The sequence below is a fragment of the Leptinotarsa decemlineata genome, unplaced genomic scaffold, assembly GCF_025532065.1.
Source record: "Leptinotarsa decemlineata unplaced genomic scaffold, Ldec_3_MD MMD2_tig00078363_RagTag_RagTag, whole genome shotgun sequence".
NCBI classification, from domain to species: domain Eukaryota; kingdom Metazoa; phylum Arthropoda; class Insecta; order Coleoptera; family Chrysomelidae; genus Leptinotarsa; species Leptinotarsa decemlineata.
This window is the reverse complement of record NW_027412728.1, coordinates 577469-645402: the sequence shown is the minus strand read 5'-3', so window position 1 is coordinate 645402 and position 67934 is coordinate 577469. Positions and strand designations below refer to the sequence as shown.

The following is a 67934-nucleotide window of genomic DNA, read 5'->3' as shown; positions in this document are numbered from 1 at the left end:
TTCTGAAATGAAACGAAGAAAATCGAAGAGTCTTCGTTTAGTCGTTTTGAGGCGTATATTCAGATGTTTATTCAGCGTTGGCATCGATTCATGTCACCTTGGGTATGAAAAGACAAACGCAACAAAAAGCATGAATTTTGCGTTGCTTTCCCTTCAGTTTGAAGTGCTACATGTAACGATGCGACTATTATTAGTAAATATACAACTCAGTGCCCTTTTGGCATCGTCTTCGTTTTTTCCTCTGTCGATTAAGTCTGCATTCGTTTCTCTTTCATTTGATGTACTGCACGTTGGGAACAAATTATTATTAACGAAAATACGGATCAGTGCCCTTCTGACATGTTTTGTCGTCTTTGGTTTTTCCTCTGTTCATGAATTCGGCATTCGTTTTCCTTTCATTCAATGTGCTGCACGTTGAGATCTGGCTATCATTAACGAAGATGTGGCTTAGTGTCCTTCTGACATACTGCGCCAGATTTGTTTTTTCTCTGTCGATGAATTTTGAATTTCTTCTTCTTTCATTTGACGTGCTGTACGTGACGATTCGACAATTATTAACGAATATGTGGCTCAGTTCCCTTTTGACACGTTGCGTCATATTTGTTTTTTCTCTGTCAATGAATTCTACATTCAATTCCCTTTCAATTGATGTGCTGCTGGTTGAGACCCAACAATCATTAACGAAGATGTGGCTCAGTGCCCTTCTGAGATGTTGCACGGTATTTGTTTTTTTTTGTCGATGAATTATACAATTCTCATTCTTCCCTTTGACATGCTGTACGTGACGATCTGAAGTGTTTTCAATGATTTTCTGTGCAATTCTTTCTATGCTGTTTCACATTAAGCACTTGATATTATATTATTTACAGTCTACGAATAAAATCATTCGAAATAAGTACCCACATCGACCTGTTGCGACTAGTATATTGAAAGTAGGTTATGAGATCAGGTCCTTTTGGCTTCGTAAAATGAATAACTATGTTTTTCGTCATCTAAACGAATCCATCGATGTCAAAATCATCGGAATCGAACGACCGGAAGTGAAAACCGGAAGTGACCTGTTTTTGACGGATTCGAAACCTTCTCACCGTAAGGAATCCAAAATTATCATATGTTTCAGTATACGATGATTTTTTGATTTTATTGTCAAGATATTCTGCGTTTGTAATCAAACTTCTGCAATTGAATTACACTTGTAGTTGTTCATAACCCAACAACTTTTAATTTCAAGTTTGTTCAATTATTTTCTTTGAATATGTAATTCTTCCCATGCTATTTCACATTAGATTTTGTATATTATACTTTTCATAACCTACAAATGAAATCATTTGAAATGAGCAGCCACATCGGTCTGTTGCGGCTAGTATTATGAAAATAGGTTAAAAGGCTTTTTTGGCTTCGACAAATGATCAATTATGTTTCATTACATGTAAACGAATCCATTGATGTTAAAATCATCGAAATCGGACGACCGGAAGTGAAAACCAGAAGTGGTCGTTTTTTGATGGATTTGAAACCTTCTCACCCTAAGGAATCCAAATATATTATATTTTTCAGTATGCAATATTTTTTTCATTTTCTTCATAAATAAATTCTGCGTTTTGAATCAAGCTTCTGCAATTGGAATAAACTTATAGTTATCGTAACCGAACATTCTTTAATTCCAAGTTTGTTCAATGATTTTTGTTGAATTTGCAATTCTTCCTATGCTATTTCACATTGGGCGCTGGATATTATAGTTGTTACACCATATTTGTTTTTTCTCTGTCGGTACACTCTGTATTCATTTCCCTTCCATGTGATGTGCTGCAGTTGAGGTTCAACTATCATTAACGAAAATTTGGCTTAGTGCTTACTTGACATGTTGCGCCATCTTTGCTTTTTCTTTGTCGATGAATTCTGCATCTCTTATCCTTCCATTTGACGTGCTGTACGCGACATCCGATCTTTATTAGTGAATATATAACTTAGTACCCTTCTAACACTTTCGCTATTATTTTTTGTAATAACTCATTGATTTCCACAAATCATCACACGCCACCACTTCCCACGCTGACTATGTCACTTTCAAAGTTTTAATGTTTTATCACTATTATTATTATTATTCGACCCTCATTCTCCAGTTCAATTTCATTTAACACAATCAATCGAGTGATATTTGATTCCTCCATTTTGATTGGCTGACCGACACGACTCTGTAACAGAAGTTAGGTTGAATGTTCCACAAGATTCCGTTCAGGAGTGTGAAAATTCGCAAAATGAATCTTCATATGACAAATCATGTACTTTAGTCATTTCCTGATGATGGTTACTTGGTTAGAGGAACGCGTTAAATGATAAATGACTGTCATATTGAAACACGAAAAACGGTTCCTACAATAACGATGAAACGATAACGAATAAACGCACGCGAAACGATCAAAAATGCTCGCAAAACGGTCGAATACGCACGCAAAACCGTCGCACAGAAAAAGATAGAAAACGCACGAAAAACGGACGAAAAGCAGGCGAAACGGTAGCACGCAAAACGGTCGCTCGCAAAACCTCCTTCTTCTCCTGATGATGCTTACTTGGTTAACAAAGATACGAGACTCAGTGTTTTTCTGACATGTTGGAACGCTGGACCTTTGTTAAACCAACATGTTTGTTTCTTAAATGATGTATACACATTGCTATCATATTTTAAAACGACACATTTTTTCTCTCAAATGATATATTCTGACGTACCCTGTACACTTCAACGACATGTTTGTTGTCATGATGTATTTTGAGACACTTCGAACACATTGAGGGATCGCACTTTGAAAATTCACAGCCTCGTGGAATCGTTATGTTTTTTTTTCTTGTATGATGTATGTATTTTGACACACCCTGTACTCATCGACCACATGTTTTTTTCTTCAATGATGTATTTTGAGACACCCCGTACACATTGAGGAATCGCAGGTTGAAGTGTTGGGTTGTCATATTTTTTCTTAAATCTGATTAATTATTATCAATATATCACTTTCGCGCTTCCAATTTTCATCAAGTCGTATCCCTAACCCATCATGCCCAATTTTGAAACCAGCAACACTACATTGCCCAATGAACAACGATTTATTTTACAACCGGCATCACCTGCTTGCGCTAGGAACACAAAACCTCGATACCATCTCCATCAATTTTTGCCTCGATTACGTCACACGTGTCTCTCACTCACACACACATACACATCTTCATATGAAATATTAATTATTTTCCAAATCTAAGTATATTTTTCCATCTTCTACAAGGAAATGACGATTACAACTACCCCAACATTTTAGGGAATTTAAAAAATGCTGTCGCTATAAATACCCATCATTCGTACTTACTTTCAATATCTTACTATGGTGTAGAGGCTGAGGACAATATCTACCACCCGGACGATCCGGGTTCGATTCTCATACCTATAAACTTTTTTGAATAGGATCACGTGACTGGAACGTGATGAGGGGGCCGAGGGATGAGGCGGAGTCCCGAGGGGGGACGATCTGTCATGCGGAGTACTAAGGGGACCAAGACGTGAGGCGGAGTTCTAAGGGAGCCAAGGGGCGGACTTCCACGCTTGAATCACTCCGATACTCATTCCATCCTGCGTCGATGACGTCACACGTTTCCTCCACTCCTGTTTGAACCAAAAATTGCAAAAAGATTAGCTACATAAGAAAATATATGGGATTTTGCGCTCAGACCGGCCTTGTTCATCTACTGCATATCTTCAATGTTCCATAGTATTTCAGTGATTATAGATGACAAAAATTGAATTCCGTGTAGGAAGATCTCCATTCAGGAAATATTTTTCCAAGAATACCGGAGAAGAAATATGAATACCGGAATTAACCAATTTCTCATAGAATTGAGGCGTGTGTTACCATAACTAATGGTGACAATACCTTCTTTGACAGCTTTGACACATGCCTATATAATTGTAGTGGACCAAATCTGATTACTTTCAGTAATACTATGATATTAAAAAATAGTACGTTTCCAAAATTAGCTACATTCTTCATAAACACTGTTACAAAAGTGTGTGAATCCACTGCCGTAAGTGCTGTTTCAAATGTGCGTAGATCCAATAGTATTATGATATTCATTGCATGCTACGGTTTCGAAACTTGTTAGATCCTGTTCGTATGTGTATGGTTTCTTTACTGTTTACGTACACATACGATTTTTGTCAGTAGTTGTTTGAATCTGTTCTTACTTAAATGAGAGACTGTATTTTTGTTTTGAAAGTTGACTTGGATAAACACTATTTTTGCATCTCATAAGTCTTTTTTAATTTCTTAACCATTCAGATAAATTGTCAGAGCTGTATAAATCCACAATATGTTTCCAAAACTCGTTTAATCCTACTTTTGTTTTCAAATAACTCAGCAAAACATTCTCTAATATTCGTTTGCTGACCGTATATAAGTTTTAAAGGACAACCTATAAATAACAAATCAATTAAAGGTATCAGAAAAGTTGGATTTTCTCGAAATCACTTATGATGGAATAAACAAGTTTTGGAAACGGGCGCCTCAATTCGTTGGAAATAAATCCATAACATGAAACTGAATTATTCACAACCTCAGTGTCCTGTCCCTCAGTGTCATCATTTCTGTTCACTGTAAATTTTCTAAGCAAAGCAATCTGAAACTATCTCACTTGAATTGGAAGGTGAAATAATGTGAAGCTTTCTCTCGAAAGTATTTGCAGTTTTGAATATTCAGAATCCCACTAACTCATGAGATAATCTCTACTGAATATGAAACTTCATGCCGAAAAAAAATCGTGACACATTCTTCACAAATTATCAATGCATATAACTAAAGTGTTTCTGATCGCTGTCTGTGTACCTGTTCGTTTGTCTGTGCGTTTTTGCGCGATAATCACAAAAACGACTAAACGATTTTGGTGTTGTTTTCAAATCTGTTATGACAAACTTCACTTCGCTCGTTTTATCCAAATCGTTTCATAGATGAAAATGTTATGTTAATTGAAGAAATTACCTCAAATATTTGTTGAAAAAATACTATAACTATATCGTTCAGTTGATACGGCTGAATTGATAAACTATATACATAGCTTATGATCGATATTCTTATGACTCAGGGATGAGCACATATATGAAAATATTTTGCTAGGAAGACCCAAAACCTGACATCCATTCCAATGAAGTCGCAAGCAACAGCTAGTATACAATTCATTTATCAGAAAACAAACCTAGAATAAAAAAAAGATCAAAAATTGAACAATATAGAAAAGTGAATCAACGAGTTATGGTTTCTGAAGATTCTTTACAGATTTTAAAAACCATTTCTGGGGAAATAAAACAGAACTCTGTTAAATGAAAATATATCATTCATGATAATATTATCATCATTTTATTATCATGGAAAATACATTTTTTCTCTTCTCATATTCTGCAAATATACCTTTATTCAGATCTCCCAAATTGGACATTGTTGCAATTTTCAGACGTACGAAAAAATCAGAATCACAGGAATTATAATAATCATATCAATAATTTACTATCCATTATCATACTTTTGATTCAAGAAGGTTACTTTCTAGGCGGACTCACGAAACAGGACTGTAGACGGGGGTATCTGATTACGTGATGTCCTTATCAATGTATTCCATTTATATTCAGGTGCATGCAATATATCTGTTATTCAATGACTATACCTGAAAATGATAAATACCAGTGATTATCTCGCTACATTTTCCGTATCTCCGTGTGATATTTTATGATTTCTTATCAAACTCCCCTCACGCGGTACCTATGCGAAAGTAGAGATTCACGTTGGATTTGAATCGCTGGAGATTGAATTCATTTGGAAAAACGTTCACAAGAAGTTTATTCTGCATACTCGCAGTTTTCCAAATGAAAGAGTTATTGAAGTTCGAGATCTACTGAGTTGAACCTCAAAAGGATGAGCACCCGCAGCCTGCCGCGTATTTCTGATATGTACCGCTTTTGGTGGAATCAAATGTGCCAAGTCACTTGAACACATCTCATGGCATTATTTATTAAAGAGGGACAAATCTCCAAACCTTCTTCGACTATAAATTTACAAGTGATGTTCGAATCTCCAATCAAGCAAATGACACTTTTTTGGATAAAATCCAGCAGCTTTAGGGTATGCTCAGGGGCGGAGTTACATGAGAACAATACTCCGAAGAAGGTCTGATCTGAGCTTTATAAAGCATCAAAAGTTGCCGAGGACGATAGACGCTTTCTGATTGTTGGGATTTTGGTTCTTGTTGGAAGATTGCTCGCGTTCAGCCTATTTCAGGAAAGGGCGAAAAAAATCTACCACTATCTTCCACTATAGACCAGTCGCTTTGCTATCAGTGATTTCAAAAATCGTGGAGAAAACCGTAAACCACCATATCCATATTAAGCACTTATCAATATAGCTTTCGGACATTAGGGTTTGCTGGTCAAACTTCGATGTGTATGGCTAGCTCTCATGTTCACTGAGACAACATTCCCTGCAAGGTGCCGGCGATGATTATATTTGGAAGACTTTCACCATCAACGCTGGCGTTCCCCAGAGATCCATGTTGTCTTCAACCCTCTTTTTATTGTATATCAACGACTCATTGGAAAAAAGCAATAATCTAATATATTGCTTTGCTGACGAGAGCACACTTTTCTCGTTATTCCAGATGCAGATGCATGTCTTCACCGGCAGCAGGAGGTTGCATATCTTAATGAGGACCTAGAGGTCATTTCGAGTTGGTGTGGAAGTAATCAGGTTCTATTCAATGCCACGATAACCCAGGCATCGGTATTCCCCAAAAAGATAAATGTCTCTGAACTGGATATAACAAAGTCGTGAAAGTCAATTCCGCTTTCTGATTCGATAAGTTCATTGGGAGTTGATATTGACACCAATATGCCTTGACACAATCATGTCGCTGGAATTGTCACGTTGAATTTGAATTGCCAGCGATTCAAATTCAACGTGATCGCTACATTCACACAGGCACTGCTATTAGGACGTCATGTTTCGGAACAAAGCACTAAAACACTGAAAAAACCGGAAAACATTCTTCATACAGAGTTAACCAGTTCGAAATATAACTTTATCCCCAGAATCATCAAGAAATGAGACAGATACTACTGACGAAACATGACCTCACTTCATAGTTAAATGTATTATCAAGATAAAATCAACGTTTGTTTGAAGGTGGTTAACAATGTTTCGTAGTGCATTCCATTAGTTAGGACTTACATTGTCTAATATTATATAAATTGATTTCAAATCCCTGAAAAAAATCTATAAAAAATAAACAGATTAGCTGAAAAATAACTATCATTATGAGCAAATAAACTGAAATTATATCAAAATAAAATACGAGCAATAACAAAGCAACAATAAAAATTAAAAATTGAAAGATTCCAAACCAAAATACTTCACGACGTTTCGATTGTTACTATTCACAATCGTCTTCAAGTGATGACTGATAAAATCAGTTCACTTACCTTGAAGTGTTACCCACAAAATTTGAAAACATGAACTCAAAAATTTACAATCCATCCACAACAGCAATCATATTGAAAGAGCGCAAGGTGAATCAAAATAGAATAAGATGCCAGCAAACAATAATTTCCTCAAACATAGTTCAAACTATTCGAGACTATAAAACTCAATATTTTCTCTATGGTATGAAACAAATAGTTGATCTACTCCACACTAGATGTCAAAAGAGTATTCATCCTGGGTCAATTGATGAAAGAAATGAATATTTTCACAACATAAAATCGGTATACAGATTCGTAAAATTCAGGTTTTCAGACTGAGTAATGAAAACTCATAATATCCCCTTATAAAACGAAATTTCTCCACAATTATATCAATTTCACATGACCTATTTTCTATTTATTGACTGGTTGTTGCCCGGAATGTTTCAACTGAACCACAGTATTTTGTTCATCAAACTGTCGCCCTCCTACGAGCTTTCAACCCTCAAATGTCCAAACTTGTGCGAACTTAGGATGCATGAGATCTTACCATTAAACGTGCCATTTCTAGCACGAGGATACTTTACTCATTTGAGCATATATACCAAATATACTGAAAACCTTGTGTTTTTGAATCTCTATTGCCCCTTCATGTACTCTTGGATAGTAATTTTGTGAACCGGAGTAAAATACCAGCATTGTATTTTCTGTCTTGGAAACAACGAGAACAGCAACTCGAGCAACAACTCCTGCACTTCAACCGTTACGGCATCTCCTTTTATAATGTCTAGTTACGCATAAAAAACTCCAAACCATGACCCAAAAACACGTAAATTGCCTTGTCTCATAAGTTTGTTTCTATTTCACCGTTGGTTATCATTAGTTTACTATTCCTTCCATTTTTCCAAGGCAAACTTCAAAATTAGAGTTCAGGATCACCTCATTTCAGTTATATTTGAATCTGAAAGGCAACAGATTTCGAAACTCATAAATACCCTCAAATATGTCCATAATGTTTCTGTACATGAAAATAATATTAACTGAACAGTAACTATTAGCCTCTTTCCAAAAACACCCCTGCTGTCAGTCTGAATTCAATTACATATATTCGGATACACATCAGCGTCGTAAAATCTCTTTTGAAACTCCGAGTCTCACAAATTAAATTTTCCGCCCTTTATGATGCATGTTTACACACACATACATTCAAACTCTCTCGTTCGGAGTTTAACGCTGTAATGCATTGTCCTATTAGGAACTGGGCGGAAGTGATAACAGCTACTTTATTATCCAGGTAGCACCGCGGTAATTCACAGGACGCTAACTCAACATCAACATAGAAATGAAAGCGTTTGGGTCAGGTCGCTGGGGACAGCGATAGCCCCACTCACACGTCCTTCTTCTCCTGTGCCACATTGTTCTTGCTATCAGTTACAGAGCCGGACAGAGCCGGACAGAGTTACACTTTTGCACGTTTTCTCTGGGGAACATGGAGGCAACTGATTCCCTTCTCCATATCTTTGGATATACTACGATAAATCGTTATTTATATTTTCACTAGCGAGCCGCCCCAGCTCCACACAGGTGCAATACTGATACTAAATATACATATGAACGCGTGCGTTCGCTGCTACTCATAAATTGCTATACCACAGTAAAACCTGACCAGTAGTCTTAGTCTCGTCGGAACCTTTGAGGTTTGTGTCTCAACGCGTAATTTTTTTGGACCACTGCGCATCCATAATTACCCGTCCGGAGTGGATTTTTCAGCGTATGACACTGAAATGTTAAACGCTGCTCAACAAGAGAATAATGAATATGAACTGCTCGACAGTGAAACAAATCTCGTGGAAAATTAAATAAGTGTTTTGTAGTAATGTAGAATATTGTAGTGGGTGTTTTGTAGCAATGTAGGATATTATGAAAAGCTTTAAATTTTTTATTCAAACTGTTCTTCGTGTTTACTCGCTCCTTGTATGTTTGGTTCAAATTTTGCAATCAATTTAAGCTAAAGCAATTTGTAGTTTCAAACAAAGCTCAGAACTGAATAAAATGCAATATTTCTTTATAGTGTATGAATAATATTAAACGTATAAAACAAAGTCCGGAAAACGTGTCGAAGAGTTTTTAACAAATGAAAAATTCGTTTTCCTAACAGGGCATTGGCTAAGCTCTGAAGAACCCTTTGAATGCCCGAATTATGTGACAGTATTGTAGGACTCAATCTCTGCATGGAGAAATAATGATTTCAGTCAATAAAAATGGTCTCAAAGATCTGACGCTAAACAATATTGATGAATTTGATTATCTCATAGTTGAAAAGAAATTTGAATTCTCGTTATTACATGATACTGAAAATCATATCTTTTTTATTTGTATTCACAGACCACCAATATGTGATGTCACAGCTGTTTTATATAGATTGGAGATTCTTTTGTCAAACCTTCCAGTCAATTCTCAGTTTATTGTAGTTGGAGATCTCAACATAAATTATGACAGAAATTCGAATATCTTTCTAGTAATGAATGTTCCATCGGTGTGAGCCCACCAAGTCAGTGGTGGGCTGACGTCACAGCAGCAACCGTTCACCGGAAAGAGAGCGAGATGTTCACTCCACGACGTGTGGCTGAGTAATGCGTAATCATCGGTGTGCCCTCGCCTCTCTCGATGCGATTAAGGTAGTAATGTAACGCATCGCTCTAGCCTCGCTATCAATGGTGACATGGAGGCGGCCGAGCACTGTGTTAACGTCTGCCTTCTACGAGTGCGCAACGATCACTGCCTGTTCGTATCGAGATCTGTTATCGCATCCAGCTGGGAGGTGGGCTTGGCTATGACATCAGGCATCTCTAGTGGGAAGCAACTAGCAATGTGAACCTTTCACGGTTTCATGATGGGGGTGACTCGCACTGTTTAATATGGAAAAAATCCTAGTATGCCTGGCACAGGCAGTAGACGAATATATCTGCGGCAGTTAGCAATTGGTAGAGTGTTATTCAGTTCGTAATAGAAGGAGGACGGTAAGTGTATTTGTCTGTTGGAAATTGTTTATATTGTCATACATATTTTCATCATGTCCGTTTCAAAAGTAGACTTAAATAAAAATAAAATCAATAATTTGATTGAACAGGAGGTTGAAATACTAGAACAAACGGCCTTATCAACATTGCCTATTGATGAAGTCTACATAATTGAAAATATGTCAACCTATTCTGCACGGTTTGGTAAATCAATTTTATTAATTTTGGAAGATGTAAGCAATGATAAAGTATTTAAAACATGGCTACCCAAACGTATTTCGTTGCAATTCAGTGATGACGATATCATCGGGTGGTAAATATACAATGACGTATTTAGGACAGAGCCCACAAAGTTTTGCTGGCATGAAAACGCGATGTCTAGTCAAATTCAATATGATTGAATAACAATAGTAATTATTCATAGTGAATTTCTTTAGTGAATTTCTTTAGGTCATAGCCAACAAAGTTTTGCTGGCATGAAAACGCGATCTCTAGTCAAATTCAATATGATTGAATGATAATAGTAATTATACTGAATTTCTTTTTGTTTTAATAATATTCATATATTAGATGATAATTATATGGGAATACAAACATTACTAACTTAGTTGAATACACTCACTTAATAACTGGAAGTGGAATTGGAATGTGAGTATTTTATATCATGGAAACAAGATGGAGGTTGCTCATTGTTTTTTTAATCGATTTCAGTTCCACCATTCAAAGATGTGGATGCAGTATGCAAGTCAAGATTGGATCGATGTTGTAGATCTCAAATCATCGGTTCTACATTTGTCGTCTGAATTGAAGGTGTTGGGTGATGGAGCCGAACATGCAAACATTAATGATATGAGTGTATGCTATGATGAATAACAAATCGAATTATGTCTTCGTGATACGGAGAACTATCGGAGAGGTGCAGAAGTTTGTAACAAATTTTTGGATAATGAATCGGAATTGTGGCAACTTTGTGATTACACTGAACCTGAGAAGATTCCTGTATAGCCTCCAACCATACTTGCCAGAATGGATTATTCATCACTTTGAATTGAATGATGAAGATCGAGAGACAATTGAAGAAGGTCGCGAAAATGATGAATATGAGGAAGAAGTTATTTTAGATAGTCTGTATTGTATGTTCCTGTAAATCATAAATAATGTCAAATAAAAAACTTTGTATTATATTCATGTTTTATTTATTCAAATCCCATTATATACAATAGAAAATGATTACAAAACAATAAATATGATATATATCAATTAGGAAAAAATTACAATACATGATATAGTCAGTTACAAATGAAAAAAAAATCATAAAATAGTACATGATAGAATGGAAAAATGAAACAGTATCAATAATTTAAAGAGTGTCAAGATCAGCTGTGAACTGAACCATCCAATGCATTGTATGTTAAAACTGTATTATGCAAAATTAATGCATATACTCTAGTGTTGTCTGGAAACTTGGTCTTCATCGTCTCAAACTCAATCTTTATATCAATAGTTGATGATTTTGTTGCATTCGGTTGATGGAAACAATCGATGATGAAAAGGGGATTCTCTCTAAATTGTCCAATGTCCATCAGAGGTTCACTCATATCTTTATCATAATAACTTCGCTGAAACTCTCAAAAGCATAATGAGCAGGAGCATCAAGTTTTTTATCGAAATTCAAATTCCAACGCTCATATGGATAAACTTCAGAATTCAAGTATACTCGAATACTATTGATATCAGCAGTTGTGAATTTTGTAATATTCTGTGTTCTATCCTCTGATGTGGTAGTACTTTGGAATGCGATGATGACAAAACGAGGAGTTTCCAGAGCGTTAGTTGTTTTGATGGCCCATATGTCTGAAGAAGTCCCACGTAATGATGGTAGTTCATAGAGGTCCCACATACGATAAGCCAACTTGATTTTGGCAATCAGACCGCTTTTGTTTATTCTACTCAAAAGTTTGAGCTTGTGTTCATCATCTGGTACAATATGTTTTATTTTCCATTCGATTTCATTCATTTCCAAATCAGCATCAACCTCACCTATATATGAGTTTTTGAATGATCGAGCGATAATCAAAATCAATTCCTGTTTAGCATTCAAGATACTTCTGTTCTAATCTTCAGCAAAATCCATCAAATATTTCAGTGGTAGTTTTCCACTAAAAACTTGACTGTTTGTATCCAAGATATCTTGTTTCAATTGTGAAAGTTCCCAGCCGAATGTCAATAATGTGTTAGCATGTAATTGTTAAAATGATATCGGTTAGTCGGTAGCCAAGCGGTTCGGCGTGGGTGCTTTGTTCACTCACTCGAATTGACCGCCGTGTTGGTCGGTGGTTCAAGCCCTAGTCTGAACGATCGATCTTCACTTGCTACCGTCCAACCCGTGTTAGGAATCACACTTCAAAAGGTAAGACCTCGTTAATCCTTAGCTCGCACAAGTTTCGACTTCTGAGGGTTGTCGTTCGTAGGTGTGCGACAGCTGGTTAACGGAAAAACATATTTTAAACAGATTTTTAAACAGATATCATAGTTTTCATTGTAGATGCTACCCCGGGTGTTCTAACAGCACCCACTTGTTCACTACCCATTTTGTAACGAATTTCATCAAAGAGAAATGCAATTGCATTATTCGAGAGATAGCATGTTTTCGTTACGTCTTTGGGGGTGAATTTACCTTCTATGTAAATGAAGCTCTCGGCAATATCTAGTATAACATCTTGATTATTGATTGCAATTCTAATTTCATCCGAATTCCTGAATAGCGGTGATCCATAGGGCTTATATGTGTGCTCATGTGAACTCATGAGAGAATAATCGAGCACTGGTTCATCGATTATATTCAACTTTTCACTGTTTGTTTCGAGCACAATTGTTATTTTTTCACTTTTAATCCCATCGATTTCAAAAATTTAAGATAACTCACAGACAGAGCGTTGTGGAATGAGCTTCTTTTTATGCACACTTTTCTTTTTGATGGTGCAGCTCGTTTTGGTTTGTGATTGTTCAATACGATTTTGTCTAACATAAATGAAACCGATAACAATAGTTATTCGATTTTCTTCAATTCCAAAATAATGAAAATCTCTTCTTCACTTCCAAAATTGATAAGGTTATTTTTTCCATCCAAAATACGCACTGTAATGTTGTGAATCAATTGACGACCGTCTGGACTGACAGGCATATATACAGGGTGTCCCTGGACTTCCTCTTTTCCTCTCGGGAATGTATAGATGGGGTCAAAATATCACCAGTACTTCATATAACTTTTTTTCCTAAAATCCTTCGTTACCAAGTAACGGGCCCTCGAAGTTACAAAATGAAAAATGTTTTTCTTTGATAACTTTTCAAGTGAATATTCAAAATCATCCAAATTTTGGTAATTGACTAAACAAATGAATTCCTTCGATGAGCTTTCATGCAGGTGTCAGTTGTTTTGCTACAAAGTCAGGAACGGACTACCCCCGATGGTCCACACCCCAAAACTTTGAAATGACAGATATTTTTCAATATTTTTCAACAAATTAAGGTTACTTGGACAATTTTATGAATAAAAGTACTCGTGTGGAAAGTCGATCGGAGCAACGAGTCTTGATAAAAATGTAGTTTCACTCGACGACATCAAACCCGCTCGTCCACCATTATTTGAAATTAATAATTATTAAAGCAGAAATAATAATGATAACGTTAATTCATCAACATTTATCCTGAGATGTCTACCATTATTCGAAAATATTAGTTTTTAAGGAAAATGGAAATGATAGGTAAAATGTTCATAACGAATTTTTATAATGCAAACACGTTTAACTAACGAAACTCAAGAGCCTCAAGAGCAAACAGAAATGAAAAATCCGCTACAGAAACTGCTCGATATGACCATCTTCTCTCTCTATACATTTTCTTAGTCTGCGAAGACACCCTCTCTGTACTTGAAATAGCATTCCAGGGTGGTTTCGTATGGCTTCACAATGTAATGTTATTCTATTCAACAATGCATCTCTTGTGTGAATAGGTGTAGCGTAAACAAGGCTTTTTAGATGCCCCCACAGAAAGAAATCCAATGGATTTAAATCCGGAAACCGCGATGGCCATGAATATGGCCCACCTCTACCAATCCATCTATTGTGGAAAATATGGTTCAGATGGTCACGCACAATCAAACTAAAATGAGGAGGAGCGCCATCATGCATAAACCTCATATCTCTTCGGGTTTGCAATGGAACATGTTCCAAAAGTCCATTCAAATCGTTCTGAATGAACTCCAAATAACGTTCTCCATTCAATCGGTCCTGTGGAACGAATGGTCCTATAAGATGGTTTCCTATGATACCAGCCCAAACATTCACGTTGAATTTCCGTTGGTGTTTGGTTTGCAATATCCCATGGGGACTTTCTTCGGCCCATATATGGAGATTATGAGAGTTGATAACTCCATCTCTACTGAAACCTGCTTCATCAGTGAATAAAACTCGATTAATAAAAGTCATATCCTCTCTTTGCCTATCCATGAACCAATTGGCATATTCCAGTCGTGCTGGAAAATCTTGAGGTGTCATGGCATGTACCTTCTGGATGTGAAATGGGTGGAGCAGTTGTTCCCTAATTATTCTATGAATAGTGGACTTGGATGTATGGAACTGTTCTGATAGATTTCTGATGCTCATTAAAGGATCATCAGCGACGGCTTCCAAAATATTTTCCTCCAATACAACGGTACGTACAGTCCTAGGAGCGCCCTCACCACCTCGTTTTGGCAAAACTGTACCTACAATAATATCGAAATAAAACAACATGCTCAAATTAATTATCAATTATTACATACCTGTCTCCCTCAAGCTGCATTCGACACGCTCGAATGTTTCTCTTGACGGTACCGTTCGATTGGGAAAATGCTCGGAATACAGACGACGAGCTTCTGCAGCATTACAAAATGCTCGTCCATAAAATACATGCATATCTGCATATTCATTGAATGTAAACTGTTCGACCATATCAAAAAAATTCAAAATATCCTATAGAATATTGACAATACAATGATAGTCATATGACAACGCACCACTCAACAAAACAAAATCGCATTCCAGTTTCTCATTTTTTATCAAAACTTTCTAAAAGGTTTTTTTGTCAACATCTGTGAAAGAAATGGAACATAATTATTCCCTGGATATTTTTCACCTGATCATGTGCAGCCGTTTTTGTAGTTCATTCGTTTGCTCTTTATTAGTATAGTAAATATTTTTTCCGATGTGCGTTTTTTCAGCTAAATTTAGATTCGTGTTAAAGAATTTCTCCCATAAAATTATAATTATCAGTGAAACTCCTCAACAGTTTAGCTGTTTAGAAGAATTTGAAACATTCGAATGTTGAGTTTCATGAGATTCAGATAACTGATCAACACGAAACGTGATTATTCCACAGGTATTATGTACATACAAAATATGGAATGAATTCGATATTTCATAGTAGAGTAGCTTGTTAGTTTAAAAACACCACGAATCTACAGAACTTGATATTTCTTTTGAAAAAATATCTGCTATCACAATTGTGACTTAAACTTCCATATAGGTACTGTACTTTTTGTTTACGACTTCATTTTAGCATACTTTGTATTATTCCTGTCATAAATGTTGTTGAATTAACGTTATCATTATTATTTCTGCTTTGATAATTATTCATTTCAAATAATGGTGGACGAGCGGGTTTGATGTCGTCGAGTGAAACTACATTTTTATCAAGACTCGTTGCTCCGATCGACTTTCCACACGAGTACTTTTATTCATAAAATTGTCCAAGTAACCTTATTTTGTTGAAAAATATTGAAAAATATCTGTCATTTCAAAGTTTTGGGGTGTGGATCATCGGGGGTGGTCCGTTCCTGACTTTGAGCAAAACAACTGACTCCTGCATGAAAGCTCATCGACGGAATTCATTTGTTTAGTCAATTACCAAAATTTGGATGATTTTGAATATTCACTTGAAAAGTTATCAAAGAAAAACATTTTTCATTTTGTAACTTCGAGGGCCCGTAACTTGGTTACGAAGACTTTTAGGAAAAAAAGTTATATGAAGTACTGGTGATATTTTGACCCCATCTATACATTCCCGAGAGGAAAAGAGGAAGTCCAGGGACACCCTGTATAATACTATGTGGTTCTTTAGTAAGATTGTAACCTGGTTCAACATCAATATCGAATGAGAAAAGAAACATTTATATACGAACCAGATATTATACTGCAATCTAGGCGAATAAGTCTCACAGTTGTAATGTTTATTGGTAATGAGGATTCATGTATCAGATTTGGTGGAAATATGCCATGAGCGAACCCCATTATTTCTGCTATAGAATTTGGATGTGTCAGTCTTATATGGATTGTATTTCACATTTAAATGTATTATCATTAACATGTAGATAGAAAATATCATCTGCAACTATATCAATTGGAATCCTGACCTGACTGGCTTGATATAAATATCTATCGCTATCAGTCTCAGATTTGAACGAAAAACCAAATTATCTTGATAAAAATAGTGAGTGAAAGTATACTGGAACCATTCAGTTGATAATTCCAATACTGTAAGTCGAAATTCTGATTCTGTGGAATTGAAATATCACCTAACTCGCAACATAACCTATATCCACCTCACCGTCAGATACGAACCGAGATCGAAAACCGCTTGCTCGCTTCTCATAGGCGACAGAGCCGCACTAAGAACTCGATGAAGTTCGTGTCGAACCAACGATAACATGTGCAATTTTAGAGAGGAGGTTTCTGACTACAGGAACCTCCAACAACAATCTAACTCAGAGAACACACTACCAAGACCCTCCTACTCAACAGCAGTGACGCTACAACAAATAAATACATTTCCAAAACGAGAGCAGACAATTATTTTCACCGCAACGGAAGGCGCTAAAATTCAGGAATATATTCTCGCCCTTGGGCAACGGATTATTCCAAAAAATACCTTATCAAAAATATCAAACATCCGAATATGTATTTACCTGGCAAATACCTCTATAATTGATGATTTCTTAAACACCAATGGATACATAATAGTACAAGAAGAAATTCTCAGAGCTAGAAGACTTATAACCCCGTCAGAACGAATTACCATCTCAAATGTTTGCCCTAGTATTCCCCACAATGCTCTAGAACAAAAACTCACACAAGCAGGACTTGAATTAGTTTCTCCCATAACCTTCCTAAGAATTAATATATCTGACCCCCAATATTCCTATGTATTTAGTTTTCGGTGACAGGTATACATTTCCCCACCTAAAGATGACACAATACCTGAAACCCTGATAATAGAAAATGATGATATATCCTACCGTATATTTTTATCAAAAGATAATATAACTTGCTATAACTGCAAACGAGACGGCCATATTGCCTCCCAATGCCCGGAACTACAAACTTCAAGTGAGCATGGCCCCCAAACCTCATCCTCATCTGAAGCCCCACAAACTGAACCAGAAACCGAAACAAGTACGTCGCAACCTTATCAACCTAACCCTCCAGAAGTGCCTCAACCAAGTTAAACATCTCAGAAAACCACAAAAACTCTACCAGAAACAATATCTCACAAAAGAAATATTTCAGAAACACTGAGCCCACCAGTCGATCCCAAACAAAATGAAGAAATTTCATTTGATAGTTTCCGTACACCTGAAAATAAAACGTTGAAAAAACATAGACTCAGTGCTTCAAGGGAACACTTAGCATCATCAATCGAAGAACAACTGCTGCCATTCAAAGAACTTATGGAAAACGGTACAGATAAATTTGTATTGAATTACAACCAGTTGAAAGACTTCCTAGAAAATGTCTATAGAAATAGCGACCCACTGAGTGTCGCCAAAGAATACACAGAAGACATACACGGTCTCATAATTATGCTATCTAAAGTTTATCCATTTTTCACCGAACGTGGAATCAAAACTAGATGTTCAAAATTACAAAAAAAACTTCTGGAACAACTAGCAGAAGAAACACCAAAATCAGCCGCGTCTGATACGGAAAACGAGGAATCATCTCTAGGAAACTAATCCAAATAATCCTTTTTAATAAGCGCAAAAATGTTCTCTATTCTGCAATGGAATCTAAACGGGCTCTACACTCAATTAGAAATGCTAAAAATCTTATTAGCAGAACACAACCCATCAATACTGTGCCTCCAAGAAACTCATTCAAAGAATGAAAACTCATACTCAATTAATAAATACAATGTGTACACCAAAAATCGTAAACACGGGGAAAGAGCAAGCGGAGGAGTTGCAATATATACAAAAAAGTCACTGAATGTAGAACAAATCCCTCTTACCTCGGATATTAAAGCTATAGCAGTAAAAATACGGAGAAGAAAAGATCTCAACATCTGTAATATCTACCTACCGCCAAGCAAAGAAATTGAAAACACAAATTCAGTAGAACTTTTACAACAAATTCCAAAACCTAGAATTATCATTGGAGACTTCAATGCTCACAACATTCTATGGGGGTGCCCTTCAACAAACACCAAAGGCCGCATATTGAAGAAAGTCATAGAAGATGAAAACTTAATAAAATAATTCTCAATAATGGTGAAATAACGAGATTGAACCCCTCAGGAAATTCAAGCGTATTGGATCTTAGTATTTGTGATCCTCAATTGATATCACAATACGCTTTTGAAGTCCTATCCTGTTCCTAAGGAAGTGATCATTTTTCCAATAAAATAACCGACATAGACGGCAACCATGAAGCTCAGATAGTAATTCCTAAATGGCGTTTGAAAACCGTGAACTGGGACCTTTTTTCAGCCACCATTGAAGAGAAAATAAAAAATTCTCAAATATCAGAAAATATCGACGAGTCTGTAGAAACTTTCACTAGCATCATCACAGAGGCAGCATATAACGAGAATAACGGGAAAACGAGAATATTGAGAAACAAGGTAGCAGTACCATGGTGGAACCAGGAATGTGATATCGCTATAAAAACAACTAAAAATGCTCTGAGTAGATTCAAAAGACACAAATCTACAGAAAATTGGATTAAATTTAAAGAACTGAGGGCAAAGTCTAGATGGGTAACAAAGAAAAGTAAAAGAGAGTCCTGGACTAAATATGTTTCGTCTATAAATAGCCAAACTCCAATTGCCAGTATATGAAATAAAATCAATCGCATCAAGGGAACAAACTATAACTACGGAATAAATGCACTCGAATATGAAGGAAGATACATTTTAGATCCAGTAGAAATTACAGAGATTATGGCAGAAACTTACAAGAATAACTCAAGCAATACTCATTTCACTGAAACATTTCTAAGCAGCAAAAAAAAAAGAGGAATCTTCGCTTCACTTCAATGAATCAAGTGAAACGCAAAAGGATCCCCTCAACAAAGAAATAAAAATGGAAGAACTTGAGGATGCTCCGAACAACACTAAGAATTCCAGCCCTGGACCTGATGACATACCTTTCATATTTCTCTGTAAGCTTCCTTCTACAGCAAAACAAACCCTTCTGGCAATATTTAACAGAATATGGACTAAAAGATGTTTCCTAAACCAGGGAAAACAAAAACCTTAGCAGAATCATATAGACCGATATCTCTAACATGCACAATGTGCAAACTTATTGAAAAAATCATAAACAAGAGACTGTTATGGCATCTGGAAAGTAACGGACACCTATCATGCTATCAAAGCGGATTTCGTCAGGGCAGATCGACATTAGATAACCTTGTAGGCCTAGAGAGCTACGTACATGAAGGTATGGCAAACAAACAGAAGTGTATTGCAGTATTTTTCGACATCAAAAGAGCTTATGACATGGTATGGAAACACTATATAATTCAACAGCTTATATCGAAAGGAGTGAATGGACATCTACTTAGCTTTATTAAAAATTTCTTGGCGGATAGATGTTTCAAAGTGAGAAACAAAGGAAAATTATCACAACTGAAAATACAAGAAAACGGAGTCCCACAAGGATCAGTAATTAGCGTAACATTATTCCTCCTGGCCACAAACGAGGTGACAACACACATAAGCCAACCTATAAAAGTGAGTCTCTTTGTCGATAATCTAGTCATTTATTCGAAAGGAAACGATGTAACAACCATTCAATCTAGCTTACAGAAGACCATAAACGAAATAGAAAACTGGTTATTCATCACTGGATTTCAAATAAATACAGATAAAACTAAATGTATAGTTTTTGCAAAGAAAAAAACAACGAAACCTACATTACAATTGCTGGGAAATAGCATAGAGACAGTGGAAAAATAAGGTATTTAGGAATGAATATTGATGATAGGCTCACCTGGGAATATCACATCAAAGAACTCATAACAAAATCCCAAAATGGTCTTAACCTCCTGAAAGTACTTTCAAACCATCACCGACAATAAGCTTTTACTCCTACTATACAGGGCTCTTGTGAGATCGAGGATAGATTACGGCTCTGTAGCATATGATTCGGCAAGTAAGAGATTGTTAAAACTACTTGATTCAATCCACAATTCAACGCTCCGTACCGTACTAGGAGCACATCGCACCTCCCCAATCCCAAGTATTTACTGTGAGGTAGGAGAACCAACATTGCAGTTGAGACGTCAATACCTTAGCCTTTCGTTTGCAGCAACTATTGCCTCGCACAAACAACATCCTACAGAGAAATATGTATTTTCGAATAGATACAAAACCCTTTTTTCGAGTCGAAACAAAATAGCTATTCCATTCTATGAACGCCTAAATAACCTCCCAATAACCCATAAAATAAACTTTTCAAAAATTTGTCAAACACACCTCTCAATCAGTCCTCCTTGGTTAATATCTAAGCCAAAGCTCGACTTATCTCTGCAGTGTTTTCAAAAAATCAACACTCCTGCCAATATTATCTCCCAGACATTCCAGATTCTTCTCTCCCGCTTTCCTGATCATAATAAATTCTATACCGACGCATCTAAGACAAAAGACAAAGTTGGAGCGGCCTTCGTTCATCGAAACGAATCCCAGAAATTTTTCCTGCCAAAAAATTCCAGCATTTTCAGTGGCGGAACTCTCACTATACTTCAAACTGTCAAACATATATCCACTCTAGAAACAGAAAAATCTCTCATCATCACCGACTCACTAAGTGCCATCAAAGGCATTCAACAAATATACAGTAAAAACCCAACCATACTAGATATTAAAGAAATTCTACATCAACTTACAATATCAAACAAAGAAGTCGTCATAGTATGGGTGCCATCACATGTGGGTATCTCAGGGAACGAAAATGCAGATAGAGCGGCTAGAGAAGCAGTAAATGAGTGGGTCAAACCAGTCGAGCATCGCTTGTGGATTGGAGATGTGAAACCTATATCAAAGCTCAATTGAAAGAGCAATGGCAAAATGAGTGGCAACGTAAATTATCGAAACTCAAAGAAATAAAAAATTCTGTGGAACCGTGGAGGAATCTTCCGGCGAAAAGAAGCCATCAAGTAATTATATCAAGATTAAGAATAGGGCATACTAGATTTTCAAAACGACCATATTTTCAAAAAAGAACCAGAAAAAATGTGCGTAAACTGTACGGTGCCAGTAAGCGTTAGGCACATACTAGTAGAGTGTCCCGCATATGATGACATCCGTAGAAAATATAAATTGGAGCCCAACCTGAAACCCTATTAGAAAACCGTTCGGATATTTCTGACTTAATAGCATTTCTGACTGAAACTCATCTAATACACAAAATATGAAAATGGAATTATTGTTACGTAGCGTTAAAATAATCACTATCTGTGAATTGAAATTGTAATGTTGATTGCTAATGACCCTGCGTGGTCGATGCAATATTTTTCTTTAAATAAAAAAAAAATCAATTAGTTTTTTATCATGAAACAACCTGAACATAATATGTTTCTGTATGACGGCATTGATCTCTTCTATTTCGGAAGCACCACATGGAAATTCAATTGTAAACTTTTGGAGTATCGATGAGTTGTCATTACCAATTCTGAAACTCACTAAATTATCAGCTTCAGTTATATTATTGATTATATTGCATACATAGTATCCCAAAAGTCCTAATCCATGACGGCTGTTCCTGTCCAATTCAACTGTTGGAAAAAATCCGCACTCAAGACACTTGTCCCGACAGCTTGTAGCTCGAACTTTCGTGACATGACTGATGAAAATTTTGAAACACATTTCAATTCATTGTTGTACACAGCAACAGCACATTTGAGACAATTTACACTTTTTGGAAGGTGTTGTAATGTAATAAATATCATTTTTATTGATACCAATATTCACGTCCTCTATATTACAAATACAACACATAGATTTTCGAGGTATAGGACCATTATTAACATCCGAATCTGAATTTTCATCGGAGTGGTGTTCATAACAATATCTATTTTCCATTATATCGATGTCATCTTGTAGATTTTTGGGTAACTTCTCCCAATCATATGCAATCTCATGTGCAACACATGCAAGTTTCACTTCCTTGGGCATAACTGCAAGCATCACTTCATCCATTTTTTCAGGGTACCATATTTTGAAAACACTCTAAGTGAAAACCCCATTCCCTTTATAGCCTCCCGATCCAGTTTTGGTGTTATTTATTTGGAAAATTATTCAGAGAGAAACTGAAAGCACAAGTGACCACAGAGAACTGTTAATAATTACTGTTGCGATCATAGTTATATTCGATTTTTACATTTACATTTTTTACATGTTCGAAAGAATCGAGTCAATTCCAATGGTGGGGGTAAATCTCCAAAACTATCGAAATATGCGACTTCTTTCCCACATTTTTTATATGCCACCCAATGTGTTTCTAGTCCACTCATTCCATCTGGATTAACAATAGCTGTCTCGTTTTGTCTTGGATCTGAAGAGGGTAATCTGTCACGTATAAAAACATCACGAAAATGTGAAATTTTCATTTTTTGTGCATAATAATTGAGATCGAGATCAGTGAGAGGCCTCAGAGGTAGAGGTTCAATAAGTTTTTTGTTTTGTTTGTGGCTTTGTATGGTTTTAAATACCTTTACGGTACGGTTTGAGGTACATTCAACTTTCGCGTTTGCCCAATGCTGCAGCCTCCATGGCTGGTATCAATGGCAAAAGTCCACCGATCTTGGGAACAGGAATTATGCGTTTTGTCCCGATTTTCTTCTTTCCACCAGCAGCTTTGAGATATTCACGTGCCGCCTGCAATGCCACAGTGATAGCTTTTTTGCTATTATTCGTCACAAATGAATCCCCATCAGCTTTCTTCAATACATTTCGCACTTTATGGACTATCCCAGCACCTTATGCAACTTTTCTAATTTTATTTTTCTTCGTTTGTTTCCTCTTACTTTTTTCTTATTGGTACTATACAACCCATGCCCATATGTCTTTTTGCTTTCATAATGTTGGTGACAAATAATGCAGCTGCTCTTTTCCCAAAACTCGCGTCCTTTGATTTAACCCTATCCCAAGTGCTGTATTCAAGTTCTTTGTCGTCTAAATGTCTTGCTACGATATCGGATGGATGGTTAGAATATTGAATATCGTGTTTTTTGCATTCAGTATCTAATTTATGGATTCCAGGATCGTTGCGAGCTAAACGTTGTTTCAGGATACGATACATAACAAAATGGACATGATTAATAGTATTTTCTCGTCTTCATCTCTTTCATCTCTTCATATATACAGTGGTCTCCTCAAAAGCGTTCTGGTTTGAACAAGTGTCCGAGACTATTTAGGATATTTTTTGTTTGTACGCACCATATCTTGCGCAGTTTCCAAACGTTTTGGGATGTTAGAACCAGAACAAACCTACCATCTGTCAACACATCGAGTTGTGATGTATGTGAAACTGCTGATTACACAGTGTTGAATACACAATTGAATGATTTTTAAAAACCCCCTTTCTGATAGGAAAAAAGTTGGTAACGCCCTCTCTTTCGAAGATCCACAAAGTAATGAATGTTCCATTGGTGTGAGCCCACCAAGTTAGTGGTGTGACGTCACTGCAGCAACTGTTTAACGATAGGAGAACGTGATGTTTACTCCACGGCGTGTGGCTGAGTAATGCGTCTGAGAGCTAGGCTTGGCCGTGACGTCAGGTACGCCAGGTAGGTATGTTTATGCTTCATTACATATAAATGGCCCTCCAAGAGTATTTCAATACATTCTCAAAATATAAGAGGACAAGCATTAGCTGGAAATATAGTTGCGACATCTATGAACTGAGGTTGAAGACCGTGATCGCCAAAGTGTGTAAAAGCATGCTGTTCACTTTCATACGGTTGTGAAGGTCTTGAAGTAATTTGGAAGTAATATGCTTCTTTATTTGAACAAAATAACTGAATAAAAACTAGTTACTGTATTTAGAAGTTGAAGAGCTTGAAATGTGGAAATAAGGTTACAATGGATTAAGTGTCAGTTTGAATAGAAGAGACTGCAAGTAGTTTTTTTTTTTCATAATTAGAAACCAATAATGATTATGAGCACTTTAAAAATATATCTAGTATGAATACGCAAGAGAAAACTATAGTATACAGTACACAGTTATACAAGTGCTTCGGTTTTGCAAAATATTCAGTAAAAATCCCATAAAAAGTGTTTCTTGAAGTATTCAATTCAATTGCTCGATTTTTCTAGTATTTCGCAACTTTGCGATTCCTGAACTATAATATCTACGCAAAAATTATATTAAATTCTGTACCTGAGAGGTAAACTGTCGTAACTACAAAATTCACGATTTTGGGGTTATTGACTTTAATGTATCTGTCATGATATGATAGAGGTAAACTCAAGTAACTTGAGTGACAACTGCTCTCCTATAATATTTGCAAAATGTCAGTTACGATAGTTTACCTGAGGTACAGAATTTATGAAAAAAACGTTCGAATCGTTTCATTTTCCAAAAGAGTGATAGGTGGCGCCATCTTTCCGTCAGTAGAAAATCTAATATCAAATAAATGATTTTTAAGAATCCTACGAAGTATACAACAAAAAATTCCCTATTTATGCTGTGGGTTGACTACTCACAAATTATATCAAACATTACTTGAAAATTAGCTCAACAAACGAGCTTTCTTCGAATCATCCGTGCATGGATGCAGAGACACAAATGAATGTCTAAGAAGTAAAAAAAAACACCAGTTGAAATATATTTGGTCAGGAAATACTCAACACTTCATCAACTAAAAATGTATTTATACATATCTGTATGCATTGCGAGCACGTACAATTATGCACCTACCATTTATGAAAAAAAAATATATTTATCACTTTCAGATTCAAAACTTCCACCAATGTTTATAGTGATAGGTGTAATACCCATATCACAGAGAAGCTTTTCTCGTTCATACCATTTTTCTATGAGTGATTTGGTGTGTTTCACACATTCTGCCCAGGTTTCAGCGTTGCACTTCTCTAACGCTTCATTCCACATACTTAATACTTTTTCATCACTGTATCCATCTCTACCAATATATTTGTTATAGTAGGTTTTGCAATTAGCCCAAATTAATTCAATAGCATTAAAATCTGGGTGGTAAGGTGATAATCTTAATACTTCATGTTCATGTTCTCGTACCAGTTCATCTATAATATATATATATATATATATATATATATATATATATATATATATATATATATATATATATATATATATGTATATATATATAGTTGAAGGACAGTCTTTGCTGACTAGTTAAGAACAAAACTTGGGAATTTCTTTGGGTGAACAGCAGAACGGAAGTGTACTCTTATAACACAAGTTATTCCAATATTTCGATAAAATTTATTATCATCTTCAGGGAAAAGCTACAAATGTTTTATGGTGATAATACAATATGAAAAAGTTTTTTTTTATTTTAATAATGATATAAAAATTTTTTTATACAACTTACTGTTAGTGAGGTTGGCCGTGTCGAAAAGAATGTTATATCTAAACAATTGAAACATGTCAATACAATAAAATAGTCATCAAGTTAAAAGAGGTAGACACCTCACTGGATACAAAGAAGAATAATGAATTAAAACTTTTAATAAAAATCGTTATTTGTTTTAAAATTATGGGAATACCGGTAAACGCCATGTGCATTCAGAAACAAGAGAGAGAGGCACAAGACAGTTGACATTTTGACAATGACAGTTGTCATGTCATTATATTATAAAGGTGTGTTAGTTTGTAAATGATAACAATCTGGAACACAAAGGGAACTGATTATGGAACAAGTGTGATCAGAGACATTTATTTACTTACAGAACAGCAGATGTCTCTGATCACACTTGTTCCATAATCAGTTCCCTTTGTGTTCCAGATTGTTATCATTTACAAACTAACACACCTTTATAATATAATGACATGACAACTGTCATTGTCAAAATGTCAACTGTCTTGTGCCTCTCTCTCTTGTTTCTGAATGCACATGGCGTTTACCGGTATTCCCATAATTTTAAAACAAATAACGATTTTTATTAAAAGTTTTAATTCATTATTCTTCTTTGTATCCAGTGAGGTGTCTACCTCTTTTAACTTGATGACTATTTTATTGTATTGACATGTTTCAATTGTTTAGATATAACATTCTTTTCGACACGGCCAACCTCACTAACAGTAAGTTGTATAAAAAAATTTTTATATCATTATTAAAATAAAAAAAAACTTTTTCATATTGTATTATCACCATAAAACATTTGTAGCTTTTCCCTGAAGATGATAATAAATTTTATCGAAATATTGGAATAACTTGTGTTATAAGAGTACACTTCCGTTCTGCTGTTCACCCAAAGAAATTCCCAAGTTTTATATATATATATATAGATATATATATATATATATATATATATATATATATATATATATATATATATATATATATATATATATATATATATATATATATTTCACTGTGGTATGGTGCATTATCCATTATAATTAAAAATGGTTCTTCCAAACTGGGAAGTAACTGTGAAGTAATCCACTTGGTGAACATTGTACTATTCAAAATAAGATTTGGAGAAGCTGAATACACTTATTTGAATTAATGAATCGAAGAGGTTTTGTATTGAAGTGTATAATATTTTGAAATTCTTGCAAAGCGCTTTCGACTTTCGTCATCATCAGTGCTCACCTGAAAGTAAGTGATCTAGTTGAAAAGGGAATTAAGTGATAATTGAAGTTGTAAAATTTTTTAAGGTTAAGAAATTTGGAAAAATTGTTTGAGATTACTTACTTGTCAGGCAACAGGAAGTATCAAAATAAGTGAATTGTACATTTGTAATATTTGAATTATATAAAACAAAATAGGCTTATAGCCAAGAAAATACATTTTTGGATTGAGGCCTTGTGGTTCGGTCAAAGTATCATTTGAAGAAGGACAACTTGAGACAGAATGTGTCAAGTGTCATGTTGAAATAATGGTACCAACTTGAGGAGTGATCCATTATGGATTTGATTGAATATGTAGAGGAAAAATATTGAATAAAATATATTAATGAACTGTGATTAATTAATAATTCATAATCCTCTTATGAAGGGGAAGGAAATCTCTGTTTAGGTTTACTTGAGTATTCAAACAATGATCATTGTTGGAAAATTCCTTAGAAATCTCCAACTCTTCAAACAAGTCAAGTCTAAGGAAATTTTTATCATCTATTTTATGTAATATTTTGGAATTTCTATTGGGACTAAAGTTGTGATTGTGAAATTTTATGTGGTGGCCAAAAGCAGATTTGTCAGGTTTTTTATATGTTTATTAATACGAATGAAAAGAGGTCTACAGGTTCTACCAATGTAAGATGCCGAACAATCAGAACAGTCAATCTTGTAGACTCCACTTCTGTTTAATTTGTTGATTTTGTCTTTAGAATTTACTGAGAAGTTACTTAAGTTGTTTTGAGATTTAAAAGAAATTTTTGTACCAGGTATGATATTTTCTATAAATTTGGAAGTAACAGTACACATATTTTGATCAAAATAAGGTAAGGAAATATATGTCACAGAAGGTAAATTAACTAAGGTGGTAGAGTTGAAGGCCAATCTTCTATCTGATCTGAGTTTAAATTTACTAATTAATTTGTGAATAATGGATGGTTGATAACCATTGTAGACAGCAATCTGTTTTAAAGTATTTAATTCTAAATTGAAATTGGAGGGAGATAAGGGAATGTTCAACAATCTGTTAACATAACAATTGAAGGAAGCCATTTTATGTTGCATGAGATGAAATGAATTGAAAGGAATGACATGATCAGTCACAAATTACTTTTTAAGTAATTTGTGTTGAAACAGCATTTCATATGTTATTTTCCTTTTGTTTCGGATTTCTGATAATTCATATCTTATGAACATTTTGGTATTGTTTACAATGGATAACGTAAGTGTGACGTCAAGAGTGGGTGGAGCTTAGCGAATTCTTCCAAACGATTCAAAAATGCATTGAAATTATCATAAGAGCTTCTTTCAACGAATGTTTAACAATTGTGGGGCACAAATAAGCCTTTTCAGTTATAATTTCACATTTGCAGGAGCATTTTCTACCTACTTATATCAAACAGCGACCCATAAGTAATTATTTCTCATTATTAAGTTTTCATTTTACGTTTAAGAATTTATAAAAAAAGATCTTCAAGTAATTTGTGTTGAAACAGCATTTTATATGTTATTTTACTTTTGTTTCAGATTTCTGAACTGCAGTAAACATGGTTATGTGTAGAACAACTTCATTTGAATTCAATGTGAAGAGAAAGTTCGACTTTAAATCTCCAGAAAAACGATATGTTCACATGGATTCAATAACTTTGTTTTCAGTAAACGAACCGTCAAGGCAACAGAGGTTGAGGTGGAAGCAACCAATATAAGTTCAGAAGCAGCAGGGCCTTCAGAAATATCTGGAACAGACTCTTGCCATTTTAAATCTGTTAACGGTATCATTTCCACATAGATACTTTTGATTCCTTTAGTGAATAAATATATGATTTCACTGATTGAATTCTTTGAATTTCATTCACTATTTACAGTAGTGGCCATAAAAAATAAATACTATCTATCACAACTGATCGATTTGGTTTCCATTATTTTGAGCTTGTCCCCAACAGTTACTATATTCAATACTATAACAGAAATATTGGTGAAGGTACATTCTGAATATTTATTACATATATCTAATACACTTCATCTCAACCTGATTATCTGGGTATAATTTTATATACTGAGTCAAGTTTCAGCTGATATAAGATTGTGTGTAAGTTTTGGCAGGTACTGTTTTATATAAAAATCTTCTAGCAGCGATAAGTTTTCTGCCCACAGTGGATCATATTCCTTGTCCGTCACAGATATATTGTAGTGTCCAAAGAGAGCTAATGTGGCGATATGATGACATTTTATTCCTCTAGAACAAGCACAATTTGCTGATATGATATCTTCAGATTTATTCAGCGTGATCTGCAACAAAGATACTATTCGGTAAAAATGGAGAACTTATACATGACATACGACTCACTTCAACAAGATAGAATTTATCTTTCATGCTTGTATGAACTTCTCTTCCTCTTATCATCATCAAGTCAGCATCAAACTGCATACTTTCCACATGATTCGATTCCAAGGCATTTTCAGCCTTCTTCATGATTTTATTATCATTGTCGAGTAAATCATTTATAGAGGATAGCTTTAAAACATGTTTCGAAGCCATTCTACATCTGAAATATGAAACAATAGATGTTAAGTAACTATATTTCAATTGAAAAAATAACATAACCTCAACAAACATAACAACTCTTGAATTTTCATTAAAAACATTACCTACCAATGGAGATTTTTTTCAAAATATGCAACAACTAACTGACACCAAATCAAAAATGTACGTGAATGTCCTTATTAGCAATGCAATCACATACAATAAATATATAAATAAATAATTTCTTATGGCGTTTTAACATGTAAAATCGATTTGTTTGGAAAAGTTCGCTAAGCTCCGCTGTCACCTCACAAACCACAAGAGGAGACTAAATCATCTGTCGGTAACAAATAAGACAGATGGGTATCCGCGGCTAAGCTGAACAGTGGAGACGGGAGTGGGTTGAACAACTTAGCAAATTTCAAATAGATCTTAATGGGCGCCAGGTAAATTTAATCCTCCAGATACCCTAAGTAACTCACAATATCAATAACATACCAATTAATATTGGAAATAAAAGATAAAGATCCCCAATATGATTTATTCAGTAATCCTAACTTACATGGATTAACCAACAACGCTTCTAAGACAACAATGCAATATTCATACTACTACGCGATGTTCAAATGTCAATACAAGAGCGCGGTGTATATACCACGAATTCAATCAGCCACAAATTACGGTAGTAACGACGCTCAAAAGAAACTACAATACGTCAAGTAAAACTACTACGAAAATTGAGTAGGTGAAATCGTAAATACTAGTATTGGAAGGTTAAGACAAATTCGTTTGCGTCGCGTGAGCTCAGGCGTAGGCGCATCGGTGTCAATCAGCAATCGTGAAAGGAAGAATATACCTCAATTTCCGTTTCACAGATATCTATATCAATCAGGTATCAATAAACAAACTCTTGATCAATAAACGATAAACAAACACTATATCAACAGGTATCAATAAACATAAGGACAAACAATCATTTAAATAACTCAGTATAGCACAAATATTCAAATAAATCAATTATAACTTGCGTGTTCCTTTTGGGCCACCCGGTATATGGTGTTAGGCTACCCCGTAGTTCGACGGAGATGGATCACCCTGTAGCACCAGTGGATCACCCTGTAGTACGGCGGAGATGGATCACCCTGTAGCACCACCAAGATAGATCACCCTGTAGGGCACGACAAGCTGGACCAGTAATGGATCACCAAATAAGATCCAGAAAGATAAATAAAAAAAAAAAGAAGAAAAAAAAAAGGAAAACAGGAAAACAATAAAACCGGAAAACAGGAAAAACAGGAAAAAAACCGAAACCGGAAACAGGAAAAAAAACCCTACAGAAGAAAATTCTCAATCAGAATCATATAAAAACAAGGTGAGATTCAACCCCCATTCAATAGGGACTATTTAACTAATCAATACCCCTGGTATATTTTCATTAAGCAAAGTAGCAAGATAACAATAGTATATTTTTGGGTGCCCTATATAACCATATGACCCGTAAAAATCAAGACAATTGAATGAGTGTTGAAACCTCTCTTCAATACTAATATTCAGTTGACATATAACGATGGAATCAGAAATTACTAAAATCATCAAAAACACATTTGATGGTAAAATTCTTACCCTGGCCAAGGGGTTTTCTATACGTTTCTTCGTGTGAGGTGTTCTGCACGGAAGTCCTACTGGGACTTGATGAGTGACTGAGGGCCTTCTGTTTCTTATGAATCTAGAGACGAGAAACGAAGGTTGTAGAATTGAAGAGGTGATATCATAGCTAAGACCACATGAGAGATGCGACAGTGATTCAGACATACCTAATTTCGGAAATCCTTCCACCTGGCACAAGTTCGGTAACCACCACAAATCCTCAAAAGAGATTGAGTTTCAGACTGCAAATATCCACACCAAAATGACCAATCATAAATAATCCCCGTGAAGGATGGCACAAATACAACCATATATATCCTACAATCAGTCTGATGGTACGTTGAACTCTGAACCAAGCTCATCGAAGGCTAACTTCCGAATACTAAGACACTGCCACATCTGACAGCTAACCAGTTGTTGCCACAGTGCGTCCAATCTACACTACAAGCACCAAGGGGGCGCTGTGCACAACATCATAAATCTATCAATTCCTCCACAGCCACTTGAGACAATATCAACAAGTCCATGACCCATCAAAACTCCTTCTCAAAGCAATGCAACCCTAAAACAACCCTTGACAACTTGAGTAGCCGATCAATCCCTCACCCGTGAACAACTGTAGAACTAGTTCGGTGTAAGTCGACGGAACGACACTACGAAAGTTCGGCAGATGTCAGCCAACAGCTGTCTCTTAACCTTGTTTACAAATGTTTCCAAGAATATTGTTCCAACCTATTTTCAACTATTTACCAATCCTTATTCATGCGATGGAATAGAAACATATAAGGTAAGTCGTCACATCTTTCCCATTCAGTACGAATATTTGAACATTCATATTATGCAGAATATTTATCGAAAATATCAAATAGTATTCAGAAACCAGAGCTAACTAGTATTGTTTTTCAGGCGATATGACTCTAATATGTAGTAATCCTTCTGGAAGTGATGAATAACAATCTATGCAAGAAATATTCTTGGGAAGGTATAGGGAATAAGGCAGACAACGGCTGAAAAATGATAGGCGAAGTAAACTGAGAAACAAACAATAACAACTATTTCAACCAGCGAGGAATTTCGGATGTCCAACGTCGATTGGCAATAGGAGAATGCGTAAGTACTGGTCAAAGCAGTTAGTCAGGGAGCATACATTTATTCTTGTACATTTCAGGTATGGTTTTCTATGGAACGGAAGATTCCCATTACTATGATGTTAAATGAATAAAATCTACTTGTAACTCAATTACATTGTTAATATCCGTTGAATAAAGATTTTAGAAGGTAACATAGTGTTTTGAAAGGTCACATAGGAGCAGTATTGATCTAGTGCTAAATTGAAACGTAACAACTCCCCTCTTTTTCGAAGAAATTTACCCCGTAAATTTCACTCAATTCTCAAGAACTCAGTCTTCTGAAGATGAAGGTTTTAAATCCTTCACATGCCAGGAACCCTTCGAATTACCATTAGAGTCCCTCAATTCATAAGTCCAAGGCGACAGCCGTTTCTTGATGTAGAACGGGCCTACGTACTTCGGGGCCAACTTCTTACTAAAGTATCTCGATGCATCTGATAAGACGTAGTTACGTTTCCATACTGGCTGATTCGGCAATACTCTTCATGACGACGACTGAGATTGTATTTATCACAACTTTTCTTAGTGGCAACTTCTAACCGTTTCCGAACATCATGGAACATTTTACGAAAAGCTTCATTCTTCGTAGTATCACCAGTCTGAGAACCATTTTCCTCTTCGGGAGGAATACCCTGTATATATTCATCTCCAGACAAAACCATGTTCCTACCAAAATTTATGAAATACTGGGTCAACTTAGTGACTTCGTGTCTAGAAGTGCGGATAGCACAAGCAATCTCATCAAGTTTCTCATCCCAGCATCGATGGTTGTCAGAGACATACATTGCCAACATTGTCTTCAGGATGCGATTAATTCTTTCCGTTGGATTCGCTCTCGGGTTGTAGGGAGCACTGAACCTAATTCGAGAGTTATAGCGATCAGCAAACTCAAGAAACTTCTTATTACGGTACTGAGGACCATTATCACAAATTAAAACTCTTGGTACACCAAACATAAGGAAAACATTACTTTCAATTTTGGCAATTATAGCCTCAGTAGTAGCTCGCCTCAGAGGAAATATAAGAGGAAACTTACTGAGATAGTCGGTTACGACTAAAATAAAACTATTTCCTTTCTTAGATCTCGGGAGCGGACCAACAAGATCTGTGGAGATGATTTCCCACGGACGGTCAGCCTTAGTGTGTGATACCATCTTATCAACAGGTCGATCCTGAGATACTTTATGACGTGCACAAACCTCACAATGACGAACAAATTTGGCAATGTCACTTCGCATCTTAGGCCAATAAAAGCGATCTGCAACCCTAGCAAAAGTTTTGAACACACCCGTATGCCCACTAGTGGCAGGTTCGTGAGCAGCAACAATAATGTTGTACCGATCGGACTTAGGCACGACTAATTTCCAGTAGTCAGATTTTGACGACAAATCAGGATAATCAGACCTAACATACTTCCATAATTTACCGTCAGAATATCTCCAATTGGCAAACTTCAAAGGGCTCTTTTGAATTCTGTCTCTCATGGACCTATACCACTTGTCATCGTCAATCCCTCCCAATGTCGGCTGATCATCATCGCTGACTGCGACAAATTCCACAATAGGTACTGACCGAGAAAGCGTATCCGGCACTACGTTATCCTTTCCTTTACGATGTACAATCTTGAAATCATATTTTTGGAGCCTCACTGCCCACCGCGCAAGTCTACCGCTCAAATCCTTTAGGCTATGAAGCCATAGAAGACTGTGATGGTCTGTCACTACCGTGAAAGACACTCCTTCAATATACGGTCTAAGTTTCTCCACAGCCCATAGAACTGTAAGACACTCCCGCTCGGTGGTCGAGTAATTTCTCTCTTGCTCTGTAAGAGACCTACTCAGGTAGGAAATCACCTTATCGCCTTCGGGGTAAGGTTGCGATAGGACTGCACCGATTCCGAATCCTGACGAGTCAGTCTGCACCACAAAGGGTTTCGAATAATCCGGACAACATAAAATTGGCGCTGCCACTAAACACTCCTTGATTCTTCGAAAGGATCTAGCACACTCGTCTGTCCATGTGAACTTCGAGTTCTTCCTCAGTAAAGCTGTGATGGGAGCGACGATGGACGAAAAATCTGGGACGAATCGGCGGTACCAAGAGAAGGTGCCAACAATTCTTCGGACTTCCGTAACATTAGTCGGGGGTGGTATTTCCAACATGGCCTTTACCTTATCGGGGTCAACATGCAATCCGTTACGATCCACCACGTAGCCAAGATATTTCATTTCAGGACGGCAAAATTGACATTTATCAATGCTAACTGTAATATTTGCCTCCCTGAGTCTGCGGAATACCTCATCCAACGTTGACAGATGTTGTTCGAATGTCTGACTTACAATTACCACATCATCTAAGTAGACGAATACATGTGGTTCAAGGTCATGACCTAGTACTTCATCTATCAATCTTTGCCAACGGGCTGGAGCGTTATGGAGCCCAAAAGGCATGCGTCGAAACTGGAACAAACCACGATTGGGGACAGTAAAAGCCGTATATTTTTTTGATGATTCTGCCATTGGGACTTGCCAGTGAGCAGATTTCACATCTAAACTGGACAAATACTGAGCATTACGAAGTTTATCTAAAGTATCCGAAACATGGGGAAGGGGGTAACTATCTCGTATGGTCACAGAATTCAATTTACGATAGTCCACGCAGAATCTGAACTTGTCATCCTTCTTTTTTACCAAGAGAATGGGCGAAGACTAGGGGCTATTGGAAGGTTCCACAATTCCCAGCTTCAGCATCTCCTCAAGTTCTGCGTCAATTTGTTGCTGTACAATGGGATTGACCCTATAGTAGCGTTGTTTGATCGGAGGACTATCTGTTCCAATAACGTGTTCAGTTCTATTGGTACAACCTAGTTCTGTACCCATAAGTGCTAGATTACGATCTATGACTTCTTGGAGTCGCATCTGGTCCAACGGACTTAACAACGTTGAACTAGCAACATGTTCAACAGTGTTGACGGTAACAGGTTCATCAGAAAAATGCCATTCATCATGACGCAAATCAGGAATCAGTCCCATATGTTTCCAAAAGTCAATTTCAAGGATGAGAAGATGGGGCATCTCAGGAACAACAATAGCTTCCACAAATTTCAAACGACCCCTCAATGAGATAGGCAAATCAGCTACTCCTATACTCCGAACACGGGCACCGCTGGCTACGGTACAGTATGTTGTCCTGGACCCATCCACTGGTAGTCCTAAGGCACGAACAACCTCAAATCCTCTACTACCTAGTATAGTCCGTGAAGCACCAGAGTTCAAAAGACCTAATAACGACTTCCCTAAGACATCCACTCGCAAATAAGGGCGTTCATCCTGGTTGGCGTGTTCTAAGACATAGTCCAGGATGACTTGTATTTTGTCGATCCAGGGTTCTCGACCAACACACCTACCTCGATCTCCTAGGTGCGTCGGCGACCGTTTCACGTCGACGAACAATCAGGACAAGATCGAATAGTAGATCCTTTCTTCTTACACCGATAACAATGTAAACCCGCCGACTTCATCAAACAACCAACAGCTCGATGTCCGGGTTTACTACACTCAAAACAAAGTTGATCACTTCGGGACACATCCGAGTCACCAACAGCATGTGGAAGAGATGAAGTTCCACAGCTATCAATCATACTATCGTCAACCTGTACATAAGCCAAATCAGGTTCTAAAGCATTAAACTTCTTCGATGGTGCTGAGAAGTTTTCTACTGCTTCTTTTCTGGCTTCCAATCGCCTTCCTAACTCTCCAAGGTGATTGATCGAAGTTACGTCAACCAGAGCCAATTGAGTTTGATAAAACGGAAGTTTTACTTCCTCAGAAATTGAGCAAGTCAACCTGTTGAAATAACCTGTCATGACTGCCAGATAAATACCAATAGACTCATCAGGACCTTGAGTTCGTTCTTTAATTTCTTCAAAAAGCTTTTCATCGTAATCGGAAGACAGATATTCTTCTCGGAGAAGTGCAACAAATTCATCCCAAGTCGATACTTCCCTTCGATACGCGGTATAGAATTGATACGCCCTACCTGTGAATAAATCGATCCCGGAGTCAAGCAATACCTCTTTTGATACATGTCGAGCTACTCGCAATTCTTCGACCCTGCTCAAAAAAGCACACAAGGACATACCTTTTTTGTCTCCCGAAAATTTACATTCCCATTTATTGGGAAGAATCGGCTTGACATTAACAGTGAAAATGTCGTTTCAATTTAGCACTAGATCAATACTGCTCCTATGTGACCTTTCAAAACACTACGTTACCTTCTAAGATCTTTATTCAACGGATATTAACAATGTAATTAAGTTACAAGTAGATTTTATTCATTTAACATCATAGTAATGGGAATCTTCCGTTCCATAGAAAACCATACCTGAAATGTACAAGAATAAATGTATGCTCCCTGACTAACTGCTTTGACCAGTACTTACGCATTCTCCTATTGCCAATCGACGTTGGAGATCCGAAATTCCTCGCTAGGTTAAAATAGTTGTTATTGTTTGTTTCTCAGTTTACTTCGCCTATCATTTTTCAGCCGTTGTCTGCCTTATTCTCTATACCTTCCCAAGAATATTTCTTGCATAGATTGTTATTCATCACTTCCAGAAGGATTACTACATATTAGAGTCATATCGCCTGAAAAACAATACTAGTTAGCTCTGGTTTCTGAATACTATTTGATATTTTCGATAAATATTCTGCATAATATGAATGTTCAAATATTCGTACTGAATGGGAAAGATGTGACGACTTACCTTATATGTTTCTATTCCATCGCATGAATAAGGATTGGTAAATACAGTGGAGTCCCGATAGTCCGAAACGATCGGGACCGGACCCATTTCGGATTAACGAATATTTCGGATTAAGCGAAATCATGACCAAAATTAATGTTATAATGAAATACAATGTATATTTATACAAAATGGGATATACAATAGTCATAAGCACAGTTTATTTTGTTTTATCCGTCTGAAACTTACACATTATGTTTATGAAGTGCGTGACGAGTGAGAAATGTTCCTCATACAGTAATAAATGTTGTTTTCTATATTACTGTATCACAGTTCAAAATACGCTCAAAATACGCAAAATACGCTCAAATTGTTCTGTTCTGTTAATTACACTTATCTTTGTACATACTGTAATCCTTAGTATGTATATATTGCAATACATTTCTTCTACTTTTCTTTCGGATTAAGCGGACTTTCGGATTACCGAAGTTCGGATTATCGGGACTCCACTGTAGTTGAAAATAGGTTGGAACAATATTTTTGGAAACATTTGTAAACAAGGTTAAGAGACAGCTGTTGGCTGACATCTGCCGAACTTTCGTAGTGTCGTTCCGTCGACTTACACCGAACTAGTTCTACAGTTGTTCACGGGTGAGGGATTGATCGGCTACTCAAGTTGTCAAGGGTTGTTTTAGGGTTGCATTGCTTTGAGAAGGAGTTTTGATGGGTCATGGACTTGTTGATATTGTCTCAAGTGGCTGTGGAGGAATTGATAGATTTATGATGTTGTGCACAGCGCCCCCTTGGTGCTTGTAGTGTAGATTGGACGCACTGTGGCAACAACTGGTTAGCTGTCAGATGTGGCAGTGTCTTAGTATTCGGAAGTTAGCCTTCGATGAGCTTGGTTCGGAGTTCAACGTACCATCAGACTGATTGTAGGATATATATGGTTGTATTTGTGCCATCCTTCACGGGGATTATTTATGATTGGTCATTTTGGTGTGGATATTTGCAGTCTGAAACTTAATCTCTTTTGAGGATTTGTGGTGGTTACCGAACTCGTGCCAGGTGGAAGGATTTCCGAAATTAGGTATGTCTGAATCACTGTAGCATCTCTCATGTGGTCTTAGCTATGATATCACCTCTTCAGTTCTACAACCTTCGTTTCTCGTCTCTAGATTCATAAGAAACAGAAGGCCCTCAGTCACTCATCAAGTCCCAGTAGGACTTCCGTGCAGAACACCGCACACGAAGAAACGTATAGAAAACCCCTTGGCCAGGGTAAGAATTTTACCATTAAATGTGTTTTTGATGATTTTAGTAATTTCTGATTCCATCGTTATATGTCAACTGAATATTAGTATTGAAGAGAGGTTTCAACACTCATTCAATTGTCTTGATTTTTACGGGTCATATGGTTATATAGGGCACCCAAAAATATACTATTGTTATCTTGCTACTTTGCTTAATGAAAATATACCAGGGGTATTGATTAGTTAAATAGTCCCTATTGAATGGGGGTTGAATCTCACCTTGTTTTTATCTGATTCTGATTGAGAATTTTCTTCTGTAGGGTTTTTTTTTTCTGTTTCCGGTTTCGGTTTTTTTTTCCTGTTTTTCCTGTTTTCCGGTTTTATTGTTTTCCTGTTTTCCTTTTTTTTTTCTTCTTTCCTTTTTTTATTTATCTTTCTGGATCTTATTTGGTGATCCATTACTGGTCCAGCTTGTCGTGCCCTACAGGGTGATCTATCTTGGTGGTGCTACAGGGTGACCCATCTCCGCCGTACTACAGGGTGATCCATCTCAGCAGTACTACAGGGTGATCCACTTCCGTCGAACCACGGGGTAGCCTAACACCATATACCGGGTGTCCCAAAAGGAGCACGCAAGTTATAATTGATTTATTTGAATATTGGTGACATACTGAGTGATTCAAATAATTGTTTGCCCTTATGTTTATTGATACCTGTTTGATATAGTGTTTGTTTATTTATACCTGATTGATATAGTGATGCATTTGTGAAACGGAAATTGAGGTATTTTATTCCTTTCACGATTGCTTGTTGACACCGATGCGCCTACGCCTGAGCTCACGCGACGCAAACGAGTTTGTCTTACCTTCCGATACTAGTATTTACGATTTCACCTACTCAATTTTCGTGGTAGTTTTACTCGACGTATTGTAGTTTCTTTTGAGCGTCGTTACTACCGTAATTTATGGCTGATTGAATTCGTGGTTATATACACCGCGCTCTTGTATTGACATCTGAACATCGCGTAGTAGTGTGAATATTGCATTGTTGTCTTAGAAGCGTTGTTGGTTAATCCATGTAAGTTAGGATTACTGAATAAATCATATTGGAGATCTTTATCTTTCATTTCCAATATTAATTGGTAAGTTATTGATATTGTGAGTTACTTAGGGTATCTGGAGGATTAAATTTACCTGGCGCCCATTAAGATCTATTTGAAATTTGCTAAGTTGTTCAACCCACTCCCGTCTCCACTGTTTAGCTTAGCCGCGGATACCCATCTGTCTTATTTGTTACCGACAGATGATTTAGTCTCCTCTTGTGGTTTGTGAGGTGACATTTTTGGCGCCCAACGTGGGGCCGCGTTAAAACAACGTCTTCATAGTTCTTTTTTTTTATGAATTTGTAAAAAAAAATTTTTTTGATAAATTTGAAAAAAAAAATTTTTTGATAATTTTTTTTAATATTTTTTTTGTGTCTCATTGAAATTGTTATCATGTCCCGCAAAATGCTAGTGAACCGTTTGAGTCAAGATGAGCTCGTGTATGAGGTTAGGGTTAGAGGAATTGCTACAGGAACTGTTCAAGAGATGCGGCATTCTCTGACGATGGCAATCAGATTAGAGGAGAAGGGCGAAAGTTTGAAGTATCCCAAATATCTATTCACAGTTGAAGAAGATATTGCAGCAGTTACTGCGAAGTTGGAAGAACTGGAACCACTTATAGATACCTTCAGTGATTCAATGAGTAGTAATGCATTTGCAAGACTTCAATCGAAGATTTTCCATGTCCTGAACCGATTGGACAACATCAGTGAAGAGGACACCCAGGACAAACCGAAGTTGCTTGCGAAGGCACTGGCATTATTGGATAACTTACACCGTAAAGCAGAAGATTACCAGAAGACACAAGACGTCCCACCTTTCCATATGCTCTTGAGGAATAGTAATTTTGGTGACTCTCTCTCTCCTCATAGAAGATCTTCCGACATCACTCCTACTCAACCTCAGAATATTTACTGAAAATATCAAACAGTATTCAGAAACCAGAGCTAACTAGTATTGTTTTTCAGGCGATATGACTCTAATATGTAGTAATCCTTCTGGAAGTGATGAATAACAATCTATGCAAGAAATATTCTTGGGAAGGTATAGAGAATAAGGCAGACAACGGCTGAAAAATGATAGGCGAAGTAAACTGAGAAACAAACAATAACAACTATTTCAACCTAGCGAGGAATTTCGGATCTCCAACGTCGATTGGCAATAGGAGAATGCGTAAGTACTGGTCAAAGCAGTTAGTCAGGGAGCATACATTTATTCTTGTACATTTCAGGTATGGTTTTCTATGGAACGGAAGATTCCCATTACTATGATGTTAAATGAATAAAATCTACTTGTAACTTAATTACATTGTTAATATCCGTTGAATAAAGATCTTAGAAGGTAACGTAGTGTTTTGAAAGGTCACATAGGAGCAGTATTGATCTAGTGCTAAATTGAAACGTAACACCGCCTACTTGTGACTTCAGGAATTAGGAAGTCTATTAGAAAAGTAAAATCTTCTCACATTTCACTCTTTGTGGCCTCAGGAGTTCAAGGCTTCCTGCCAGTATTGTAGGGGAAGTCCTTATAATAACGGTTGATACAATGCATAAACTGACAGATAAATCAAGGGATTTCTTAACAAGTTTGGAACCAACTGAGAAAGGTGTGGATGTTAGGGAAAGGAATTATAGATATTTTAACTGGATCTAAGTTTGATTCAATTGGTTACCGTTTAGAATAAATTTCCGGTTTTTGTTTAGTATGCTATATAAGCTCCAGGGTTGAAAGAGTGGGTGGCGCTCTACTGTCTATCTTACCCACGACCTTCTTCACTGTTTAAAAGCTGGCGGCCTACCCTGGAAGCTATGCTCTCTCTAATCCCTAGTTGCCACCCTCACGCCAAATTGTGGAACAACGAGAAATCGTTTACAAATTGACTTAATTAGTCAATGAGAAATAAAAAGCGTGACAAAAAATGGCGCAACCTATCAGTCTTTTGAAAAATGATTTCAAATATTTTTTAGCATTTCTTATAATTTTTGCTTTATAACAGATCAAAGCAATTTAATTTTTATATTCTTCAACACAGATCATATCAGGTTTGTTCTGGTTCTACAAAATTTAGGTTCCAGGACGGCAGGATCATGCGCAATTGATATATAGCGTTCTGGTTCAATGAGGATAATTTCGGACGCAGTATATGCATATATATTCAATGATGACAAATTGTCAACTTAAAGAAGTACTCATCATATGCACAGATATTCAATGACTAACAAATTCCCAACTTCGACTTTTTTAGTCAAAGTAGTCATTTGTCACATAATCTACTACTACTACTGTTTGTATGAATTATGTAGCCCTGAAAAGGGCTGTTGTTTCAGTAGGTCCACGGTTATTGTGTCACAGATTTGACATTATTGCATATTGTACATGTCGACACTCGGATGAAGTTTGTTAGGGGTCTCTCGCAAGCATCGCACCAATTATGTCCCATTTCCATCATGGGAATGGGACATAATTGTCCCATTTCCATGATGGGTTGTCAAACCTCTATTGGACTCACCACAATATCCAATGAGAAGTAGGAGTTAAATTGGTGGAGCACTCAAACGAGTGAAAATGGAGAAAACATATAATTCCAAACCTGTGAATTATGTGTATTGAAATTCACTGAAAGAGTTAGTTGCTCGCCTACGACTATTGGTAGCTTCAAAGTCAGCTGGGCATACTGAACATGACAATGAAATAATTCTAATAATTGAAGAATTACGTGAAGAAGGTATAATATATTGATATATCCACAAGTAATGATCACTGTCTCATCATCATTCAATGCAGTAACATTATCACTTTTTTTCTCTTTGATCATATTGAAATAGAATGACTAATGAAAATGATAATTTTCAATCAGATAATACTCATATATAAATTTACTTCAGAACATACTTGAACCAAGGTGAAACTGATCTCAATAATCTTCACAAGGTAGTGCTAACATTCAAGTGGATATAATGTTTTTCGTTCATCTGAATGGAAACAGACGAAAATGAATGATCAAAATGAACTGGACTCGTCAACATATGGCCTCAAAACCAAATGGTCTCAGCAACTGAGCATCTCAGTGATTGAGGGGTGTTAAGCAAAACGATGATTCATCAAAATCTGCTGCCTTTCGCATTGAAAAAAAAAATGGAAACTTGGGAACCAGGAAGCTCCAAAAGTACGTCCCAAAACAAAGACCCTGTGAAATAGGTACATTTCATGTTTATTATTTTGCATAAACGAAAGGAATTTGAAATTGTCATTTCGATATAAAACTGTTTTTCTCCAAACAGTTTTTTTTTACATACCTTCTAACTAGAGAGGGATTTCAAACCACGACAGGTCTTCAAACAAATAAACGGATGGAATACTGCCTGTACTTGATAGACATATCATCAAACATTAAAAATAGAGCGGATTAATATGAGGTCTGATCCTCTCAACAGATACTGCACGACTTTTCATTTTTCCACAATCTCATAAAAATGGCAATTTTCAAAACTTTTTTTGTTGAACAGAAAACTAACTTGAACTCTGAAACCTTCGGCTTCAATTGGAACTTTGCCCAACGTACAGAAGTGTAATATCCATATCTCTTCAATACATGTCAGAATGAGTACAGAGTAAGTACAAGGTTATAAACAATTAAAGGTCGCACCATGATAGTTGAAGAAGGTGTTGGAGTCGATGAAGAGGAGATTGACCTTGATGACAACATCAAAAAGCTATGTTGGTGTTCTTTTCGATTTTACTCGATACAGAACAATAACGGCGGCTGGTATCAACATGTAAACATCCACGATATGGTCTCTTTGATGCAGCTGGGTCAGTATTGGTGTGAGGCATGTGAAAGATCGCTCACGAATTTCACAAGAGTGTCAGCATGCATAATATGCAATAATGTCAAACCTGTGACAGAATAACCGTGGACATAATGGTCAAAAAAAAAACAACAGCCCTTTTCAGGGCTACATTATTCACACAAACAGTAGTTGTAGTAGTATTCATAGATTATGTGACAAATGACTACTTTGACTAATAAAAAGTCTAAGATGAAAATTTGTTATTCTTTGAATATCTGTGCATTATATGACAAATTACTACTTTGACTGAAAAGTCGAAGTTGGGAATTTGTTAGTCATTGAATATCTGTGCAAATGATGAGTACTACTTTAACTGAAAGTTGAAGTTGGCAATTTGTCAATCATTGAGTATATATGCATATAATAATGAGTACTACAGAGTGGGATGATGGTACTTTCACATGCATCTTGTTTGAAACTATAATGTTAACCTAATGTTAACAATGGTATGAACCTGTTTCTGTTTGAAAGTATAATAATAGCTTTGAAAAGAGCTGTTTTTGTTTCAGTTTCGGAGGGGAGAGGAGGGGAGGGGAGGGGAGGAAGGATCGTTAGGAAGGATCCGGATATCCGCCATCTGAAAGGTCCGCTTCGTCACTGCCGGTAACATATTGCACCTGCAGTCGATAATCATTAATTATGTCATTATCATACTCCATCTAATGAGGTGCCGTCGTGGAGTGAACGAAACGCTGCTGGATGGGAATATAGTGAGGTGTCTGAGGCTCCGGGACACTATATGGCTCAGTAGTCGAATCTGGTTCCATCTTGATGGTAGCTGATCAATTGAATATTTCAACAGATAATTCCTACTTTATACTTTTTGAAAGGAGAGGAGGGAATTAAGTGGGGATGAATTACGAAGTGACATAAGCAATATTCAATGAAAGAGATAATTGAATGGATAAAATACAATATGAATTATATGAAATATATTTGTTGATTTCATTATGGAACATGTCTTTTTTTATTTTCTTTCAAGAGAAATGATTAGAGCACACAAAAATTGATGTGCGTGATGTCATGTAATTAAGGGCGTGGCCACTTTAGGGCCACGTTAGGGCCCTAACGGGCCACGCCCTTAATCCCCCGCCCACCGCCCCGCCCCGCGAGAGTGGGCGGGACCTCGAGCTTCGCGCGTCGGCCACAGAAAAGTGCGCGCTTCGCGCGCGAAATTGATTCACCATTGGGCCTCGCGCTTCGGCTACGGAAAAGTGCGCACTTCGCGCGAGGAATGTTCGTTGAATTAATACGTCATCTGTTGGTTTTGGTTCTAACCTAACCTATCAGGGATACCCCAGTCCACCTCATGAACCTAACCTAACCTAACGTATGTATGAACCTAACCTAACCTAACATAACGCGGGAAAGCGCGCGCGGAATACATTCACCATGTTCGTTCAATTGATACGTCATCTGTTGGTTTTGGTTTTGGTTCTATTATTCTAACATGGAAGTGAAGTGAGATTATTTGTTCATTTAGATATATTTAAGGTAATCATTATACTCACATTCAATCTAGCGCAATGTGTAACGGTGGTTTTAGCCCTATAGCCGGACGATCGATTTTCATTCTGTATCGTCCAACCCGTGCTACAAATCCCACGTTGCAAGGTGAGATTTCGATAATCTCTGCTCACACAAGTTTCGACTTCTGAGGGTTGTCGTTCGTGGGAGGAACCAATGGCTGGCTAATGAAGAAACAGATTCTTCAACAGGAGCTAATTTTTGAACAGTAATTTGCTATGTAGGGTGACAAAGTCATGTCCTACGAAAGACAACCCTCAGAAGTCGAAACTTGTGCGAGCTAAGGATCAACGAAGTCTTACCTTTCAACGTGTGATTCCTAACTACTTACTTGTCAGGCAACAGTAAGTATCAAAATAAGTACATGGCACATTTGTAATATATGACTTATATAAAACAAAATAGGCTGATAGACAAGTAATTGAATTTTTGGATTGAGGCCGTGTGGTTCAGTCAAAATATTATATGAGAGAAGGGCAACTTGAGACAGGATGTGACCAGTGTCATGTTAAAATAATGGTATCAACTTGAGGAGTGATCCATTATGGATTTAAAATAATTATGTTGTGAAGAAGCCAATATAGAATAAAGTATATTAGTGATAAATTTGATTATTTGACAATTCATAATCATTTTATGAAGGGGAAAGAAATCGCTGTTTAGGTTTACTTGAGTATTCAAACAATGATTGTTATTGGAAAGTTCTTTGGAAATCTGCAACTCTCCAAACGAGTCCAGTCTAAGGGAATTTTTATTATCTATTTTATGTAATATTTTGGAATTTCTGTTGGGACTAAAGTTATGATTGTGGAATTTTATGTGATGGCCAAAAGCAAATTTTTCAGGTTTTTTTAAATGTTCATCAATACGACTAAAAAGAGGTCTACAGGTTCTACCAATGTAAGATGCAGAACAATCAAAGCAGTCGAGCTTGTAGACTCCACTTTTGTGTAATTTGTTGATTTTGTCTTTGGAATATACTGAAAAGTTATTTTGATATTTAAAAGAAATTTTTGTGCCAGGTATGGTATTTTCTATGAAATTGGAAATAACAGTACACATATTTTGATCATAATAAGATAAAGAAAAATATTTCACAGAAGGTGAACTAACCAAGGCGGTAGAGTTGAAGGCCAATCTTCTATCTGACCTGTGTTTGAATTTACTAATTAATTTGTGAATAATAGATGGTTGATAACCATTGTTGACAGCAATCTGGTTTAATGTATTTAATTCTAAATTGAAATTGGAGGGTGATAAAGAAATGTTCAACACTCTGTTGACATAACAATTGAAGGAAGCCATTTTATGTTACATAGGATGAATTGAAGGAATGACAAGATCAGTCTGGATTGGTTTGCTGTAAATGGAAAAATCTAGTTTGTTGTTAATTTTTGTTATAGTAAGATCTAAAAAGTTTAATTTGATATGTTTCTCTATTCCAAGGCTGAATTCAATTTTTGGACGTAAGTTATTTAAGGAATCAAGGATATCATGTGCCAAACTAGAGTTGCCATCTATGAAAACCAGGCAGTCATCAACATATCTGTACCAGCTGATAATCTCATCAATTTTATTAAAGATAGAGGAATTTTCAAAATTTTTTATGAAAATGTCGGCTAGGACAGGTGAAAGGGGATTACCCATTGCTAGGCCTTCAGGTTGACTGTAAAATTTATTATCGAAAATGAAAAATTTTTAGGAAATGCAAAATTTAAATAAAGTTGATAGATCTCTTTTAGTAGAGTCAGATGTTAGGTGTTGAGAAAGCAAGTTAGTAACTAAAGGTAGGATTTCAGATTTGGGAACAGATGTGAACAGGTTGCTTACATCAGAAATCAGAATCAGAAATATTCAAATTCTTATGACTGGACTTATTCAAGTAGCGAGGAATGTCCTTAAGAGAACGTTGATATTTAGTTATAGTAAACTGACAGAAATTCCTAATTTTCTGTTTGATTATATTATTTTTTGAAAGATTGTCAATCAAGACATCTAATTCAATAGGAAAGGAAGTGTGTTCTTCCTCAGACCGGTCTGAATTCAAGGAGAATTTTAAACCTACAGATAGAAGAGCTATCTCGTCATCATTGAAAGAAGCACTTGAAAGATTTTCAATACGCTCATGAAATTTAAATTCAGAAAACTTCTCAACTGAAGGTTGAGAGATAAGTTGGTTCCTAGTGAGAATGAAAGAGTTAGGCTTCTTGCTTACTTTTTTGAATTTTAAATTACTTCGACAAGCCATTTGGTCTGCAATATCATTGAATAGAATAATGGTACCAACTTGAGGAGTGATCCATTATGGATTTAAAATATTTATATTGTGAAGAAGCCAAAATAGAATAAAGTATATTACTAATAAATTCGAATAATTAACAATTCATAATCCTTTTATGAAAGGGAAGGAAACTCCTGTTCAAGTTTACTTGAGTATTCAAACAATGATCGTTATTGGAACGTTCTTTGAAAATCTCCAACTCCAACTGTAAAAAAAAATTTACAGTCAACCTGAAGGCCTATCAATGAGTAATCTCCTATCACCTTTCCTAACCGACATTTCCGTAGAAAATTTAAAAAATTCCTTCATCATTAATTAAATTGATAAGATTCTCAGCTGGTACAGATATGTTGATGACTGCCTGGTTTTTATAGATGGCAACTCTAGTTTGGCACATTACATCCTCGATTCCTTAAATAACTTACATCCAAAAATTGAATTCATCCTTGAAATAGAAAAAGATAATGAATTAAAATTTTTGGATCTTACTATAACAAAAATTACCAACAAACCAGATTTTTCCATTTACAGATCACCAACCTAGACTGATCATGTCATTCCCTAAAATTCATTTCATCCTATGCAACATGAAATGGCTTCCTTCAATTGTTATGTCAACAGATTGTTGAACATCCCTTCATCACCCTTCAATTTTAATTTTGGAATAGATACATTAAAACAGATTGCTGTCAACAATGGTTAGCAACCATCTATTATTCACAAACTGATTAGTAAATTCAAACACAGGTCAGACAGAAGATTAGCCTTCAACTCTATCACCTTGGTTAGTTCACCTTCTGTGAAATATTTTTCTTCACCTCATTTTGATCAAAATATGTGTTCCGTTTATTTCCAAATTTATAGAAAATACCATACCTAGCACAAAAATTTCTTTCAAATCTCAAAATAATTCAAGTAACTTTTTAGTAGATTCCAAAGACAAAATTAACAAATTACACAAAAGTAGAGTCTATGAGCTTGACTGCTCTGATTGTTCTGCATCTTACATTGGTAGAACCTGTAGACCTTTTTTCACTCGTATTAATGAACATTTATATAACCTGAAGAATCTGCTTTTGGTCATCACATAAAATTTCACAATCATAACTTTAGTCCCAACAGAAATTTCAAAATATTACATAAAAAAGATATAGATATAAAATAAACTTGTTTGAATAGTTGAAGATTTCCAAAGAACTTTCCAATAACGATTGTTTGAATACTCAATAAAACATAAACAGAGATTTCCTTCTCCTTCATAAAAAGATTATGAACTCTTAATTAATCAAGTTTATCACTAATATACTTTATTCCATATTGGCTTCCCCACAACATAATTATTTCAAATCCATAATGGATCACTCCTCAAGTTGGTACCATTATTTCAACATGACACTTGACACATCGCGTCTCAAGTTGCCCTTCTTTCATATAATATTTTGACTGAACCACATGGCCTCAATCCAAACATTTAATTTTTTGGCTATCAGCCTATTTTGTTTTATATATGTCTAATATTACAAATGTGCCATGTACTCATTTTGATACTTCCTGTTGCCTGAGTAATCATAAACTATTTTCCAAATTTCATAACCTTAAACAATTTTGCAAACTGCAATTTTCACAAAACTTTCTTTTCAATTAGATCACTTACTTTCAGGTGAGTACTGATGATGACGAAAGTCGAAAGCGCTTTGAAATTACTTTATAATACAATACATACACTTTCATGCAAAAACCTCTTCGATTCATAAATGAAATACAGACTTAGAGCGCGTGATTCTTCCATGAGCAGGATGCAGCAAACTGCATTGGTTCATCGCTTCGAAGTTCAACATTTTACCTAGGTCAGTTCAAAACTCAGAAACTGCTGTGGTAACACTCGGTTTTTTGATAGAACTCAAGTGCTGGAAGGTATAACTGTAATGTAGGAATTGACTGGAAATATATAAAATATATTAATTTGTTATTGAAAAAAGTCTAGTTTTTGAAAAAAATTAAAGAACCACCAATAATACAAAATATCTAATGAAACAGTCATTTTGTCGCATACTGCTTTGGTATTTTCCAATTCCTCGGGATATATTCAGTTCAATATTACTAGGTGCTAACTTATTTTTGAAGCATTGAATAAATTATAGGAATACCTTGATCTGACATGTAAAAAATATTTTTCGACACATTGCACAATATCAAGAAAAACATAATTCCCGAGTAAATATCCGCGAAACGATATCAAAACCTCCGTACGAAAATCCTCTTTACAAAAGATAATCCAATGTTTTGTTTTTATTTCGACTTCGTTCACTAATGGAGATTAGAGTTTGTGTGTGAGGATTCTACTGTAATCATAATTTTCAATCAGGAGGTTTCATATGCATAATACTGAATTTTTCAAGGTTGATTCTTTTTTCAGAATCAAGAAGCAGAACCAATACCAAAAAAATATTCAGGTAACTTCTGTTGCTAGTTTCAGTTAACTAAATTCTACTACATTTGAATCAGAATCGTCATTTCGTCAACAAAATTCACACGTATGAAGTTAAGAATATACTATACATATAAACTGTATCAACTATACAGACGATTCAACATAAATGTGAAACAGAAAACTATCACATGTTATAATTGGTTTTCAACGAAAGTCATTTTTTGTGAAGTATAATCAGTTTTTATTGACCTTTTTTTTGGTATTTTTCACATTCCAAAATCTGAAAAATATGAAAATTATAATGAAGTGTAGGAAATGCAAACTTTTTAGTTCACTCCTATAAGTTACTGCGTAAGAGCAAAGTACTTTTCACAAAGAAAAATGTTCTATTTATCACTTGTCGTATTTAACAATTTTGCCTATCGAAAAAATTGCTGAAAAGTAATAAAATACTTATTTTTACGTTTCGGAGGCAAAAATCTGCCCCCGTCTTCACAAATGGTCAAAAAAATTCTAATATAGGCAGAAATCAATTTCTCATGATATGAAAATTAAATAGACATATGAAGTTTTTTTTTCAAAAACTACCCAAGCACTAAATCATAATCCTTAACGCGCTCTTAGAGCGGTGCCTGTGCAAAGGTAGCGATTCACATTGGATTTGAACCGCTGGAGAATATATCCTTTTGGAAAAACGTTCTCAGAAAGTTTATTCCACATGAACGTTGGTTCTCCAGATGAAACAGTTCTTAAACAGTTCGAGGTGTAGGTACTGAGTTAAACCTCAAACCGATGAGCAGTCACAGTCCATCTGAAAGTATCTATAGGTACTTGTTTTAAAATCTAAATCAATAATACGCAAATAAACTTTCTTAAATTTAAAATTGTTTCTCAAAGTTCAAATGGGTAATGTACAAAGACGATTCACTGCACGCGTTACAATTGAATTACGTACTTTCAATTTCACTACCCTCAGAATACCGTCCGCACCAGGAAGCAGCTCAGTTACACGTCCTAAAGGCCAATAGCAGCACGCTGTGTTTTCTTCTCTTACAAGCACTAGCGTCCCCACCTTCAATAGTTCGGGGGCTCTCTGCTTCCATTTTACACGAGTTTGTAGTTCAGACAGATATTCTTTCTGCCATCGACTCCAGTAGTGTTGTACCATTTGTTGCAGAATTCGCCATTGCTTCAATCTGTTTTCAGGTATCTGTGTTACATTTTCTTCTGGGAGTGTAGTTAGTGGTCTTCCGATTAGAAAGTGTGCTGGGGTCAGTGCCGAGGGGTCATCCGGATCAGACATCAAAGGACACAGTGGTCGCGAATTTAGTATACCTTCGACTTGTGTCAGTACGGTTGCAAATTGTTCATAAGTTAATAGTTTATTACCAATTACCCGTTTGATATGACTCTTAGTACTCTTTATCCCGGCTTTCCAAATACCTCCAAAATTCGGTCTCGCAGGAATCGCAAAAAAAATCTCGCAGGAATAAAATTTCACTTAACTCTTTCGTCAGCCATTTTATTTGTTATATTGTCGTTTAGCTCTTTTAAAAACTCATACATTCTTATTATTTCATTATTTGCTCCTATATAATTGGAGCCGTTGTCCGAGTAAATATTCTCAGGCTTACCGCGTCGACTAATAAAACGTTTAAAAGTAGCTAAAAAGCATTCAGTCGTTAACTCGGTCACCAATTCTATATGTACCGCTTTTACTGCCATACATACGAACAAACATATGTAGGCCTTAGATATCTCAGCTCCTCGAGTTTTTCTATCCTTAATGGAAAACGGTCCCCCATAATCAATTCCGACATTACAAAATGTAGAATTACTATTAACTCGCACTGAGGGCAAATCACCCATAAGAGGTTGACTCGATTTTGGATTCGTTTTAAAACAAACTATGCATTTTTTTACTATGCCCTTACACAGTTTACGTCCGGATATATGCCAATATTTTTCTCTTATAGAACAAAGCAGAGCTTGTGGGCCAGAATGTAACAACCGTTCATGTTCATATCTTAAAATACGCTCAGTTAAAATATGATTAGTTGGCAAAATAATTGGAAATTTTTTGTCAAATGATTGATTGGCATTTCTTAAACGACCTCCTACCCGTAATAGTTTGTTATTTATAAAAGGATTTAAAGAGATAATTTTGCTTTTACGGTAAAGCGGATTGTTTTTATTGAGGTCTTCATATTCACGCGAGAAATATTGCAATTGCGCATTTAAAATTAGTGAATTCAGCTCAGATGGACTAGGGGTCCAACCTTTTCACGCTTAGTCTTACATTTTGAAATAAATCTCAATACTAACGCTAATATTCTTAAAATCTCTTTTAAAGAAGAAAATTTATTAACTAACTCAATGAGAACGCCCTTTTTCTCAACTGCTATACAAGATTTAACCTTTCTCTGTTCTGGAACGAGTTCAGGTCCTGATCCATTCCACTGATCGTTGTTTACAGAAAACCAACTGGGACCAGACCACCATAAGTTGTTATCAATTAGATCCTTCATTGAGGCACCTCTCGATATCAAATCTACAGGATTGTCAGCTGATCTCACATGCCGCCAATCGCTCACAGTCGTCAAGGATTGAATTTCACTCACTCTGTTTGCTACAAATATTTTCCATTTCGTTGGAATACCCTTAATCCAGGCTAAAACTATAGTTGAATCTGTCCATAAGTAAATATAATCGATTACAATTCTCAATGAGTCCATTGTTTTTTTAACAAGGTTGCTCAATAGAAGAGCACCGCACAACTCTAATCGCGGTAAAGTCAATTGTTTCATCGGTACCACCCTTGATTTGGCGCATACGAGCTGCGAAACAAATTTATCTGGTGATATATGGCATCGAATATAAATACAAGCACCGTATGCCCGAATTGAAGCATCGCTAAATCCATGAATCTCCAATTTAATGTAAGTAGAGACCATAACACGTCTTGGTATTTTTACATCAGTAATATTTTCTATATTCGACTGAAACTCGACCCATATCTTGAATATTTCATTTGGAACTGTATCGTCCCAACCTACCTTTAACTTCCATAACTCTTGCATTATAAACTTTGCTGATGTTACTGGAGGTCCCAGTAATCTCAATGGATCAAAGATCTGGCATATAATAGACAAAATTGATCTCTTTGTAACACATTTTTTCAACATTAGATGGCTTGTATTGATTTTGTAACATACAAAGTCCCTGTTAGAATCCCAGAATATACCAAGTGTTTTGTTTTGTTCGCCTTCCCTTATATTCATAATACTTAACTCCTGATCATCCTTGACATTAAACTTATTTAAAATATCGCGGCTGTTACATAACCACTCATGTAGGGGAAATCCTGCAGAACTAAGGATCTCTGTTACCTTGCCTTGTATTTATAGAAGCTCCTTCTCTGTATTTGCACCTGTAGGCAGGTCATCCATGTAGAAGTCCTTTTTAATTATTTCGCTGATGAATGGATGTTTCATCTCGATTTCCTCTGCTGAATGAAATATACATTTTAGCGCTAGATAAGGCGAGGATGCGTTTCCGTATGTTACTGTATTCAACGAGAAGACCTTTATCTTTTCCTCATTGTTGGGCCTCCAAAATATTTTCTGATATTTCATTTGTTCTGGATTTATAAGTATTTGCCTAAACATTTTGGCTATATCTGCAGTCATGACAAACTTATGTAAGCGAAACCTTGTTAATATGGAAAATATTTCTTGTTGTAATGTGGGTCCTACATATTGTACATCATTAAGTGACAGGTTATTATCGGTTTTGCACGATGAAACAAAAACAACTCTACATTTCGTAGTAAGGCTCGTACTCTTTATAACAGCATGGTGAGGCAAAAAACCTCCCGAATTATTTTCGTCAATTTCCGACATGTGGTTTAAATCTCGATATTCCTTCAAAAACCCATTATACTCCTCACATAACTCTGAGTTCTTCATTAATATTTTCTCCAGTGATTCATACCGTTTAAGAGCAATTTCCCTTGAACTTCCTAAATTCTTTAAAGATGGCTTGAAAGGTATGTCCACAATAAGTCTGCATGTTTCGTCTCTTTTAACAGTTTTCTCATAATGATTTTCGCAATACTTATCACTTTCCGATAATATTTCTTTTTTGTTCAATTCTTCGATTTCCCAAAATTTTTTAATGTTATCAACAACAGCCCTATTAGCATCTAGTAATAAATTACAATGCGTATCTTTTTTAAGGACCTTTTCTGTGTCTAAATCAATGTTTCCTGCAATAATCCAACCAAATAACGTATTTTTCAACACGGGTAAATTAACGTCTAAGACTTTGTATCCAGGAATCATAACTCTCCAAAAAATATCTGAACCTAATGATAAATCTATTTCTCGTACAATATTGAAATCTCGATCTGCTAATTTGAAACAAGAGTCGATCTTAAGTACATTTTTATTAAAATTAGCCGCGGGTAAATTGCCAATTATATTTGGCATACTCAGACATTGTAAATCACCTTCGAAATTATTATTACAAGATGCTATTTTTACAGTAACCTGCTGATTGACGTTAGTTATACTTTGCCATATTCCTCTTACCACGTGTTCTATCTGACGACGACTCAAATTAAGTTTATTAGCTGATTTTTCCGATATAAAATTTGATTGTGAACCACTGTCCAACAACGCTCGTGCTTTCACAGTTTTTTCGTTAGCCTTTATCATAACTACGGCTGTTGATAGCAATACTTGTGATGTATTGCTCAATCGTGCAACGTCGCATATCACTTCTCGACTTTCGGTGTTTTTTCCGACTGCGCACGATGTGTTAGAATTTCCGTTAGCATTTTGGTGGTCAGAACTTTGCTTCGCTCTAGTTGGAGTTGAATTAGAAATTGACGCTGGATATTTTTCTACGTGTAAAATTGAGTTATGAGATTTTTAGCATTTAAAACATTTCCGCATTTTACATTTCCAAGAAGGATGTGTGTCCCTGAAGCATATTAAACATAATTTTAATCTTTTAATTTCTAAAATTCGCTCTATTATTGGTAGTTTTGGAAAACTATTACACTGGAAGATACTATGCTCTTTTTTACAATAATAACATTGTAATTTATAACTGGACTCGTTATCATTTGTAGTCGCTAATCCATAACTTCGGGATTTTTTTAAAGAAAGGGTCTCATGTTGAATTTTGTTAATTTTACAATTTTCTAACTTTTCAAGCAATTCGCATCTTTGATTCAAAAACTTATTCATGTCATTCAACGTCGGTAAATTTCCCCCAAAATTAAAACTTTTCAACTCGCGTCTAGTAACTGAATCGAATTTACTACATAGTATAAAAATTATTAACCTGTCCCACGAATCAGTCTTTTCGCCTAGTGCATTCAACGCTCTAAGGTGTTTGTTGAATGAATCAAACAAGTTTCTTAATTCTACATGAGATTCCTTAATTAACTCTGGATGCTCAAATATATCCCGAATATGATTATGTATAATCAAATTTTTATTTTCAAATCGGTCGTTTAAGACTTGCCAAGCACCGTTATAATTATCAGCTGACATTTGTAGAGATCCTATTAGTTGAGCTGCTTCTTTTTCAAGGGATGCCCCCAAATAATAAAAGCTCTGAACATCTGTAAACATGTTATTATTATGTACTAACGCTGTGAAAATATCTTTAAATTCTACCACTGACTATATTTTCCATCGAATGTCGGAATTTTTATAGGCGGCAACTAAAGAACGTATATCACTAGTATTCGAATTAACTGACTGGCGATCTGGACTAACATTCCCAACTTTTGACATTAACTGAGTTTCATGACTTTTTAAAAGAGCTTCAACGTCTTCAATCAGAGTAAAATACATATTCTCAAAACTATCTCTTTCTAAATCGCCTGTGACAGCGTTATCTCTATTCTCAATTTCTGTTTGTAACTCATTGAATTCTTCAAAAAGAGATTCTATTTTATCTAATCTAACTTGTAATTGGCTGAACACGTTTTCGGACATGGTTTCTCGGTTGATTTCTTCAAGATAATGTCTAAAACGAATTAACTTGGCTTTAAGAGCTCCTATTTTTATTTTCAATTGATTCAATCCGGCCATATTTGCCTACTGACACAAACGAAAAAATACTTTACAAAATAATATGAACAGTCTCACTTGTTTACCTCCTAGACAATCTTTCCTTCCATTTTTCTCTTCTTCACCACTAAACTACTCTCGATTGGCACTATTTTTATACTAATCCGGCTCGATTGGACCAATGTTGAGGCTGGTAATAATGGACTGCATTTTTTTCCGATTATAAATTTATTCCTTTTCACAAAAAAAAATATGGCATGCCTCGTTCCCACCATTCTCGAACATCATCTCCTCTTCCCCCCGCCTAGAGGGCGGTAAAAGCGGCTTCTCGAACGCTTGAAACAATTTACAAGGTTGCCACGTATTAAATAACTGGAGGGTGTCTTAACAGTGCGAGGGTTGTCGTTCATGGAAGGTACCAATGGCTAGTTAATAAAAAAACAGGTATTTCTACATGAGCTATTTATTGAACAATTATTATTTGCTATGTAGGGTGACAAAGTTATGATAATTTTTTATTATAATGGATTATGGAAAAATTAATTAAAAAATCATGGAACTATCACCGTTGAGGTTTAATTTTCTCCGTAGTGTCTATGCAGGGCATTTGCAGATGTGACCGTTTCAAAAACTAAAAACTTGAAGGAAACTTCATAACGTCTTTTAAAATTGTTCAAGTAGTAATTTGAAAGTCCATCTGTTTACTTGACTGGGGCTCAATTTGATCGCTTGAAAAAATGACACTACTTAATTATTGTCACTATGAAACAATGCCCTATTATTCAAAAGCGTGTATTTTGAACAATTTTGTGCGAAAATTGAGTTGATTCAACTACATATATTCTATACATCTATTTATATTTCATTCATAAGAAAATTGCTTCGAAAATCAAACACTTAAAATAGTCAAACATAGTCAAATGAAATAATGATTTATATCGCGTGATTCTTTCATGAGCAGGATGCAGCAGACTTGGGTAGTATCCGAATACTTCTGTATTCGGATACACTATCCGGATACTTTATATGTATTCGAAAGCTGTATTCGGATATTTTTCAAATTTTTTTATTCAGTATCCATATCCGTGGCCAAATTTGTAAGTATCCGAATACCGAATATTTTTTTCGATCTTTGGATACTTTTAAATTATTCGATGAATGAGAACCAGATCAAACAGCCCCATTTTAAGCAGGCGTATTTTGTCGCATTTTGTCGGGCATCTTCAAAAACGATGAAATATTATTTTAGCACTTTTCCAGCTCGAAAAATGAGTTATCAGACTGCCTCGTAATCAAAAATGTGCAGTAGACCCCACTTGGGGCTTGTTTTCTTCCGTTTACGGGGTTGGGACACCCAAACTCGAAGTTCAGCATCCTCGAAAACGGGGTGAGGTAAGGCGGTAAAATCTTTTTCCGCCTCACCTCACTAAAAGATACCAAGTACCAATCAATCTCGTTGAATCAGAATCTATGTCTTATGTGCGTGGCCATTTCATAATTCCCATATCAATTATCCATTCCTTATAAAGAACCTTGATAAAATTTATTTCATTTATGGAACGCCGTTTTACTTTTTATTGTAACAAATATTCATTCCTCAATTTATTCAACTAACAATTTATTTGTTTGAATTTAATTGACTCATGCATTTGTTCGACACATTAAAAACGATTGTTCGCAAAATTTGTTCTATTTTAAATGACACTTGATTTAAAATGTTACATGAATAAAATTGTTATTTGAATAAAAAAGAGTAATGAAATAACTTGAAGCTTTTATTGATTCCGAAGAAAAATATTGCTTCAGAGTATTGGAAAATGGAACGCCAATTTATTATATATTATGCTGAAAAATAATCTATATACATATAGTTCAACTCAGCAATAAACCAACATTTTAATTCAACAATCAATGGAATGTATTATTCGAGTAAATTCAACAAACGTTTCAATTCCGCATATAATTTTGACCTTTCAATAAAATGTTAGTTATTTATATGACTGTTGAATTACAATGAATTTTTAAATTCACTTTCTAAAAGTAAGTTTGGGAATAAAATTTCAATGAATATATTTGAATGACTGTCAAAGTTTTTCCATGAAACATTGTTGGTAATAAAAATAGACTTTCGTTTGTCTGAAAATATAGCAAATTAACTTTCCATACTAAATATTTTTCTATGAATAATAAAGATTGTTATATTTCAATTTTATTGAAAGTGTTCAATATTTGCAACATTCACTTTAATGCATTCAATTTTAAATTTGGTTACAACTTTAGTGCAAAACATTCTCAAGCAAGTATCATTTTATTTCATCAGTCTTTTTAAAAAGCTAATTTCTGACAAAAAATTAAATTTTTTAATGATTTAAAAAGTTTGTTGTATTTGAAAGATACATTTAAAACGATTGTTGATAATTTTAATTCGGCGCTGGTATCGAGCGGATTTATCAAGAACTTCAATTGTTACATATGGCAACATGCTAGTTCATTTATAGTAAGACAAAACGCCGTTCTACCGTGGCGCCGAATAAAAATTATCAACAATCAATTTAATTCATGTATCACTGAAATTCAACAAACAAAATAATTGAGATCATTTCAAAGGAATATTAATGAAAAGTAAAACGACGTGGCACGCCGTTTTACTTTCTATTGGTATTTTGTGAAAATGAATTGTTTTGACTGTTGCATTTAGGTGATACATGAATTAAATTGATTGTTGATAATTTTTATTCGTCGCTGCGGTCTAACGGATTATTACCGTACTATGACCAACGCCATACATATATACAGTTGAGTAGTTCCATAAAAATACGCCCGACGACAGCGCCGAATAAAAATTATCAACAATCAATTTATTTCATGTATCACTGAAATTCGACAAACAAAATAATTCAGCTCATTTCAAATGAATATTAATAAAAAGCAAAACGGCGCGCCACGCCGTTTTACTTTTTATTATCATTCCTTTGGAAAGAATTGAATTAATTTGTTTGTTGCATTTCAGTGATACATGAATTAAATTCTTTGTTGATAATTTTTATTCGGCGCTGCGGTCGAACGGATTTTGGGCACACTAGTTCCTCTTACAGTTTTCTTGGTTGGTGTCTGTAAAATGTCATCAAGTTTTCGTTAATGTTACTATTCTGTGGTTAGTATATCTTGTTTGATTGTATAGATGGCAAATGTTATGCGACTTTTGAGAAACACATTGTAGACTGTGTCTAACGTAAGATGTCTAGACGTCATAGTTAACGTAAGCACAGCTTATAGTTATAGTCTAATACGCCTAATACTGACACTGATACCAAGAAATAGGTTACCCAACTGAACAGAAATTGATGGTTCAGGTTGTTCATAGTGAAAACATTATAATATTATATTTATCATGAGTGGTTTTAATGTGAAGCGTAGGATTCGTCAAACTATATTAGAGGTAAATAGGTTTTTGGAAGAAGGAAACATATACAATGCAATACAATGCGCTGACGTCGGGCGTATTTTTGCGGAACTACATAACTGCATATAATATGTATGTCATTGGTCATAGTACGGTAATAATCCGTTCGACTGCAGCGCCGAATAAAAATTATCAACAAACAATTTAATTCATGTATCACTGAAATTCAACAAACAAAATAATTCAGATCATTTCAAAGGAATATTAAAAAAAGTAAAACGGCGTGGCACGCCGTTTTACTTTCTATTGGTAATTTGTAAAAATGAATTGTTTTGATTGTTGCTTTTAGGTGATACATGAATTAAATTGATTGTTGATAATTTTTATTCGGCGCTGCGGTCGGACGGAATATTGTGTTACTATCACTAGACTATCATGTTGCCAGATTAAAAAATTCAGCTTCTGCAAGAATCCGTTCGACGCTAGCGCCGAATTAAAATTATCAACAATCGTTTTAATTCATGTAACTATAATTGTCAACAAACCATTTTATTCATGTTTCACAGAAATTGTAGTAAATTATTCGATAGTTACAAAAAAAGTATATAAGACAAACATTTACTTCCAAAAATTTCAAACATGAATCCATATTATAACTGCTCGCAACTTTTCATCAAACAAATTAATTCATGTAACATTTTAAATCAAGTGTCGTTTAAAATAGAACAAATTTTGGGAACAATCGTTTTTAATGTGTCGAACAAATGCATGAATCAATTAAATTCAAACAAATACATTGTTAGTTGAATAAATTGAGGTATGAATATTGGTGACAATAAAAAGTAAAACGGCGTTCCATATTCATTTGTGAAAATTTTTCGTATCCATTTTTCAATAACTCTGTATAATTGAAAATGAAATATTCGTTAGATATTAACATTAGATTTGTTACAAGGTGAAGACAATGTATCTTTTGGATAATTGTTGCCCAGTATAATTTCTTTAATTAACAAGTATGAAAAACTCATTGCCCAAACCCAAAATAAATTGAAATATGGAGAACATTTAGCAAAAATGTGCAAAAAAGTTTGAATACTCGTTTTCATAAAATTTTAGATTTGAAATGGGTATAACATTGTGAAAAATCCAAAAAAAATCTTTGAAAGGTAAACAGATGAAATATAAATCTCACAACGAATCAGATGAAAGCGGGGACCAAAATGTGGACGACTTTTTTGATGTCACGGATTCCCAACGTAACTAAGAAGTAGGCACTGTAGGCAGTAGTAGCACTATGAACGAACATGGTACTGAGGGTACCAGTGAAAGTAGCAATAAAACCACAAAAATTCAGCTGGAATTATTAAGATATCTGGAAGACAAAAGAACGAATTTACAAGTATCACATGAATACGTAATATTGAAAAAAGTGTCACTCAAGTATAACATGCTTACCTCCGTCATCAACTATGATTGATACGCCAAAGAGAAAAAAATTAGGCGATGAACACTTTGAGGTATTGGTACTGATGAAGGAAAATTCAAACTCGAAGGTACTATTATAGATATGAATGTCACATTCAGCGAACAATGTGGTAAAAGCTAAAAATATTTTTTTTCACTGAAATGTTGACAACAGGTTTTGAACAACCTAGGTTTGTTCAAAACTCAGAAACTGCTGTGGTAACACTGGGTTCTTTGATAAAACTCACGTGTTGAAAGGTACTGAGTTGCCTTACCTGGAATTAACATAATTATTGTTTTTTTGTGTAGATCACCTGGTGGTTCATTGAAGGTATTTTTCGACAAATTTGAACGATTGCTACATGAACTTAATGATGGTGATTAGGTTCTATTCATCGCTGGAGACTTTAATATAAAATTGGAAGAGGAGAATAAGATAAAATTAGATTAGCTTACACTGACTCAGTGTTTTGATATTCACAAAACACTAAATGACTACAAACGTATGACCCCAATTACAAAGAATTACATCACGAAGAATATAGACAACATACTTACAAATTATACAGGAACTTATGAGGCAAAAGTTATAGACATTCATATTTCTGATCACAAAGTTCAGATATTATCGTTGGAAATGGCAGATAAAAAGATATATATCATCATACTTTTAAAAGAATTTTCTCTAAAAATACGACAATCGAATTCAGTGACCTCAATAAATTAACTTGGGATGAAGTATATCACTTAGATAGTTCAGAGGTTGATCAACAATGGAATACTTTCATGAAAAATTTTATGATATTACTTAATGAAAGCTTTCCGATTAGGTCTGTTAGTACTAGGAATAAGAATATTAAATATTTCAACAATAATGAAATTGCTGAATGGAAACGCACTTTGGATGCCATGTTAATTTTATATGTAAATAATGAAATAAGTCGGCACCAATATAATGAGGTGAACAAAGAATATGATAATCGCTTGAGAAAATTTAAAGAAGATGAATATTTGAGCAGAATAAAGACTTCTGATAATAAAAATAAATGAATGTGGACAACATGTTCGAAATCAACAGGAAGAGGAAAAATATTCGAATGTCAACTACAAAGGAACCCAGAAAAAATTTTGAATATATAACAAATACTTGATTGGAATTATTTCAGAATTAATATCAAACCTCCCAAATATTCCTTTCGAATGTTCAATAAAATATAATTTTGAGTCAATGTTAGCAAAGCCAATATCTCCTCAAGAGGTAATAGAACTATCACATTAAGTTAAAAATAAACACTCTAGTGGGTACGATGAAATTCCCAATTCTTTGATGAAAAGGAGTATACTAAGTATAAGTGAAATTATATCATATATCATGAATAATATATCATAAAATAATATATCATGAAATTTGGCGTCTTCCCTTCAAGACTGAAACTATCCCTAGTAAAACCTATATATAAAAAGGGGAATTCTGAACTTATGGAAAACCATCGACCTATAAATATTCTTCCAAGTTTTGCAAAATTATTTGAGCTAGCTATGTGTGATAACATTACAAATTTTCTATAAAAAAATATAATTAGCAATAACCAACACGGATACTTAAGAGAGAGATCAACAAACAGTGCAATATTTCAATTTACCCTAAATTCAATAAACTTAATGAAAAAAAATATTTAGCACTTGGTATGTTCTTAGATCTGTCAAAGGCATTTGACTGCTTGAATCACGAGATACTTATAAGAAAAATAGAACTATATGTTATAAGAGGAAGCTCAGTAAAATGGACGAATTCTTACCTAACAGATCGCCAACAAATAGTAACTATTAACAAACATGGTCGAACATACAAATCTGAGAATGCGGCAGTGAAAGTAGGAATACCCCATGGAAGCATTGCGGGTCCCTTATTATTTATTACCGGAAGACCGTGGGTTCGATTCCTGCCTGGACCAGATATTTTTCTCGAGAGAATTTATCTGGTTGAAGCTGGGATGATTCTGCAACCGTGTTAGGAATCACATGTTGGAAGGTAAGATTTTGTTAGTCCTAAGCTCGTACAAGTTTCTCAACTTCTGAGAGTTGTCGTTCGTATGGGGGCGACAGCTGATAACGGAAAAACATATTTTAAAACAGATTCAAACACACATAATTCAATTACACTCTTTGCTGATGACACTCATTTATCAATAGGCTCTGAAGTAGTAAAAACAAGTATGGAAATGTTTAATGATACAAAAGAATGGTTCACTAGGAATAGGTTAATTTTGAATGAATCTAAAACTAATCTTTTACTTTTTAGAACTAATCAATCACAGATAGAATGACCTCAAAATTTGAATATTGAAAACATCACTATAAAATATTCAGAAGACACCAAATTTCTAGGACTTCATATTGATGAATGCTTGAAATGGAACGAACAGATTGATTATACAGCTAACAAATTGATTATACAGTAAAATTTTATATTTTTCTAATTTTGAGTCTGTAGCTAGATATGGAATCATATTTTGGGAAACCAATAGTAATATAAATAAAATATTTGTAATTCAGAAAAAACCATCAGAATGATGAGTAATTTGAAGTATAATCAATCGTGTAGAAATGTCTTCAAGAATAACGAGATAATGAATGCTTAATGTTTGTATTTAAAAATAGGCATCTGTTCTTTAACAATATTAATCAACATTCCTATGGAACAAGATTTCGTGCTCCCTATACATAGGTTAACCATAACAGAAAAAACTCCTCATTACAGATTAATGAAGCTGTACAATAAATTGCCTAATCGAATCAAAGATTTGAGTAGTATAAAGAAATCTAAGAAAGAAATAAAAAAATATTCAATAGATTCAGAACCATATATTGTTAGACCAAACCGAATTATAGAAATGTATATATTTATGAGTATATGTATTCTTTTTCATTTTTTCTTGGTGACATTAGTTCATTCTATGTTGTCTGTGTACAAGCTGTAATAGTCGGCATATTTTTGAATTAAAGATTATTATCATTATTATTCTAAATTAGGAATCAGCTGGATATATATAAAATATATTTGTTTTTGAAAAAAGTCTCTAGTTTTTGAAAAAATCAAATAATCATGTATAATACAAAAAATGAAATGAAACGGTCATTTTATCGCATACTGCTTTGATATTTTCAGAATTTTCGGGATACATTCAGTTCAATATTATTAGGTGCTAGCTTACTTCTGAAGCATTGAATAAACTATATAAATACCTTGATTTGATAACATGTAATGAACATTTTTCGACACATTGCACAATATCACATAATTCCCGAGTAAATATCCGCGAAACGACATCAAAACCTCAGTACAATAATCACATGTTATATTTGTATTTCAACTCCTTTTATTAATGGAGATTAGAGTTTATGTGTGAGGATTCTACTGTCATCATAATTTTCAATCAGGAGGGTTCATATGCATAATACTGAACTTTTCAAAGTTGATTCTTTTTTCAGAATCAAGAAGCAGACCCAATACCAAAAAATATTCGGGCACCAACTAAAACTATATAGACAATTCAACATAAATATGAAACTAAAAACTATCACATATTAAAATTGGCATTTTATCTTAAATCACAGTCACATTACGCAAAAAATTAATTGAAACTTCAGTACTTTATGGCAACTTTAAAATATACTTCTATATTACATAATAAAATCATGACCAGGTATCTATCAGAATTCCAGAAATGGATCCATGTTGTAGAGGGTATTGATGCATGAAAATGAATTTACAGGTATTATGAGTATGTATATTACAATTTTTCAGAAACCTGAATTCGTTGTCTTTTTTGTACATTATGAGTAGAAATATGTGCATATAGGGTAAAGTCTGAAACTTGAAGTTTCTTGAATAATGACTTGCAGGATTCTCGGAGGTAAGCCTTTTGGATGAGCCTTTTAGATGAGCCTCTTGAAGTGAGATGTGTGAAATAGCAGATGAGATGAAACACTACCCGTCTTAGGAATACTGACGAATTCTTTGGTAGATCGAAACTTTCTGTTTTGTATTAGATTTCTGGATCTAAATAGTGTTCCAAGATTTAGAGAGGCAGAATTTGCAATTCCAGCGACATGATTGTCCATTTTAACCCCAAACAAACTTTCTTTCTTGATTTGTGGACGATCCTGAAGTTGGGTTTCGGAACGGTCCGCTATTGTTACGTACCTTGTTTCGAAATTATTATTCGTGGTTTGAGTTTCTTATTGATATCATATATGTTATCGATACTGTGAAGTATTGTAATTTTGATACATTTATCCATATGTTTTAGAAATAGATTCTTCAGTGAGAGTTCATCTGTTTTTGGTATAATTATCATACATTCATTTTGTTTGAAGCTGGAATATTTTTTTGCCACTAAATAATGAAAATTTCAAATTTCATTTCGTTATTGCATCACCAATGAGTATTGAAGTAGAATACAAACCGTTCATCTGGCTGGAATTATTTTTCTCATTTTGAATGAAGCAACTCACAACGAATACAGACAGAACTACTTATAATAATTCAATTATTTGGTTCGATAACAACAACAAAAATAGAAAAAAAGTAAATCAACACTTGAAAATATTAGGTTTACTAGACGAATCTCAAGTAACTGGAGAATGGTCTGAAAAACCGAAACCGGTCCTAACAAATAATAAATATAGTAAAAACTATATAAACGTATTTTATTTATCCTATATTAGATTTGAAATACGGAGTGTTGAAATTGAGATATGTCCACTACAGTAAACATCACATATGTATATAATTGTTATTAAAATTGACTACAATTAGATAACAGGCTACTATTGAAAGATGAGTAATTTTTCGAGAAAATAAAAAACAAAACAAATGTTATATTTAGTTAGGGTCCATCGATACATACAGCGATTATATCCTGTGGACTTGAGCGAGACTTTTTGTACATTCAGATATATTTGAAATAATATTTTTTTTCAATTCTAAAATATAAATCATGAAATAATAAGACATCAACAAAAATTAATTGGCACTCCGGGGCGACTTCACTGATTCCAGTGGCGCATTTGCTTTTTCAGCTGCAGGCAAACCCGGAAAAACCTGCAGCACCACATCATCTGAAGATTTTGAACTGTCGATCTGCCGAAATATAACAGCTGCCAAACCTTCACCTGAAAACTTTCACCAAGTGGAGGTGAGGGATTGGTAGTTCATGTTTTCGGATCATCAAATATGGAACAGCGTATTTCTTACAACCTAAAAGAGTTAGATTTCGGCCTTCTTTTGAGGTAATCGATTCGTTAGACTCAAACTATCAAAACCTACTGAAGAAAGTTTTGAACATGGTCAAACGTGAGTGTTTATGTTGAATGATTGTTAATATTAATAAATGTCGTTCCAAAAGGAGTTTATGTGGCCAGCGGTCTTTTGATTCATTTCATAACATGTTGATGATCTAGAAATATCTCACAATACAGCACCCGTGCGAATCTTATATTTTCAAATATTTTGAAATATCCACCAAATAGGTACATAATACATCTACTTAACAAAACATAATATGAACATTTCCATGGACGCCGATATATGAATGAAGTTATGTCACGACGTTTCTATTGTTAATATCCATAATCGTCTTCGGCTATTAACTGTATAATATAAATTGATTTGAAATTCCTGGAAAAATATTGAAAACATTAATCGAAAATAACAATTTTATTTGAACAAAAAACTGAAATTACAAAGCAATAACATGAAACCAAACATCAACCGAAAAATAAGAATTGAAATATTAATAAAAGCTGAAAATTAAAAATTATTATTAACAAAATTGAAATAAAAATCAAAATTAAAAGATTTCAAACCAAGTTATGTCACGACGTTTCGATTGTTAGTATCCACAATCGTCTTCGGGTGATAACTGGGTGATACAGTTATCACCCGAAGATAGATTCAAAATACAGAAACATAGCAATTGTGGCAGTATCGGCTGGAGGGCCGTCGGCACGTTCCTATAAATAGCAATTTTTGATCACTTTATGATCAGCAGCGATTACACGCGATATATGTATACTCAGTATCAGCAAAGCACCCGTACGGAGTTGGGGCGGGTCGCTAGTCTCTAATAAATGAATAGACTAAAATTTTCTCCACAAGATACAATTTTTGTGGGCATGAAGTTCTCCTCCTTCTGATACTGTATACCTATTCAAATACTAAAAGAGGTTCACTCATCATTTATTAGGCAAATCAAACAGGAAGAAATTGTTATCGCAAAGTAAATCATAATCATGTCTGAATATTTGTAAATGTTGACATTTGAGACATGGTCGCGTGATTGCAAATAACATATTGTGCAATAATATGATTATATTTCATTTCACGCTTTATGTTTATTGCCCAAATAATACAGATCATTTTATTGGGAATATAAGTTGTTTATAGCTGAATGATTGATAATTCAACAAGTTTATCTCAACTACTGAATTAAAATATTGCTTGAACAGTTTTTTACAATCTGTTTTCATAAAAAGCAACACATAAATTGAAATTGTAAATGATAGCTGTCTGTAGATGGAATATATTACTTCATAGTTATTTTATAGCTCAAAACAATGACTTTCGAATATCTACTTGTTTGTCTATACGTTTATGAGCAAAAATATCAAAAATGATTTGAGCCATTTGAATAAATTTTTCAGTAGGCTTCACTCAATTTAGCAGGAAAGCCCACGATGCAAAATGGGGATTTACTCGACCGTTATTGAGTCATATTACGTTGCAAAGCTTAGATGATAAGAAGAAAAAAATGTTAAATAATATATACCTTTTCATC

The 67934-nt window shown here is 35.1% G+C and overlaps 1 protein-coding gene across 1 annotated transcript; it reads right to left on the bottom strand.

The window, feature by feature from the left end:
• Positions 1–29580: 29580 nt before the first annotated feature.
• LOC141487120 (uncharacterized) lies at positions 29581–30196 on the bottom strand. Its single transcript, XM_074185919.1, has 2 exons — positions 29994–30196; positions 29581–29935 (listed from the first exon to the last, which is right to left on the bottom strand). The coding sequence occupies exons 1-2, from the start codon at positions 30183–30185 to the stop codon at positions 29708–29710; spliced, it is 420 nt and encodes a 139-aa protein (XP_074042020.1). The 5' UTR covers positions 30186–30196; the 3' UTR covers positions 29581–29707.
• Positions 30197–67934: the final 37738 nt, after the last annotated feature.

Bases quoted from the DNA above. Each gene is read 5' to 3' on its own strand.
- LOC141487120 (XM_074185919.1), bottom strand. From the start codon at position 30,185: ATGGCTTCGAAACATGTTTTAAAGCTATCCTCTATAAATGATTTACTC. The intron at 29,936-29,993 runs GTGAGTCGTATG...TCTTTGTTGCAG, and splicing joins ATAAATTCTATCTTGTTGAA to ATCACGCTGAATAAATCTGA.